The sequence below is a fragment of the Megalops cyprinoides genome, chromosome 15, assembly GCF_013368585.1.
Source record: "Megalops cyprinoides isolate fMegCyp1 chromosome 15, fMegCyp1.pri, whole genome shotgun sequence".
Classification (NCBI taxonomy): Eukaryota; Metazoa; Chordata; class Actinopteri; order Elopiformes; family Megalopidae; genus Megalops; species Megalops cyprinoides.
Genome location: NC_050597.1, coordinates 1455993 through 1528081, shown reverse-complemented (window position 1 = coordinate 1528081; position 72089 = coordinate 1455993). Strand labels below are relative to the sequence as shown.

General features: G+C 43.6%; 1 protein-coding gene across 2 annotated transcripts; it reads left to right on the top strand.

Moving 5' to 3' along the window:
* The first annotated feature begins 25376 nt into the window (after positions 1-25376).
* On the top strand, positions 25377-69444 carry LOC118789975 (carbohydrate sulfotransferase 15-like). 2 transcript variants are annotated; one of them, XM_036546749.1, is made up of 9 exons: positions 25377-25636; positions 47288-47354; positions 51238-51823; positions 54195-54534; positions 59541-59681; positions 63727-63883; positions 64874-65030; positions 67867-68014; positions 69182-69444. In XM_036546749.1, the coding sequence occupies exons 3-9, from the start codon at positions 51392-51394 to the stop codon at positions 69382-69384; spliced, it is 1578 nt and encodes a 525-aa protein (XP_036402642.1). In that variant the 5' UTR covers positions 25377-25636; positions 47288-47354; positions 51238-51391; the 3' UTR covers positions 69385-69444. The 2 variants fall into 2 exon arrangements, with proteins under 2 accessions (XP_036402642.1, XP_036402643.1); XM_036546750.1 differs by lacking the exon at positions 47288-47354.
* Positions 69445-72089: the final 2645 nt, after the last annotated feature.

The window sequence follows — 72089 nt, the reverse complement described above, 5'->3', positions numbered from 1 at the left end:
CTGGGCTGCTTCTTTGGTTTGGCCAGAGGGGAAAACCGTGATACGCTGTTCTCCAAGTCGGATGGGGACAGTGTGTTCGGACAGGTCCCTGTGACAGAAAGCAGCTGGCTGGTGACCCCCGTCCTCTTTCTCAGAGACCAGTGAGCAGGGAGTAAATACTGCTTCATAGATTGGGGTGACCCGGTTCTCACCGAGGGTAGCAACTCACCCCCATGGGAGGAAATGAGCTGTTTGGTTCACAGAGCTCACAACGTTTGAACTTTTTATTCTAAGGCTCTTTCAATAGAGCTAAAGTTCAGCATCTGTAGCAGCCTCTCCCTTTCATGTCTGCAACATTAATATTCATATTACACAGCTATATCATTGCAATGGCAGAGGCCTTTGGAGTAAATACAGATTAACCAAATGATGAAAAAAACAACAACAAATAGGCTTGCCAAGATGAAGTTCCTGTGTGACACATACTTTAACTCTTCTGAGAAACTATATTATGTTGTTCCAGTTAAAACCTCAGTAAGTCTGGAAAAAAGACTGAAATGACTTTGAATATTATACATTAGCACAAGATGTACTTTTCTCTTTGACAATATGAGGTCATTATTCGAACAACAATGACAAACAGAACTGTGTGTATTATGAACTTACCTGAAACAAACTTAAGTCTTAGATTCTATTTTGAAGTTTGGGACTCAGTTCCAAACCTTGGATTTTGTGCAGTTTTATACAGTTTAGAGGAAATGGAGTTTTAATGCTTGAATGATGTAAGGGAAAGTGAGTAGTAATTGATGAAGGACTGTCAGAGTTTGGCTGATTCTCTCCATGTCTTCCTATTCCCCCCCCCAAGGTCCAGGGTTTCACAGGGGCTCGGAGTGGAAACAGACAGAAATAAACTCACGTCTGGTGATGAATATGCCTATTGGCTCTTATCTCTCTTGCAGGGCAACGGAACATTTTGAGAAATGTCCACGGTATCGCTGCACTCTTTGGGGGAGTGTGGTATATCCCTGACTGACCCTGAGTCCTGGGTCCAGAGGACTGGAGTCAGTCTGAATGCCTATCATCCCCTGGCTCTGTGCCACTGAACTTGGGGCAGCAATCACCGAGGTTTTTGGTTCAGCCAAATGTCCTCCTCTGGACAGAGCAAACGCTGCCAGAAATTGGGGGGGAGAGACAGAGATATTAACATTAAGTCTGCAGAGACATGGAGACCTGGTAGTGAACTCACTATCCAGTGCCTGAATTGGCCCAGCCATGCAAAAGGACAGAACAGACACTAACACAGACTATGAATAAGTATTTCATATTTTACTGCTCTCTCATGCTAATGTCATCCTTCATGCCATACTGTATATATTTACAGAAAATCATAAATAATGTATGGATCAGTTATTTAAGCATTTAAAGGTCCCATATTCCTCATGTATACCCATAAAGATCCATGTTACTCAATAATGATGTAGTAATAATGGATTCATTTATATGGCGCCTTTCACGGTTCTCAAAGTGTTTGGTGACGTGGTGATGCACAGCCACACATCAGTGAGGTGAAGAAGGAGGGCATTAGCACACACGCTAGACAGAATGTATAAACCTCAACAGAACCTACTTCACTTATATCTCCGTGTGAGTGTCTGACTTCTTTTGGAGTGGGGATTGTAACCTGAATCCCCTGTCCTCCTGGGAATGTCCCTCCCCTTCCCTTTAGAGGTGTCCTTGGATGATTTTGCTTCTGGTCCCACAGCCAGGAGGCCTGACTCCTGCAGCCAGCCCCCGGCGGATGGAGCCGACACAGAGACATCTGCCATGGCACCCTGCTACAGCAAAGTCTGCTCTCCTAACTGGCAGCATTGAACAGCACAGCTTTCATATATACTGTATGTTTATTTACCCATATTTATCCATAACCTCAGTGGACGCTGTACTGTTCAGTGCTTTTGTAGAATGTAATGATCCAGCCCTTTGATTCAGTGGGAATGGACTCCTACAGCCGATGCTGAAATCTGTCTCTCTCAATATTCCTACCATATCTTAGAAGGCATCAATGCAGCGAAGTGGCAACATTAAAATTAGAGCAGATTGCCCTCCTTGCTGTGAAAGAATTCTCTCACCAGACCTCCAATTATTATCAGACAAAAACTGCACTGGTGTTTCCCCCCAGAGAGAGAACACAGGATACAACGCTGACAGAGACAGCTACAAAGGAGCAAACATCAATCTCCGACAGGTGTCCCGACATCACCAGGGAGTCAGAAATAATGTGGGCGAACCAAATTAATAATGAGCATGGGTCACACAGGAGTTACAGTTCAGTGAGAGAGTGTGGCGAATGTCACTTACACACTCACAGACTCCCTGCTTGTCAGTGCTCTGGCGTCAGGGCTGAGGAGACTGGCGTTATAAAAATAACCCTGTGGAACACAATACTGGGAAATTGAGATTCATGGAACCAGGGACAGAGGTGTTTTTTCACTTGACAGCTGCCCCTGTGGGAGTTTGACACACAGCCTGAAGCCGACTATCAGGCCCAGACGCTCAGGCCCACTCATTCAAAGGCTTTTTCCATCCGGGAGTCCACTGCCGGGTGCTCCATTCACCCACTAAAGAGTAAATAAAATCCATCCCTCTAATCTCGGGTGGGGCTGTGGTACAGATAATCAAGGGCACAGATTGTTTCCAAGGTGCTTATTTAAATGTTTTGTGACCTTTAAATTGAAAAGTAGCATTATATAAAACAGCATAATACAATAACAATGATACAAGCTGTGATAACTAGCAGCACCAAACTCATTTAGTCATATATCAGTAGCTGCAGGTGGCTAGCTAGTTAGCTATGATGAACATTTAAGAAACAATTGCCTATTATTTTATCTTGCTATTTTACTTGTAGCAGAATCTGCAACCTTCTGTTGAGATAATGCCCTACCCCACCCTCTACACACGCACACACACATGCTCTGTACAAACTGTCCCACTTGTACTGTGCATAATGGAAGAGATAGTTTCCCTGCTGTCTAAGTCTGATGATTGATGAGTTCTGTTCCTCTGCACTCTGTATTCCAACAGAGGCTGTTTTGGCCGAAAGCAAAACAAACACAGCCGCTCAATTAATTTTGATACCACAGATAGTGGCCTGCTAAACACTTGAAACCGCTTTTCCTAACGAGCGTCTGAGTTATTCCGAGCGCCCCGAGACACCGCACAGACAGAAGCAGAGGGCCTTTCCGCGCAGAAATATACCCTATCCCGGGAAAGGCTGCCTCATCCCCTGAAGGCCCACCTCTTTCAAAACTTTTATTAGTGACGAGGGAGGAAAAGAGCATAAATAAAACATGCAAAGAGAAGTATTCAGACTGCATTTCATTATGTGATGAAGAGCACTGAAAACAAACAGCCTCCCTTCTTCCTGCGCACAGCGCCTCAAGGCTCACCCTCTCTCAAACCTCTCCGCTGTTACTTTTGATGTGGTCTGCTGTCATCATCGTTTTGTTCCCCGTTTCAGATATTTGTTAGATACTTTTTTTGCACAGTTAGTTTAAGTGTTTTTTGCCCTTTTCAGCCTCACAAAAGGACTTTGCATGGGTACAGACAGAATGTGTCAGAAATCCCCCACTCCCCCTTCAGCAGAAACCGGGGAGCTAGCGTCATGGGCAACTGAACTTCACCTGGCCACCTCAGACAGATGCAGAGGATGCTGGGATATAGGGCAACACAAAGTACAGGATGTGCCTTAGGGGGCTATGGATCACAGCCGGCTCTGAAGAGGGGGTCACAGACACCACAGAGTGCCGTGGGGCTACCCCAGGTGCATGGCAGCGCGTCGTAGATCATAGCAGCAGGGATTAACACTACATCTCTTCCCTCTGCACCCAGACGGCACAGGATGAGCTGAGGGAGTGCAGCCCATCCACCACTTCAGATCCCCATAAAAAGATTAGGCATATACTGCTGGGAGATCCGTGAATGGCAGTGGTTTAATTTGACACAACCCAGTAAACATGGGATTCTTGTTATGTTTCCTCGTGTCCGGTCTTTTCAGAGTGAATGGTGCTGAACTGAATGCACTCAATGTGATGAAATGCAATTCTCTTTCACAACTGAAAATACTGACCCACCAAACTGCACAGAACAGCGCATTTGCGCTCCTCCATGAGAAAACAGGCTGTACATTTTGGCTTTTACTTAATTCTTCCACTGCATATTCTCTCTCCTTCCTCTGAAAGCCATCCCATCAGAGATCTGTAGGAAGAGAATTTGTTCATTCTCCCTGCTGAAGCTCCAGGGAGAGCAGCAGCAGAGATGATGTTCACCGGGCCTCTGGTTTTTCTGTTACAACATCAGAGATTCCTGTGGCGTCGTTGCACAGAGCTGTGACTGTTTAAAATGGCTGCCAAGTCCACACAAACAGAGTGGCCTAAATTTAGACAGGTTTTTTGCCTCCTTAGGAAAATGTGTGGGATAATAAAAGGAAACAGAAATGTTCTCCATAAAGCTGACCTGTAGGAGACCTTAGCATTCAAATACGTCAGAGTGTTAGCATTTAGCTGACATGCTCATGCACTTAATTGTATTAAATATACACGGTTACACCATTGCCTACAGCCTATTTTTGTTTTCATTATCAGTTGCATAAACAATATCATCTGAAGAACCGAAATTAGTCTGTTTCTCATTTGGGAAATAATTGGCTCAATAAGTATTAAAGTATTTAACAGAACAATATGCATGAATCAGTTAGGCACAGAATAGAGTGAAAGAAGGAAAGGCTAGCTACCATTATAATAGGTCTGAATAATGATAAACAGAGGATTTTAACGTGTTGTGTTCTCTGACAGAGATAGTGACGTGAGGAAAACCCCTGACGCACAGCTGCCTGTCTGAGCTACTCCTTAATTCCTTCTCCCCCATCTACCTTTTCCCATTCTAATTCCTGGATGTGCACACATACATACCTCAGCGGCAGAAGAGTGAAACCCAAGTGAAATGTGAAGATGCAGAAGCTGCAATCTCACATGGCTCCTGGACCTGCACCGACATCTCTCCCTCCCCATCCGCGCTGTCAGACAGACACACAGCAGACAGACAGACGATGACCGTCCCTGTCTCAAAGAGCTGTGTTCACCCTGTGACGAGACTTTGATCCATTGAACAGGATAAAAGCACAGACAGGACTCGCGCATGAAAACTCCACAGATCTGAAGACAGTCTTTTGACTTAACTCTTGAAATCTTAAAGTTTATATATATGGTCCTTCAAACCATTTTCCTCCTCATGCCTACATTTCCAATAGATTTCACATGTAATCTGAAGAGAGAACAGAGTGGACAGGATTATACAAGGACAGGAGCACTGGCTCTGTCAATTGCATTAATTAGCAGAGCAACATTCTTCTCTAACATTGGAATTATTCCTAAATATATTCACATGGTGCTTTGGGATCAGTTAGACTAATAGTTCTTGGATGTCAGGGTTTAATGGTGTTCTGAAAGGCACTAAATACAGCTAATTGAAGCCAGTGCTGGTTGGTCACAATAAGGTGGACAAATAACTATTAAAACTGAAAACCAATAGTATCAGTGTGTGAGATTAATTACAGGCAGTTTGTAAGTGGAAACAGGGTCTTGAATTTTCTTAGCATCTCCTCAGTGATAAGCTACCTTTAGCCATTACTAATCAATTACTGAAAATTGCTGTATCATAATAAGACAGACATGCTGTCAGTGCTTGGAAAGTGAAACAACGCTGAATATTTATACATAGGCAGCACAAATGATAATGTAAATGCTATTTTGGCTGCTCAGCTGATAAACGTGGTTTCGAGAAGTGACACACAGAGTTAAGTAAATTTACTTGCTTCCTACTTTTGCTTGAAAATGTAAAACCACAGAAACTCCTGAAATGGACCACAGTTGGGAAACACCTGCTCGAACCCGAAACACAGAGGCTCTCTGAAAATCTCCAAAGTGCTTATCATCGGCAGCTGTTTGTGGCTCTTTGGTTTATGTTTGCATAGCGCAGACCCAATTCTAAAAAGTTTTGAGCATGAGGAGCAGATGGTAATCTCTAGAATGTTCTGGGTGGTGGAATACAATTAAGGAATGTAGACAGAGTTTTAAAAAATAAACAAGCCCAGATCTGCCTGTGAGGTGGTTTACATTTCTGCTGGAGTTTGTCTTTACGGAGAGAGCGGCATACCTACGGTGTACAGACCCCCAGTGTAACAGGGTGTCATTGTAGTGGAGCTGGAGGGGACGTTCATCCAGCCAGAATGAATTTCAGGATTTACCCCCCGAATCCCGGCCCTTTGCTGTGCCACGGCCACACACACGCACAGATTCCCACCTGCTCCGGTGAAACCCCTTTCAAAGGCAGTGCGGTGATCCATGGATTAGGCAGAGAGCTGTACACAAACAGGCAATCACCCAGACAGACCTCCCCATACACACTCTCTCTGAGGGGGTCAGTGCCAGTTCTGCTCTCCTCATATTTATAATAAAGGCTTGCATTAAATAAATTTCAGCAGTAAAATGTCACTATTGAGAAGGGAACATGAGGTTCCCTGATTATAGAGAGAATTAGACAACTGTGAGAAGCTCAGACATTCTAAAAAAATAAAGTGAGTTTGATTTAAGAGTCCTTGCAGTTCCTGAAAACATATTCGACCTGCCATACTGAGTGCTGAATACTCTGCTGTTCACTGTGTGCACAGACAAATGAAACAGACTGTAGGAGCCAGACGGCATGGCTGGTACTTGGGTAGTGGCACCACAAAGGAGACGCCAAACAGGAATATTTATATATTTTGTGGCTATTTATAACTGCACTTAGAGACATAATTTAGAGGTCAATTCAAGCAAGACCTTTCCCAAACATTGAGATATATACATTCTTAAGGGAAATACCACAAACTTGACCCATTTCATATATTTCTTATAAACTGTGTTTCTTGCGTGGTTTTCCTAGGAAACTATTAGAAATAAAATGTGGAAAAATGGAAGAGTGACTGAACCCTGGCTGAACGTGATATTAGTGGGATGCATTCCTAGAAAATGCCGTAATAAGTATGTATTGTTCTGTACTTTTACTTTCATGTGCTAAAAAGACTCTGGATTGATTGGTGCCGTTCCTATGGTAACCCAATCTTTGCTGTTCTACCGTTCACCTGTTTTCATTGGGCCAAGTATTCAAGTGCATAATGAAAATTAAATCTATATTGTGATAAAAAAAAATTAAGTTTATTAAGTTTACCTTATATAAAGTTACTTTAGTTACCTTACCTTATAGCAATGTAACAATATTGTAATTACTTTAGCAAAATGTGCTCTTACATGATCATTCCTACATAACCACATACAGTAAAAACGAATGGGAATTTGAGTTGAGTGTAATTACACGTGGATAGTTTTCTGCTGTTTAGTTACTTTGTTTTTCCACATTGGTCAGTGATGGACTGTAACCAAGGGCCAGGCCCCAGTGCAGTAGCTTTCAATTAACACCTAATATGAAGGTAAATTGAAAACCAATATGTGACACAATTCTGTGAGACTAGACTGGCCTATTCTTGATGTATATGGATATAGAGGTAAACTGAGTTAAATAGCAAACAGAAAATAAAAGCTCATTTTTAAATTTTTTTTGAGAAAGAGAAGGCAGCTGTCCACATGATCATTTCTATTAGTCTTCCAGAGTTGCTACCGCAGTGGGCTCCCATGGGAGAGAAGCCTAGACTTTGTCTCAGCAGAACATAAACAGCCATTTGAGCTGCGGGTTGCTGTGGGTTTCCGCCTCAGGTAATGGGCACTACATGTTAAATGGCAAAATAAGCAAGCCAGGAAATCTGCTTACAGTTCTGCTCTCTCATTTACAAAGGCGGCGGTCTCCAACCGCGGAAACAAATGTGTTTTCCCTTGCAGACTGCGATGAGGGGAAAGAAAGGTACATGGAGGCTTTATTCTTTGAGGGCTTTTCAGTTCAGTGGCAGAGAGAGGGTGAAGTAATGAGGTCAGACGGCACTCTGTTGCTGGAGAGATTGATCTAAATGCTGCCCATGAAAAGGGACCTTGTTAAATTGAAACATGGCTTTAATTTGACCAAACTCCGGCTGAACAGAGTATCAGTGACCATTCCAGGAATAGCTTTTTTTAACGTGGCACTTACACCTATATGATTAAATTACAGTGTAATCTAAACTGCAGGTGTAAAGCTGATGATTTCTGATACAGAATGGCATACACCTCCACACCTACAAATCTAACGATCTTCACCTATTACTAGCTTTCTGGCAGTCCTCCACCTGTAAATTGGATGGACTGTGAAATGTAAGATTGACTTCATAATTCTGATTTTGGTGTGTAAAATTGCATGGCAGCTGTCCAAACCCTCCCAGACCAGCACCCTGCAGGCTTTTTGTGCTGAACAGCTGAAGCTAAATAAGATTTGGCTTGGTTAGTACATGGATTGCAAGCCTCCCTATGGGCACCGTGTCAGTGCAGTGATCTCAGCACTCCCGTGTCAGGGAGTGCTGAGATACTGTAGCCGCTGTAGATGATGCCATGACATGCTGAAATGGAGTCCTGACTCTTTGAGATTGATACCCCTACTCTTTCGACATGTGCCATGGGGTCTTCCCCTCACAATGTTCTGATCAGATTCTACAAACTGCGCCCCTAATCAGCCCTGCCTCCTTTAGAGCTGATTGGCTGAGTAGTCCCTTGCATTCTCCACCCACCTTGGTTCCCTTCCTCATCACTGCAAGAGAGAGTTTGGCTCTCAGTTAAAATTCCTGGTTAAAGAAAGGGCAGAAATGACAGAAAATAAATTCCGAACAGGTTCCCCATTTAAACTCCCGCTCTGTAAGGCCAGGCAGAGGTTATCTGTCGGATGTTCCTGGGAGGAAGGTTATGGTGAGGGATCATCTCACACTTCACTATTCTGGAATGTTCTGTCTGACCCGCTGACTCCTCTGGAACAGGCCTTGCATTCTGCTTAAATGGCTCTGCTTTCAAAGAGCTGAGTGCTCATCATTACTTAATGCACTCAGGTCTTGACTTACAATACATTACATATAAAAAGTGTGTAACTGACAACCTTCTTATGTTTCATTAGCTAGATGGTTTTATGAACTACCTTATCACTCGATCAGTGATCAGTGGTTAAAGAATTTCCAACTTTTTATTGCATGTTCTTAATCCTTTAAAATACACATTTTATTTTATGCGAAGCACTTTGGTATTATGCATGGAAGGCACTTTACACATAAAATCTCCCTTTATTATCAACTGTATATATCATGCACACGCAAGCAGTTTGTACTATATTAAGCAGCAAGATTTCAACCAAAAACGGCATGAGAGGAAGGGTTAAACAGGTGTGTGGACCTCTAGAGTTAGAGGAGCAGCACCATCATCCAGGTATCCTCAGGTAAATACACTACATACAGCATTTTGTGTGGCAGCTGTTCAACTGCTGCTCAGTTTTACACACACAGTCAGAAGAACAGGGACAACCTTGAAAAGAGTGAGGGTGTCTGTGATGGTGGGTGTGGCAGTAGGAGTGACCAGTGGTGGGTGTGGCAATGGGAGTGGTCAGTGGTGGGTGTGACAATGGGCGTGGCTATAGCAGTGGGTATTGCAGTGGGAGTGGTCAATGGTGAGTGTGGCAGTGGGAGTGGTCAGCGGTGGGCGTGATAGTAGGCGTGGCTATAGCGGTGGGTGTGGCTGTGGGAGTGGTCAGCGGTGGATGTGGCAGTGGGAGTAGCAATGGGGAACCTGTCCTGTCAGCAGGACCGTGCCCTCATATCCCCACTTCACACGGATGGAGCTCCGCCTTTGCTGCGCTCTCCCAAACTGCGTGTCTGACTGACGCGCTGCGGGTGACAGCTCAATTACGCTGCTTTCATTACACAGTCTCTCAGCTTCCTCTCAGCGCGTGAAGCTGTCACTGAGAGGCCGAGAGCGTGCCAGAGACCCACGCAGCACACGCTGACGCAAACCACTGTCATTTAAAGCCCGATGACACCCTTCAGCCTTTTACTCCCACGTGTGAGATCCTGTCTGAGAAGACCGAGTCTTCAACATGACACAAATCACTCGGTTTCATTCAATTCCAAAAGAAGTGAAGAGACATATATTTACACAAGAATGTTTACAAAATACTTGAGTCAAACAGCATTGAAACGTGTGACTTCTGGAGCTGACTTTGTGCTGTAATCACTCGGGCCGTTTGAATTTGTCCCCTTCTCCCTTTAACACGAATGAATTAATCACACAGTGATTTAGCATCATTCATCAAACTGATTATTTGATTAAAGAGTTTGAGGAAGGGGTGTGAAGATGACAGATGACATGATTGCATCAGCACACAATATACTTTCCTCCTGAGATGTTTATAAATGGAGAGTGCTCATGCGGGGAATTATCTGCAGTTAGGCATGCAGCCTCATGAATATGCATAATCGTGCACAAGCTGGGATGCGATTTATGCAAATGAGCTTTTATCTCTATGCCCAGCGGTGCACTTCCTGGAGCCACTTTTTCACATGTTGAAAAGGAACCATCTGACCTTTTAATGCCGCGACAGTCGGTCGACAGATAGCATGGTTATGGCCTGCAGATGATAATTTAGCATGTCTGGGAATATAGAATGCTTGCAGCGCTGTAATGGAGGAAACAGGACAAATTGCTATTGCAAAACAGAAAAACAATTATTCATAGTGATATTCAAAAGTCTACCCTGACATAAAGTTATTTTTGGCAATTAGTTCTACTTGACAAAACAAAGCAAACTATGCGAGCAGGCATTAGTCAATTCTTGAGGTTTTTCTTTTTTTGAGAAGTTTTCATGAGAAATGGTTGAAGTTGCTTATTTCCACCCACTCTGAGAGCTAACTGTGGACATGAAAAATGTTCTGCAGATCATGTAGGACTGTTACAGTATAGGCCATAAAACCCGGCTTTAGGTATGGCCTCAAACCAAAACATTCAGAAAGGTGCTCTCTCACTTAATGACAGCCCAAATTGGCTCTGCTAAACCGAGAGACATTTTTCTCATTCTTTCCACAGCAGGCTACATAGCAAGTGAGACATTAATCACGTGCAAAGAGAGCTCTTCAAAACCTCACAACACTCTCAAGTCTTAACCACGAGGTGAACAGTTTCACATGCATATAGAGAGCTTCATTTAGCTGATCAATGCAGTTCTGTATGAGAGGAAACACAGAAAATATGGCTATGACTTCAGCATGAGAGTCTGACCAACAGCCGAAGCCACAAGGAGACAAGCTGTCCGTTACAGATGGCCTTGCCAAAGGTGTCTTCCAAAGGACACGGCATATGCAATGCTTGGGTCTGCATCCTGTCTCTCAGGACAGAACGTACTGTGTGCAAACAGTGAAAGAGCTCAAAAGAGTAGGCACAGCAGTCAAAACAGCACGGGCGGCAGTGTGGTGTGGTGGTAAGGAGCAGGTCTCATAACTGAAAGATTGCCGGCTCAATTCCCTGCTGGGCCACTGCTGATGCACCCTTGTGCAAGGTACTTAACCCAGAATTACCCCCCATTTATACAGCAGGACATTTACTGATAACAGGTAAAATCGCTCTGGATAAGAGCATCTGCTAAATGACAGTAATGTAATGTAATGATCGGTGGATCTTAACCTGGATTCAGTGTGAGATGCCCAGGATTAAAGAATGCAAAGGCAGCCTCCTGTACACAGTCTACCCAGCAGGGCACTGAACTCAGGCTTCCCACCTGTGCTGCATGCATGCGGAAGGCCTGTCCGACATGGCAGCATGGCGGGTTAAAGGTGTGGAACGGAAAGGCGTGGGTCTGCGTGCTGGCCGGAGTTTACACTCACAGGAGGGGGCAGTGCTTTAAATACTCACGCTGGCTCCTCCCTGTGAGATGGCTGATATCCACAGCACGCTGCTGGCAGGCCTGTCCCCCCCCTCATGTTTTGATAACCATGGTAGCCATTGTGTTTAAAGGTGTGGTAGGTGGATCAGGTGTGGCGCATTGGGAATCATGGGCTTTCCCACTGCCTGCAGTTCAGTCACCCAAACCCCAGCGCTCTCCGTCTCTTTTACCTCTAATCAGCCATCCTCTCAGTCTGCCAGCGTGTTTCTCATTAGGCAAACTGTGTTATTCTAATAGAGTTATTTAATTATGAGTTACATTGCTGCCACAGACGGTCCCATAGCAGACTCTGTAAGCAGGTCAGCTGATCCACTGACACAAACACAAGTAAAATGGGAGACAGCAGGAGCATCATTTCAGACACAGCGCTCGTACTCTTGCACTTTCACATGGAGATGACCACTTTTGCAAACTCTACCTGTCTAAATGAAAGCGCATCCTTGAGTCTAAGTGCAGATTGCATTAACTGCACTAATTGCATGGTCCGGTGTTATCAAAAGGACTTCAGGTTTCTGAAATACCCCGAGAGTAAAACGCTATAGGGAAAATAAATGGAAAATGTTGGGGTTTCTCAGACACCCCATCTTATTGAATTAGCCTTAATGCCGTGTGAATTGCAGTGTTATTAAACCTGGAGGCCGAGTGCAGAGTGGCCGTTTCTCCTAAAAGAATAATCCCATTTTCCGCAGATGTTATGTCACAGAGAGCCATTGTGTGGGGCAGAATAGCAGTGCGGGACGTGCAGATCTGTCTGTGACCTCTGCTGATGTGACAGACAGACTGAGGCCACCGCAGCCCGGCGGTGACCCTGTGTCCTACTTTCATCAGCCAAAATTTCGCTCAGCAGCTCCTTCATCGCCGCGCTCACTCGGTACTGGTGGATCGGGGACTGATGTGTTCAGGACTTGCTTTGGTTCTAGTGTTTACAGTGGGCCTGTGGTTCAGTCTCAGATTGAGAGATATGCATGTGTGTGTGTGTGTGTGTCTGTGTGTGTCTGTGTGTGATAGGAACTTCCAATAGCTAGAGACACCCCCCCCCCTCTTAAAACCAGATACACAAGGCTGTGATGTGTCACAGTAGTTTTGGTACTGTGCTAGTCCTAACCAAAAGATTATAGGTTCAAATCTCAGAGCTCCAGTTGTACTCTTGAGCAACATACTCAACCGTAATGGCTTCAGTCAATATTGATTTGTGTGAATGGAAACGTGTGAATATGTGAGCTGTGCGTGTTGCCCTGGCTGCTACGGAAGCACATATTGTCAGGTAAACTGGGTGTTATGTAAGTCAATAGATCTCTCACTCATTATGCCCATTTATGTACAGTAATATGCCGTTCGCATAATCCTTTGATCTGAAATTCAGACCCCCCTCAGCTTGTTTACCTCCCATTGGAGCCTTGGTGCCTGTAATTGCAATCTGATCTTTCTAAATAATTTCTGATATTTGCTGTCAATAGACAAAACAGGCTCTGAATCCATATTTTATCCTGTACTCAGTTTTGGCCCAACGGTTTTGAGCTGTTTTTGCTAGAACATGCTAGACAAATAGATGTAATAAAAATGAGTTCGTAGTTGTTAAATTACTGATAAGATTGTATACAATGCTCCTCTCTACTGACATCTGATTAAACACCACGTAAGACCAAGTCCTTTTTATCCTTTATTTAACCAGGAGAACTACATTGAGATTGAAATCTTTCGCAATGGAAACCTGACAAAAAACAGCTACAAAGACAACTGACATGATGCATACAGAGAGGATAGTGAGATAACACCAAGGCTAGTCAAGAGATAAAACAGGAACTGACCTCATTTACTCAGTATCATGAATTATGCTTTTAAAATCAGAAATGATTCACTCTGAAGTATTCCAACAACTGGGGAGTAACTAAAAGCTGTTTTGTCAAATTCCATACATTTTCTGCATACGTAGCAAAAAAAATGTCCTGAAATGACCAAAAAATTAAATGAGGGTGAACTGAAGTTCTTTATGAAGTTAAATGAATGAAATGGCGATGGAAAATATAGGCAGACTTTGCTCCTCTATTTGCTGAGCCAGTTGTACGTTACTGATAATATATCTGACACATGAAAAGTGACAAGCCTCCTGCACACAGGAAAACAAACGGAAAGTTTTTACATTGAATAAAGACAGAGTTATTCAGACTGAGGTAAGCCCCTATGGCTGCAACTTGTGCCTTTCAGATTGTAGGGGTTAAAAGGCATTGTATATGACTGACACATTCTCACCACGTAAGACCATTCTGTAAAGTCACCCCATGCAGATCCGAAACCACACCCCAGGGGAACATGTGACACCCCACATGGTGATCCATGAACCTTAAACCAGCTTTAATTTATATACGCTTTGAGAGGTCTGACATGAGTGGAGACCAGTGAAGTGCCGACATCTTTGAAAAGGGTCTTTAATCATGTGGAAATGGTGTAAATTGAAAAAAAACAACTGATGTGGTGCACCTGGGGTCAGCGTTCTTAGTTACTGTGTGTTATTGTTTCAAAATTAAACTATAAACCTCTTCACCTGTGAAAATAAGCCTGAATCCAGCCAGAGCACCGCATGTAACGCATGTAACTCATGGGTAAGGAGTTCATTTAAATGACACATTCAGCTATTCAACACCATGCAGAAAAAAAACACATTTGGCTCTGCTATTCAGTTTTTAACACCAGCAACAACATTTGGCTCTGCTATTCAGTTTTATTTTTTTAATTTGACAGCTATAAAAATGATGACTCCCATACAGCAATGTACACTTGCTTAAAATTAGAAAGATTAATATGACTGTTCACTTTTAACCGTGAAGCCATGTCTTTAATTAGATATGCCACAGACGGCAAGGAGGAATATTATGCTAACAAAAACACTTCCAGTGTGGCTCAAACACAGACCAGCTGGCCTCCGGTGGCTCAGCCCAGGGTCAGTGCAGACATAGCAGAGTTCTGTCCACTGCGTGGGATCACTGACATCAAGAACAAAACTGGTACCACAGCCGACAAAGTGTTATCACGTAAGTAATTCACCAACAAACACACTGCGCTACAACAATAAAGAAATGTATTTGAATTGAGAAGTAATGCAAAAATATTAACTGAAAAGAAAAAAACCTCAAGCTGTATCTTCTTTTTTTTCATGTTTATTCTGCAGCTCATATCAGAAATGTGAAATGTCCCAAGAGCAACTGAGCTGCCACTGTAATTCCTCGAGGTCTGAGAAAGAAGAAGGTTTTCCAAAGCGATGCCGTTTTCCCTGGCGTGGGCAGCATTGGGTTATGGGAAAAAAAAAAAAAACAAAAAAGTGGCACACAAACCAGGTGTTGATGAACGTTTCTTCTCTTTTGTAAGCTTGTAAAGGAAAAAATCATAAAGATTCATTGTCCATAATGCCATCACATGATTTAATGTAATGAATCCACCTCTCACCTTGTTGCTGAGGTGTGTGATTTACAGGTACAGAAAGCAGCAGGTCTGCTGCTGCGTTTACCACCGCAGGCAGACACGGCTTTATGATTAATATTACTTTGCTTAGCTTTCGTCCTCTTCCAGGGTGACACATACCTTTCATGTAAATATTGCAGGCCTAAATATTTACTGAGGAGATCGGCCAAAATAGTTCTTTCAAGGGTAGCGCTCAGCTGCACTGCCTCATTGGGATTGGAACCTGCAATCTTGAGCAGACAGACCTCACTATTTTTTATTCTCCACTGCTACCCTGCAGAGGTTAAGGAACCTTCATTTATAAATCTGTTTGGCAAATAGGAGTGCAGAATCATATATAACAGCAGGATTACATTATATTGTTCTGCTGGCATCTATTTAAGGTGCATCCATGCAAGACTCACTGTAAACAGTACACTGTATATGAGAAAACTCTGCAGGAATGGGAAGCTCTGGACAGCATAAATTCACACCTAATTCAATTTGGTTGCATAACCAACTCAGGCGTTATGAGAGTGTTGATGCGACCAAGTGGGAATTTGTATGTGTAAGAATATGATACTGGAAAATTTGCATTGCAATTATGTATGAATTTTAGGCCTCAGACTGTATTGCATACACAGTTTATTGTTAGTAAATAAAAACTTCCATTTAGGAGACTGTGTGGAGACTGACTGCAGTGAGATATTTAGAGGCAACCAAAATAAAGAGAAGGAAAGCATCCAAAAATGTACATACATCCATACATGCATTTTCAATGCATTAGAAATGGTAGTTGAATATATGCACATCAGAAACGAGTTTCTTTCTGGTGTCCACAGCATCACCCAGAGACAGCTCTAGCCTTTACGGCAATAAATGCAAGTGTACCTCAGTGTTTACAAACCCCATGTAATGAGTTCAGCATTGTTGTGAGGACTGTGAGGAAGACGACAGTGTCCTGCTGGATTACTGCAAATCCCAGAGCCCGAGACGGTGTCAGCGTGCTTCCTCGAGGTGTCAGGCATACGCATCATTAGTGCCTCATGTGAATAAAGATAACCTGCAGCAATGGGAGCGTGCACACACTCTCATATATGCAGAGCTGTAGCCACCTTTTGGAGCAATCTGGACTCCCTTATCAGCTATACTGCTGTCAGGGTATAGGAGTCCAGGAGCTCCACTGCAGTAAGACACCATTGGCTGAGGAATTATGACTGGGAATACTTGTCCTCATGGTCTTGGCATCAATAATGTGTAATGAAACCCCTCCTACTGAGCATAAGCATGAGCTGTGCCTTGCTTAGCATTTGCTAATTTCTTTTCCCAATGTGAATTTTTGTAACAATAAAACCACCAATTAGCAAGTATCAACTGAATTCATATTGTGCATTTGGCCACATTTTATTTCAAGTTGACATTTACCTGTGCCATAACACTGTAGTTAGAGACTGAATGCAATGTTATTGCAAGCAGGTACTGTGTAACTGCATGGCAGCTTTGTGCAGTTATCACGATTAGGGTTTGTTTTGGTCAGGCTTGGGGGTAGAGTTGAGGTAGGGGTTCTGGTCAGAATGAGGGGGATTCCAAAGATTAATAAATAACCTGTATAATTACGCAACTTGAACAGCTTGATAATGTTGTTGCCACGTAACAGTATGTTGTTATATACTTTAATAACCAGTTTTTACATTATTGTTACACTGAACTAAATTCAGCGTTATATAGAGAGAGTTCCCATGTTTTTTGGTCAAATGAATTAAACGTACTTGCATGCTCTGAGAGTGAAAACACTTTGGCTCTGATATCTCAGATTACAAAGGCAAGCAAATGTGAGGAGAATTGATGTTACAGGTCTTTTTGTTAAATGTCTTTGTGTCCTTACTTCTGCTTGTGTTTGTGTTTAAAACACCTGCTTAAGCCTAGTGAAAACTATAGGTGGAAAAAAGAGAGATTAGTGGAAGCCTCTGGTCACTAATATAATGCACCCTGTATCTAGGCACGGCTGCACAGTGAAGGAAACTTGCTCCATAGTTTGCGCAGGGAGAAGTCGTCATGTAATGTGGTTACTACCCATCACTACGCCTCTCCATATCCCTCTTGCTCCTCACTGTGGTCCCAAGACGAGACGAGAGCTGTGTCACATGCGAGCAGGCGGAGTGTGGTCTGTGACTGACAGGGATTAGAATGGACTGTGTCACTGCCTCCACATAATAGCATGTTGGCCACCGCAAATGAGATCCAGGGAAGAATTGGCTGTGGAGTGCCGACGGGTGACAAGTGACAAGCTGAACGCCCAGGTCAATTATTGTGTTTATTTATTTATTTTCAGGATGGAAATACTCTACCCTCCAGTTGGAGTGATTGAGCCAAAGAAGTGGTCTGCTGATGGCACTCTGGAATCAATTGGAAATCTTTTTTTTTTTTTTTTATCTGCACCATTTTTGGATTACTTTTTTCGATTAGCACCGTGTACAATAATGCGTTTTTTGACTTTGGAGGGATGAGGGTTTTTTTTTTTTTTGCAACTGATGAAACTGATAAGGGAGCGATGACATCACACCGTGACATTATCAGCACCAGGCCAGTGTTATTAGGCCCGCACTCTCTGCCTGTGTGCTGATGGCATCCGTAAGGGAGAGGAGCGAGACCCCAGAGTCACATTACAGACGCGGGGAGAGCGACAGCCTGGTGCCGTTTCCACTCCACAGATTACAGCGCTGGTACGTCGGAGGAACTGTGTCAGGACAGCGTGGTGGCGCAGAACACACGACACATTTTACTGGGACAAAACACACATAAATTAATAAAACCCTGATGGATAAACTGCAGGTGTAAACAGAAACAAAATTCTCCTTCAAAAAATAATGCAACATGCCATAAACAGTTACAAAATGACTTCAGAGGAAACACAAAGGAACAAGCTACTGCGTGACGCTTAGCCGCAAAAAGTGCACTAAACCTGACTTTATTGCAAGTGGCTCCAATGGGCTTAACATTGCCTGCCAGCAACCCCCGCCACTTCACCTGACCAAAAGTGAACCTTCATCACATGATAAAATAACTATTAGTTTTAGTCATCTATTTAAAATTTGTATGAAATTTATTCATATATCATGACATAGTTATCATTTGTAAAGCTTTAAGCAAAATAACAAAGCCTGGAGATTTTCATCATTTTCCACAGCAGATTAATTTTACATTAAGCATAAATATGTAAACCTTGTTGTTCATGGTCATTATTTTACTAATCTGCAGTGAATTATTCTCCATATCGATATCCTGGGGCAAGGTCTGTCAGTAACACAGGGGCCGATTCAGACACACCTCTCTGCATGGATTTAAGCTTTTGTGTTCAGACTTACTTTTCACAGTCTTGCATCTCTTAAAATCGGAGGTGTAAAGTCACATGCTCTGAATAAGATTCACCCAGGAATACCACACCTCTCTTCACAGAGACGGGCTGATGCATATTCTCACCCAGCTCCAGTTCAGTCCTGTGTCTTCATTACAGAACACAACTGCAAGACACTTCAGACTTTGATTATGAGAGTGGAACAGATAATTTGAGAAATTAAAGCAGTTCTGGGACAGAGATGAGGCTTTTTTGCGTTTCTGCATGAAATTAGACAACTCACAAATGTCAATAACACATTCTTGAATAACACATACTTGAAATGAAAACACCAGCCTATTTGGGTTAGAGTGTTCTCACATCAGTCGCCAGGTAGATAATTAACACAGTGAAAGCAAAAAACTAAAAGCCATGTGCTGTAACATTCCGCTCTAACATTCCGCTCAGGATGTGGTTGCAGTACCTGGATGATGATGTGAAATGGCAGCGGGATGCCAAATACAGCCCCCTTACACACTGGTCCTGTCATGATCTGCAGTGTGCTTAGGCCTAAAAAAAATCTATTCCACATAGCCTAGCCAGCTAGCTAACAGACATTTCAATTACAGTGAACGTTACTGTCAGATGGATGATTTTCAGGCCCCCAGAGATGATATGATGTCATGTTCATAAAAGAGGATTAAAGGGAAGAGAAAATGACAGCGAGTCCCAAACACGCATCTCCTGCATGGACTACTGAAGTTTCCATGCAGTGGTAACAGAGCTGTATAATGATTCTGGGAAGCACTTCAGAGGGGTTTGCTTGGCGTACTCCAAGCCTGAATCAGCCCCATAATGACTCCTTTGACCTTTGACCTTAGGCACACAGTGAACTTAAGACCTGCAGAACAGCGTAATTTAAATGTCAACTGGAGAAGGTCTAAGCAGCATTGTAAGAACGTGAAAATTCTACAGGCGCATGGAAGCTGACAACTCTCTTCTGTAAAGCATACAAATTGACGTCTTTATAATTTCATAAAGCAGATTTGCGCAGGGAGAAAAATGGGTATAAATGAGGGGAGATGAAAAGGAGAGAAGCAATGGCCGCATCAGCAGAGTGAGAGGCGCTCGCCTCTGGTCGTCTCTCCGAGCGTGTCAGCCTGTCTCGGGGAGGACGTGGACACCGGCTCGTGTGTGACTGCGCAGTATAATCACTGAGCACAGCCTCCACACTGTGTCTCTGCTTTTCCATTTGGGACCATTAACAGACATGTCCTACAGAGCGGGCTGAGCGATGCTGACAGCATTCATCTTGCCATAATGACAGAGTCTTCCTCACATCCAAAGGAAGCATGCTGTATTCTCATTAGGAGTACACTGTTATGACACTGGTGCCATATGCCACATACCTTAAATCACAAGCTCCTACAATAACATTCAGCTGAAAGTTCCTGTTAGAGAGTTATAAGCCTTCATCGTCCTTATTCAGAACCATACAGTGAGATGTAGACAAAAATCTTTAATGTAATATTCTGTGTGGCCCTTATGTTAATATGTTTTTACATTTAGTAAAATAAGATAAACCAGAGGCACCAGATAAACTATTTGCATAGTTATCTGGTGCCTATGATGAGTATTGTTGTTACTGAAATATATGACTAGGTAACTAAAGTAAATGCATACTAAATACATTTGTGCAAATGTACTGCTTGCAATAGTAGGATGCTGAATGCATTTTAACCACCTGATCTTTAGATTCTTTAGACAGATGCCTGAAATGCTGTTATGCAAGTACATTACGTACAACAACCATAGTAAGATGACACATCCAGGAGCATTTCACTGTCTAGTTCTTCTCGTGTTTGGCTGCAGCCGAGGTCTGACTGACCCGTTACAGAATCTGCAATGTGCCTGCTTTGTGCCAGGGCTACCTTGAGTGTGTTGAAGTACATCCTTGAAACCTTGCTGAATTCATGTCCAGAGATGAAAGAAACATTCATAATTGGAAAGCATCATTTTTATAGTTCAGTGTAACTTTACCTGCAGTTTTTGCTTCTGAAGGACCCTTTCCGCTCCAGCGGTATAATGTAAAGCATTGTCTTTCTTTCACTTAAGGGGTTTAATGTTTGGTTTAACATTGAAATTATTGCATTTGCCAATATTTACATAAAACAAACACTATAAAGATAATAATGACTCCCTCTATATTAGTCAGCCATCAGTATTGAAATGTATGTAGTTTTACTAAAACTAAAGGCAGCACATGACAGACACCTATGGCTTTTTCTGAAAAACAATTTGTATTTATTTCCACAAGTAGGTCTGACTGGAGCTTGAACCTGAATATTTGAAAATAAACCCCAGGAAAAATAGCTCAGCTGGACCTATAAAATAAATGCTCATTGCCCTTGAACTGTTGGCTTACACATGCCCTGCACCTCCAACAAAACATTTTAGCTTTCTTTCATTTCCTCATTGAACCAGTGTAGGTGTGTCAAAAATATTAAATCCTTAAATCCTTCAAACTCTAGAGCAAGACTGCTGTCTCCTTGATGCTGTGCGTAAATATAATTTGACAGAACTCCACAGGCGTTAGCCTGCTTAATTATTCATTTACTCTCGCTGTTTCAATCATTACAAAGGAAGCCACAGAATGAAACCATCCGTGTCACTCCAGGTCTCAGAAATATAGCTTTTGCAGAGACAAGAACCGGAACCACCACACAATGCGGGAACAACACACAGTCGTGAATACATTTGAATTAGCTGATTATGTAACAAATTATGATACCTAGAAAGCAGCATATTATATATTTATATGTATCTCACACACACACACACACACACACACACACACACACACACACACACCAGACAACACTTGAATATGAATGATGAGAGAAGCCATACTGCAAAAATGGTATGCACTGTGTTGCAGTAACAGTTTGTTTATGGACACTTGCTGTAATCCAGTCACTGTAGGCAGGTTTTGACCTGTTTTGATAATGCCAGTGACATTGTGCCATCTGGGTCTAATGCCATTTCACTAGGCAGGCATGTAAGCTCCTCAGAAATCACAAAGTCAGTTTCCAATCACTGTCCATCCCATTTACAAAACTCCTAGCATACTGCAGCTCTGCATCCATGCACATCCTATATGGTTTCTCTGTCCTGTACATCTTTTTATACACCTGTGTATTCAGTACAATTTTCTTACTCATTCAGTATATTGAAATGATCCATTGCCTAGTGGGGGAAAGCAGTTAGGATGTTTTTTTTTTGTTATTTTTTGAGAAAAAAAAAAAAAAAAAACATGTAACCATGGAAATCCACAATCTGTTTTGTGAATGTACTCAATTATGGCCATTAATCCAAGCCCTATTGTGATGGATGAGAATATTCTGTTGCCTTTTTCCCCAGCTGCGCTGACCTCTGTTGCAGCTGCCTTGTTATGCTGTCTCTCAGGAAAGTGTTTTTGAACAAAAGATTTACTACTGGAATCAGATGAACGTCAGAGACTCCTTTGTTTTTACTTAAATTAAAGCAAGAAGCCCACATTCCACAGCTGCCAAATACTGAGCACTGAGTGAAGCATCCATTGTGTCCTCCTCCTGTGGTTTTCTGCATCCCTTAATGAAGGCCATTTATACATTCAGCTCAATTCACATGGGACTGGGGAAAAACCCTACGCATCAAAATGCAGAGGAAAATGGAAGAGAATCATACATCGCTGTCTTCATTACTATTGAAACACAACTTATTCTGCAGGTAGTAAATGACAATTTTTTTCCTCAAAAAATTAAATAAACCAAAATGAATAAAAGAAAATGAGTCCTGTTGCCACGCAGACATTGATAATTTTAGATCATTTGTCTCCCGCTGTTTTGTGCTCAGTAGCAAGTTGTCTTTAGTGCATTCTTCCTCTTCCTCACCTCCTCCTCCTCCTCCTCGTCCTCAGCCCACTCGTTCACCGAGCCTGATCTCCCTCCTGTCTTGGTTCTGCTGCTCTCCAACACTGAGCGTATTCTTCAGAGTAACCAGAGAGGGGCAGCGGAAATGAACCACCTCACACTGACACAAATCAAATGTCTGAAAAAGAAACATTTAAGCTGATGCAGGATATACCTCCGCTGTCCTGCCCACAAGTGAAGCCTGACACAATAATATTTGGGAAATGGTGAGCTTACCCTGCGTAAATAAATGAGGCAGCAGTCTGAATGGGGACGAGAGCCGTGCCCCGCAGACCAACTGAAAGCTCTTATTCATAGTGCTACCTTGGCTCTGGCCCAATAAATTAGTTTCAAATAAGTGGTATTGACACTGAAACGAAATGACTAAATTAGACAGAAATTTCACCTTGATGGAAATTTAATCTATTTGATTTAATGCAGTCTAATTGAAAATCCAGCTTCATAAGGATTTTTTGGGAAACAATAGGACAATATACAGTATCTTCCTGAGGCCAATGGCAAAGTTATAGCACTGTAGAAACGTGCTCCCTGTGGCCAGTTTTAGCTGTCATACAGGAGAGATGTGAGTGGAGGTAGGAGACAGGAGGAGAAGAGAAGAAGGGGGAATGATAAATGAGCTCTTTGTAACATTACAGAAAGGTGAGGTACAGGGGACAGGTGATGTTAGAGAATGGCTGAGAGGTGAAAGGTAATGAGAGATGAGGTACAGGTGAGATGTCATTCAGATTAAAGGTAAAGAGATGACACAGGTCAAAGGAGGAACACAGAGGAGGTCAGATGCAGGTGAGGGATCTGCAGGACAAGCAAATTAGCAATGCGGTCGTCAGATTGGCAGGAGTTCTACAAGCCCCTTTGTGATATGGGGAACACAATGTACTGGATAATTATATAGTCCATATCATGTCGTTGCAGTTTATTCTAAAACAGGTCTGTAGAAAAGGGCCACATGCCTTAGTCCTTGTCTTTGTTTGCACGCCACCCCCACCTCTCACAGGCACTTGCTTCCCCCCCCAGTTTAAACCTGCTGCTCCCCTTATCAGCAGGACCCCCTGCAGGTAACCCGAGGCACAGGCACACCCCCAAGGACGGCCCCCAGGTCATCACTTGCCCTCTGACCTGTCCGTATCCTTTGGCCACCAATAAGAACCGCAATAGGGCCAAGGATACAGACAATATAAAGGTAGTGGTGACCTCCCCCACCTCAGTACTGCACCAATACCCGCGAGGTGAATAACTGGGGATACCAAACCCTTGGGGACCGAGCATTGTGTTGTTGTTGTGTGCGTCTGTGTCTGAGTACTATGCCTAAACTCAGCTGGTTGTAATACAATTGTCTGTAGAGAGAGAAGGGTGTGTGTGCACGTTAGTTGAGATAGTGTTTGTCTGCTATGTGTAAATGTTCTCATTGCCACACCCATTAATGCAGTCAAAGCCTGTATGTCAAATACGTTATCCCAGTGCAATGCACTTTGCAACACTGCTTGAATGCCTGTTTGTATATATATCATGCATAGATGTTAAATGTATATTTATAATTGCTATAATAGCATTATCATGTGGCATTGAATATTGCACATTCGCAATGTAATCCAGTAATTCTGATATATTCTTCCTGAATCTTTCCAGAAACCACACACTCAAACAACACACTCACACACACACACACACACACACACACACACACACACACACACATCCACACATCCTAAAATCCTCAATAAAATTCTGAACTCGGAACCTGGCTCCTGTGTCCTGACCAACACCCCACTGTGACAGCAGCATTAACCTGAACCTAGTTTATGGGTGAAACTGCCCCCTCAGTTTCAAGGTCCCTGAATGGACACTAAAAACACATGCTGAGATAAAAGCTGACTCTCCTCATGCTTTTGCACACCATTGTTAACATAAGAGAAGCTGCTTGGATCTATAATCTAACTGGTAGACTCGAGATCCAATGAAAGGCAAACATACCCACACACAGGAGCTAGGTGACCAGAGACCAGAGACTTGTACCCAGATGGGATTCCTGTAGTTAAAGGCAGTTTCATTACATTTATGAGATGTTTTTAAATTCACACTTATGATTTCAGTGCCATCCCCCCATTTTTAACTTTGCTGGGGCATGTCGTATCACCACTGCCCTCTGAGGAGAGATCCTTACATGCTGTAGTGTTGCACACGCATTTAATCCTGGTTCCAAGCTGAACACTTCCATATCCACTACCCTTTTGGAACCCCAGGGGGCAGAAGAATGACCTCAGTTGGTGGATCCAGCCGGTGCTGCACGCAGCACTTGTGAACAGACAATGACACACCCACAGGGCCCAACCCCCAGTGTGTCAGGTCCACTGCCAGAGGGAGAGCCATACTGCTGTCTCTGATCACATACTGTATACGGCAGACTGAGCCACGAAGTAATACTGCCCCGTGTTTTTTTATTATTCTTTTCAATTCCAAATGAATTTCCTTAACGAAAACTAAATGGTAATGTACTCAATTAATGCAATAACTGAGAGTGTTAACACCGTACCGTTTGGATAACTATTGGCGTTAGGGTCAAACGCTTCTCTCGGCTCGGAGAAGTAAGTGAACACCACAGTATGGTCTGGGCAACGGGTTGCGGCTGTCCTGTCCTGCCCCCCCCCCCTCTCTGCCCCCTCCCTCTCTCCTTCCCCTACGAGCACCATCCCCTTTTCGACTGCAGCTCACAATATCGCGGAGAGAGAAAGCGTTTAGATACAGAACATTTACACTGAGCGGAAGGTAGAAACGGCGAGCTTTATTACGGCATTCGGTAAACTGAATTCTTACGCTAAACTTAAAACGCATCACTTGCAGCAGAAAAACGGGTAGAATAAGGAACTTTTTCTTGTGTTGCGTTCCACCTTTTTGACCAGAATGGAGATTGAAATTAAACGCTTAATGAAGAACGTGTGAATGACAGTGCCCCATTGACAGACCGGGATATCCAGACGACACACTGACGGTATGTTCTTTGTAAATGTATCAGCGCGATACTTGCCATTACTGGACAACGTTTTGGTTTGTAAATGTACTGGATGTATGTCGATCGGTTTGCCGGTCACCTAGATGCATATAGTGGTACAATTAAGCACCATTTAGTGCAGTAAGTACACTTTAGTCCTACATATTTGTATTGCAAGATAGTGAGTTCTTATTTGTGTTGTAATATGCAATCGTGTTTCATTAGCAAGAGACTTACAGCAAGACTACTGTGTTATAGCTTTCACTGACAGGCGAGGGCAGCTGCCTTTAGCGTGGGATGGGTGACTTGGGGCGCATGTAGATATCTTTGCGGACTGATTTGTCTAACTTTCTCTCAAATTCCTAAACGAAGCGCAGCAGGTGGTGTTGAATGGAGGTGTACGGCCAGTTTATTTTAAGTTGCGGTATATCGGACTTCGGAATATTTAGACGCGCACTGCCGTGTGACCGCGCGCCCTCATCTTCTATTCATAGTGTCCCAGCTGTAGCTGCTGTCCGAGTGCAGTCCCAGCGTCAGTGCGAGCTGTGTTTGGTAGTATTATTATATTGTTTACATTACTAATGATATTAATATTATTACTATTTTTTTACCGTTACCAATAAGTGTTAAATTTTTTAGACCCACCGTCTCACAAAGTCACTTGGAATTTTGAAACGAGAATGCATTATTCAATGTGGTAGCTATCCAACAAAGTTCCGCTTTATCGGCCTTTCTCTCTTAAATTGTAGTACATGGTTATAGAACTACAGGAGTGTCAGTCTTTAAACTATTTGCATAACTCGATATTTGAAATGAGAATACCGCATTTGGGGGTGAGGGTCAATTGGCGAAGTCACGATTAAACTCATTTAATGCTTATATGTAGTAATTGTCAGCTGTCTCCCACGGGCAACATTAACATTCATGATTCAGATTTTTTCAAAAAACGTCAAATGACTTCCCAGGCGTGAATTAGCTAATGACCGTTAGAGTAGTAACCTGTCAAACTGAGCCGCAATTATAATGACCGTTGGAGTCGAACCCTGTCAACCTGACCTGCTACTTCAAGATTTTATAAACCAAATATTGTTTGCATAACTTGAGATATGCAGTATTCTGCGGTGAGGACGTAACTGAGTATTTCCATATTTATTGCATTGTGTTTGCTCTGGTGATTGATTATGGGATAACAAGGTGACTGTCTCAGGAACTGCTTACATTTCCCCTTGTGTATGTAATCCCTAATTTACTCATCCCAGCAGAACCCGTCTGGGCTCTGTGGCAATGGCAAAGAGGAGCTGTGCCAGGGGTCTGTGGGTGCAAAAGCCTCTCCTGTAATACTCCACTGCAGAGATCTGACACATTCCCTCCTGTGTGACTCACCGGACCTTCTTCCCATCACATCTTTCAACCGTTTACCCTTGTTTTTCATAAGACATTCTCTGAAATTGATTGGAGGGGCTATTATTTGACTTCTCACATGATAGGCTTTTATTGATGCAGTTTCCTTTATTGGAAGCTGTTGCTGTTCCCAGTGTATCACAGTCAAAGTGTCAAAGACTTCCATTTTGTGGGTTCTCCTGTGGGCGATTTGGATATTGCAGGAGGCTTGAAGTTTGGGTTTGGTCTTGGCGAGGATCACATTTACATATGGAGTCAAAAATAAGTTGCATAAAAGTTATACTGTTAGTTCCTGGGAAAAGCAGCGATGATGAAACAAACGGCTGCAACATCTCAGATGGATTGCGCACGACCCTCGAAGAGCTGAGATGCAGTCTGTTCATGTTTGCTTTATTGATTGAGTTTGTGGATTAGGTTGTCTGCATGTTGGATCGATGCAGTGGTCATGTTCCTGCTATCTGAACACGTTTCTTGTGCACAAGTAGCATATTATTAGATGCCGGTATACTCTGCATTCTATTATTTGAACAGTAATAAATAAATAAATCGTTAAAAAATCCACCTTGTTCTCTTGCCGTTCCTTGCTTTTATCGTTTGCAGGCAATACTATCATACAAAAGATGTAACTAACAACCCAGCTGTAGAGGAGATAATTATGCAGTGGAAATTTTAAAAAATATAGCTTGAGTAGTCATGTTAAGAGTATCATTTCATAGCCACTGGTATGAACAGTAAGAATAATGTTTAAAACAACATTGTTCCATTCTTTACTCATACTCCATAAAACAATTTGTATTCATTCTGGCTTGCATGAGCTCCAGGATTTATACTCATTTATTATTGAGTGTATTCATACAGTTTTTTCCTTTTTATTACTCTACCTATTGTTTTGGTGTAAGCTTAAATTGTTAGTGCAGAAGACCTGGAGGCCATTCTGGCATTTAGTTCTGAACTCTGAAGTGTGCCTGATGGTCACGTTGCTCTGTAGTTATAACTGATGTGTGTGTGTCCGTTTTACGTGTCCCTCTTTTGGAATTGCCAGTTTGTCATTTTTCACTGCAATGACCGCTGTACTCATACCAGCAAACGGGGTGTAGTGAATGCAATCCTCCGATACGCTCACATACCAGTGCGAGTGGTTTTCACACTGCAAGTACCCCAGCACACCACAGTGAGCTAAGCAACCCTTTGGAAGATGGACTCGGTTTCGGTGACATCATCCGCGCGAGCTGCAGGGGCCTGATTAGTCACAGGGTGCCTCAGAGCAGTGAGACGGGCAGCTGCTGCTGACATACCTACCCCTATTGTGCTATAGGCTGCTGGTCGTCATAAGATGATGACACTTCTGGATTGGACCTTCCTGTAGAGCTCAGCTTGCACTCAAAGCAAGCTTCATGACCACAGGACCACTCAGCAGGTGTGTGTGCCTGCATGTGTGCGCTTATGGGTTTTCATCATATAAGAGGAGGAAGTAAAGCATTGCAGCAAAATCCTGTCTTTGGCATGTTGCTCGGCATAGAGCCAGCCTCTGACCAAAGCTGTGATGGAGGACCATGTCTATAAAATCCGTCTCCAATCATTTCAGTCCATTTCAGGGCTGTTCCTTGTGATGGTTCCCCAGGGGTGGTGTCTGATGGCTGTGGTTGTGTGGAAGGAGGCTGTTGACTGTGCTGGGGATTTGGTGAAGTCTGTCTGGAAATTGTGGCCAGGCAGGGGAATTGTTTCAAGGTATGGGGCATAGAGGGTATCCGCTTGGTCCTCCATAACTGGTGGGACTGACCATAATTTTCACAAGATGACGTAGATAGGGGACCAGCAGGCTAAGGTAGAGGTGGTTCTGATCATGCCATTCCTGATGCCCTAGTGTCAGACACTTATTCATCCCAGCAGAACCCATCTGGGCTCTGTGGCAATGGCAAAGAGGAGCTGTGCCAGGGGTCTGTGGGTGCAAAAGCCTCTCCTGTAATACTCCACTGCAGAGATCTGACACATTCCCTCCTGTGCGACTCACTGGACCTTCTTCCCATCACATCTTTCAACCGTTTACCCTTGTTTTTCGTAAGACATTCTCCGAAATTGATTGGAGGGACTATTATTTGACTTCCCACATGATAGGCTTTTATTGGTGCAGTTTCCTTTACTGGAAGCTGTTGGTGTTCCCAGTGTATCACAGTCAAAGTGTCAAAGACTTCCATTTTGTGGGTTCTCCTGTGGGCGATTTGGATATTGCAGGAGGCTTGAAGTTTGGGTTTGGTCTTGGCGAGGATCACATTTACATATGGAGTCAAAAACACATTCTGTAACAGATGTTAATTCTTGGAGGCAGTGATGATGAAGAAAACGGCTACAATGGCTCAGATGGATTGCGCAAGAACATTGCAAATGCTGCAGTCCGTTTCATGGTTGCTTCGTTGATTGAGTTTGTGGATTAAGGCAGAGGTGGTTCTGACCCATTCCTGATGTCAGAGTGTCCAGTTGGCCACATGTTGCTGTACCCAGAGCTCATGTGCCTTCAGCCATCCTGTAACCCCATCTGACTGCACAAAAGACAGCGTGGTTGGAGTGTGTCACGCGACATTGACATGGAGAATTTATTTCCACAGTAAGTGAAACTGACAGGGAGACAGAATACTGCTCGGGAGCAGCCGAGCACAGAACTGGAGTTGATTTAAGACTCCAAAGTTTTGAGATATAGTTCTCTCAAAACAGGAAAAAGTAAGGACTTACAGCTAGGCAGAGTACAGGGAGAGCCTCCCTCATTATTGCGCAGACCGTTTAAGGAGAAATCGGCCTGCTCTGCTTCAACCATTTATCTTTTGTAAACTGTTCTTACAAATGCCAGTGTAATGGAAGTGAAATGGTACCTTGGCGTGTGCGCACGCTTAGGGGAAGTCAGAAGCACATTTTGCCGCACCCAAATTGTATGCATTTAAATCAGCTGGCTTTTTCTATCACCTCCTGCCCAGCCATTTGGAATTTGAGTGAGGACTGAATCCAGGAACTGCTTGGAGCAGACAAGAGCAGGGTGACATAGTTGGCTGCCGGTGTCGTTTCCTGAGGTAGGCATGTTTTCACACTGAACAGCTGCAGAATGTCTTAGACTCATTCCTCTGAGAGCACTCAACATTCGGTCCACCAGAGACCGAACCCACACCCCTCACCCCCCCTCCTTCCTCATCACCCCCTGCACAAACACACTCAGACTCAGAGACTGCTAGTATACTCTGGAAAACATTTCCTTTTTTGTACATAAGTTGTTACTGTCAGTGTATACTGAAGTGATAAGGCATAGAGTGATTATGAAACTAGAATAGAGTCCTGCATGTTTTATAATTTATGAGCTCATTGGCAAGGGGGCATTCCATTCAGCCCTTAAAGGATAAGCAGTGGCCTACGAAATATTTTGCTTATGGCATAGACTGATCGGAGACCATAGTCCTACACTTAGACTCTGTTCCCTATTGTGGAGCCAAACAAGGCCATTTGGATTCTCTCCTGCCAGACCGATACTTAAACATTGTCAAGAAAATACATTAAAGTGTAATGTGTAATGTAATAAGGCCTGGTAACTTCAAAAACATGCATAACACCTAAAACAAAAATAGCTTTGATGCACTTAACTCTGGTAGTGGTAGACTGTAATTCTGGTACAAACTGAAAGCCTGGCAAACTAATATTCTGACAGAATTGCACATGCCAAGCTGAAACTCAGACACGCAAGTTGTTGGAGATGCTGGCCACATCACTTTGGTCTGTGCTGGTGGTTTCCTGGAAAATGGCAACGATTCCAACAACATGAGACTCTTCATACCATTAGCAGGACTGTTCCTGAACCACACTTTCTAAAGGAGAGAGAGATGTTCTCTTATTTAAGACATTTCTCTTTGTAATCTGTCACATGTCATCCACAACTGGATAAAAATGTTTTAGTTGAACGTGATTTGCAGGTGTGTTTATAAAATCATAACTCATCACTATTGGAAATACAAATAAATTGAAGATACTTTATGAATAAAGTTGCACATGTTTGGAAAGCTATCCACACAGCAAATATTCTCTTTCTCAGATGAAATCATATTGAATTACAAACAAAGCTACTTGCATCGTTAGCTGTAAATACATTTTTACATCCTCAAAGAAGAAATATGTAGCAAGTGCGTCACTATTTTTTTTTGGATAAAAAAAAATGTACAAAATCTTGGGAATGGCTAGAATTCCCCAGAATGGGTCTACATCAGCCACTGGCACATTGCAGGGGAAATGTTCCAGGTTTGCTTGTTCTGTCTCTTCCTTATTAAGATGTGCACATTGTTTTCCATCAAGGTCCATTTCCACTGCTAGACAAATGTTTACAGCGGCATTCAAAAAGCTCCCCAAAGCAAATCTGAGGAGGTCACGGTTAAATTGTGTTCTGTTTGTCTTTGCCATGACTGTGCTTTAACCATTTTGACACCAGCACAGAAAATGTCAGATATCCCTGCTTTTGAGTGTGATGGGTGTGAGCACGTCCTGGTGCTGAGCTTGGAAAGGTCATGTGTCACTCTTTGAAATGGTTCATTTAAAAAGGACCTTGTCTGACTGAAAGAACAAGTGTAAGTAAACAAGGCCTTTGCCTGTTCAGAGAAAAACCTCCCCCTGTGTAAGAGTATTCACACTGGTGAGACACTACATCTTTAGTCCGAGTTATTCAAATGATATTTGTGGTAGCTTCTGTGGACCCTGTGTTTGCCTCAGCTCCTGCTGAATCTTTCACTTCAGTCTGTAAATAAGTTCTTATCAGAGTAAAGCCTCACATGGATAATATACTGAAGACATTATCAAAGCCAGCTGCACATGTGCTGCATCTGTGTTCCACAGACACATGTAGAGGCCGTTTAAAATGCCATTTTTTTAAAACAGTTTTGGCTTTTCTAAAAAGGACCCGTGTCCCTGCACATGCTTACCTGCACATGTACACTCACAGCACACGTGTTCATGCATCTCCAAAAAAAAAAAAGTCAGACATACTGTCCTGTGTAAGGTCCTCTCTAACATTTCATCCCCTGTGGGTTTCTTACTCATCTTTAAAAGTGACGAAACACATTTTCCAGTGATAGTCATCCATTGGGTTTCCTGTTGATGTTTCCCCTCACTTCCTGTTTGCCAACAGCTTCACTGCGGTGGGCCCTGATAGCGGCAGTGATAGGTAGATGCCTTTTGGATGAGTAGGTCCGGCACGCTCGTGTTGTGTAGGTCCAGGACACTTGCACTGTCTACCCTGTAAAGCACTTCTAAGACTGGGGGCTTCTGGGGCCAAGAGGCCTTTCCATCATAGTGTCTGGAGTCATGATCGTCTGAACAAATGCGTTTGTTTAGCATTAATCTGAGTGTTCTGTAATGATTGTAGAATTTGCACTGCATGCCATGAGCCTGACTGCATCAGACCACACAGTTGCCAGAGTTACAGGGGTTTTTCCAGAACACAATTTCTCAACAGTTTCGTCTTGACCTTTTGAACAGGACTTGGAGGGTAGTGGGAGGTGGGGGCCCGTCAGTGTCCTGAGACTGCCCTGGTGTTGTGGAGCTTGGATTTTTGGAATGGTAATCTTCCAGCCCTCTAATGAGGACACGGTATTCTCCACTCCGTGTAAGACACATCTTCCTGCTCCCGTCACGTCTCAAAGTGCCCCGAGCACAGACAGCAGTGAGAGTTTATTTGCCAAAGCTTTGCTGCCAGCGTATTGTCCTGTTTTCATGTCTCTAAAATTAAAATAGAATAATAATAAAGTGTTACAAAACAAAGACAGCAGTCCTGCAATGCAGCTCAAACCCTGGGGGAAAGGTCTGTGCGCCAGGCAGCACGCTGTACTCAGTCAGGTAGAAATGCTAGCAGAAATAACACATTCAGTCATAATGACCACGGGTGGATCAGCCGCAATGAGTCCTATCTTTGAGTAATAGAGTTTGGCACTTTTCTTACTCTGACTGTAATTTTCTTGTATTTTATTGCTTGCCAGACTCCTGATGTCAAGAAACTTGCTCACTTTAATTGATGAATTAGAATTTTAGGTCTGTTTTTTTTTTCCAGAACTGTCCTGAACTGACCAAAAAAAAAAAAAAAAAAAAAAAAAAAAACACCACGCACACACACACACACACGCGCACACACCGGACGCTCCTGCATTGTGTTTTCAATGCTTGCAGTTCAGCTTCAGATTTATGTTCCTCAGTGGATCTGTGATAGCGCTGCGCTGAGAGCAGTGCCTATTAAACCTGATAAACCTTCCAAACTGAATGGGTGCAGTGCTGCAAGAGCTTATGCGCCACCACAAAGCTTTGTTCTGTACTTGTGACAGGGGAGTTTCAGATCCTGCAAACCCAAAGCCTGACAGCACCTGGCAGTTTCACCCTCGTTGCCTGCGGAGCTGTGAGGGAGGGCGTGGGGAGGCTGATTGATGGCTTCTCTGATGAAGTTTTGTCATTAATTTATCCCCCGATGTGGGCGCTGTAGCTCCGGGTGGAGTGACTCATGTGGATTATTACTCCCACATCTCCACCCTCAAAGACCAGCTCCTTCCAGGCTCCAGGTCCTGCTAGGTCCTGCTCCACCCCTCAGCTCCAGGCTCGGCTCTCCTCTCTTCTCCTCCTCTCCCCTCCACCCCTGTGCTCCAGCCATTGATCCTCGTGATTGATGAGCTGCAAGTGATCAAGCAGAGAGACTCTGTGCAATCAATGGAGCTCCGCTCACAAGTAGTAATCTGACATGACTGTAATTTAATCCCTCTAAATGCATTTTAACACAGTCCGGTGCATCTGAACCCATCAGTATTGTGGGAGATATAAAAATTTGCATGAAACCATCTTTAGGACTCTGATAAATCGTTTTTGTGTTTTTGTTCACATTGTTGTGCAGGCATTATCCCGGTTGTCCTAGTGAGTATGCTTGCTGGCACACATCTTGTCTTTCGGAGCATGCAGCAGTCTCAAGATATATGCTGTCACTATCATTCTGTCTTGGGAAAAGCATTAAATTGCATTTTATTAAGCTCTTCCGAGATGCTTCTGACAGAGCTTAAAATACAAATCTGCAAGAATTAAAAATGCAGCATGTGGCTAAAGTCAAATGCACCATCAGATATCGCAGATGGAAGTCAAATTGTCATCATTGTTAAGGTGTGAGATTATCGTCAGGTCCTGTTCTCCCCATCCTGAAGCCCAGGGGTCTCAAGGTCAGTGCAGTGGCAGCTGTAGAGGGGGTGGGGTGAGTGATATCAGGGCTGAGCCTGAGATTTTCCCCAATGTGTGACTCCCACAGCCAGCCTGTGAAGGTTGAAGGGCTCTGAATGGGTCTTTACCCTCCGACATGGTAGGACATGCTTTTCTAGACGCCCGTTTCCATTAGAGCTACCCTCTGTGGGCTCTGTGTGCGCTTGCTTGGGGTAGCTGTGAAGGCGTGGCAGTGCCGTCATTCAGAAACGGGTGGGTGTTGGGAAGGGGGCGCGCAGCAGAAACGGATGTCCCTGTGGACCTCTCAGAGGGACGAGATCTGCAGGGTATTAGCCCATCTCTGGTGATTTATCTCCCGGAGCAGGGGAGGGTGTGCAGCAGGGGTCTGGCTGCGGCTGGGAGAGGCGAGGCTGGTCTAGAGAGGCTCAGAGGTGTGATAAGCCTGGAGACCACCATCATCTTTACCTCATTGCGGGATTGGGTTTTATTCTTACCCATCAGCCCTGAAGGCCACCCAGTCCCACTGACCCCTCTGGCTGCTTCATCTCTAAGCAAAAGAAAAAATAAATTTATTAAAAATAAGGTTGATGTCAAGCAGAGGGCTTAAATGCTTTTGAGGCAATTTTGTCAGTGTTTGTGTTGCCAAATGTCGAATCTGCCTTTTTAATTAATGGGCTGTTGAACTAACGGACACTTGTGCTGAGGGCTTGACACTGAAAACATGCAGATTATTTCAACTGTAGTCCTAAACAGCATGGAGAATGTTTGACCTTTGCGGGGGACTTGCAGATCTTGGAGGAACACAGCGGCCATGACAGGAATTTAACAAACAAAGCCTGTTAAAAGGCAGGGGGGTGGAGGAATGACTAGTAATGTGAGAACTACACTCTGAAGTGGAGGTGAATTACAGCGAGGTTTTGTCTTTACAATCCAACCGCAACTCAAAAGTGGAGGAAGAAAATGTCTTATTTAAATTTGAATATCTGTAGCTCTCCCTCCAAATCACTCTGAACACTCAGCGGTGAGTGGGCTGGTATGTACGCCTCAGTCCCCTTTGGGTTGTAACAGCGTTGGAAGACAACGCCTCTGACCGTACTGTAGGTGACTGTTACACTCAGCCATATGATTGCCATGTTCTCGCAGTCTTCAGTTTAAACAATTTCATTTATGGTGGGAGAAGTGAGCCTTTGATAATGATTAAATGCCTTCATTTTGGATTCACTGGAAGGGATGTGGAAGGTGTGCTGTGTCTCTCTCTCTCTCTCACACACACACACACACACACACACACACACACAAACACACACAGTGTCAGTTTGAACGCACCATGCAATACCCTGGCACTGATAGTCCTTTTGCAGGAAATTTCAGGGTCAAAGCAGGGGGAATCCCCATTCAGGATGAAATATGTATGTGCAGTTCTGTATGAGCCCCCCAGCACGCGGCGGGTAGCAGTCGCAGTGGAAGTCCTCTGAGGTCAGCAGGGAGAGTCGCGCTCCACAGCATCTGTGTGTTAGATGTCCCCCGGCGAGCTGTCCCCCGGGCGATCTGTCCGCCGGGCGAGCTGTCCCCCGGGCGATCTGTCCCCCGGGCGATCTGTCCCCCGGCGAGCTGTCCCCCGGGCGAGCGGTCCGCCGGGCGAGCGGTCTGCCGGGCGAGCTGTCCTGGCCTGACCCCGCCCAGGTCTGCTGGTCGCACATCAGCAGATGTTGCTGTCCCAGTGGCCTTTTCACCCCTGCCTGCTCCTCTTAAAGGAGAAACTGAAACCCACTGGCGTTCCTGTCTTCCGCCCCATTCTGCCCTGAGCCAGCGTGTGCTGGGGCGGTTGCTGTGTGGCTGGGGGTGGTTCCTGTGTGCCGGGGGCGATTGCCGTGTGGCTGGGGGCGGTTGCCGTGTGGGCGGGGGCGGTTGCCGTGTACCGATTATCTCTGTGATTTACGGTTGTGGAAAGAGAGCTGGCTGCAGTTGTTCATCACTTCATGTGAAAGCTGCTCCACGCCTCCGTGAGGCTGGGGATTGCTGGGGCACCGTCAGCCTCTCCTTTGACTACATCTTTGCATCAGATCGATCTTTGTGTGCATTCATATGCAGCAGGTCGCCAGGTTGTAGCATCGCTTCTGCATCTCTCCTCTCAACAAAAAGCAGACCATGCCCACACTCCCTGTTACTGCAGAAAAGGGCTGAGGGAACAACTGTGGCTTTGGAATTCCTCAGAGGAGGGGTTCATGTGTGGAGTCGTGTGTGGACTCATTTTTAACAGGAATGAAAAGTAATTTAAATTGATGTTCTTTGTGTATCAGATGCCAGTATCTAGAGCAACTATCCATTATGTTTTATGTTTCTCTTTTAATTCATGTTAAGTGCCTAGCTAAAGTGTGCAGTACCACTTCCATTCTCAAGAGCACGTTCAGGACTCTCAAGGTGTTCTCCCCTGTTTCTGGCAGGATGTTCTGTCCATTCTGAGATTTGAAAGTTTGACAGAGAGCAGGATCTGTGTTCTCACGGAGAGAGAGCTGGCTTGCATGGCTTTGTATGGCTGGGATTATTTATTTGTGTAATGAATATAAATCCAGATTGAATTCAAACACTGAAGACAAATGTGCTGTTGCTCTCATAACTTTGGCTTCTTCCTCTGTTTGTCTTGGCTTTGTCTTAACACCCTCTTAACAGATTGTATAAACTCAACATGTCACAACAGGGAAAAGCTTGGTCAAGCAAAATTTTAATGCTATTGACATATTCTGTTCATTGGCATTACGAGAACCCACATTGGTGGAATACTGTAGCTTAGCATAAAGTTTTAAAAAAGTTTTATTAATGAGGAATCTGTACATCTATGTTGTATTGATTCCTTATGAATTGCTCTCAAACAGCTTGAAGAAAGATCATGTGACTTGCAGTACTGTAACATCGTTACACAGTTACAGGCAGTCAAGCTCATTGTATTTCGCTTGCACCGTTCCGTTCATTTCAGTGCAAAGCGTTGGTTTAGGTGACACGTTGCACAGTTATTGGAACCCAGGTTCCTCGACTGCATTCTCTTACATAACAGGTGAAGTTAAGTAAGACAGGGTAGGCACTGATAACACAGTAAGGTCCAGCAGGGGCCTTTCAAATGCACTGTTTAAATACCTCAAGTGGTGTTCAGTCCCTTATCCCTGACTAACATAATCACAATCATAGAATTATATATTCAACCATCAGAAGATGGATTTAAAAGCTGTGTGAATATGACTCTCATTGTGTTGTTTTGTGGCCCAGTATGGCCAGAATTTTAAATGACTAAATGATGCAATGAAAGGATGAACAATCTGCTGCTTTTATGTTCGAGATAAATGAATTGATTTGACTATCCGAAACTCACCTTTCATATGGCAGCATAAGTGATTGCTCTGACAGTGAGCACGTTCTGTCAGTAGGATATCATGCACACACTTGACTGTATAATACCATCTGATTGAACATCTTCCTCCATGCGCTCATGGCTTTCGGTATGATCCCTCCGTTTTTTTCTCATTATGGTTTCACATCAGATGAGACATGGTTATTAGGATAAAGATTAAGCCGTGTTTGACTTTGGCTAATTGAAGTGCCATGCTCCAGAGCATCTCTCTGCCGTCTGCTCTGTGCAGTGTTTCTACACTGTCCCTCCCTATCCTCCCCCTGTCCCTCAGCTGCTCCATCTCCGACAGGAAGTCACGAAGCCCCGCTGCTCGCTAATCAATTATAATATTTCACACATTTTTGGCATTCATGGGTCACCGAGTACCCACCTTCCTGTGACAAATGTGTCCGTCTGTGGAGAGCGTGGCTGATCTGGAGTGAGCTGCCGGAGTAAACCCCAGCGGGCCTCTGACTCTCCTCCGGGAGAATCTCTCAGAGATAAGTATAACGCGCGAAAGCGGACGAGCCAGACACCAACACATCACTTATGCAGAATGGAAGCGTAGTCTTCCTCTGCTAAGCCTTTGGCTTGCACAACCCGATATTTGAACTGTATTTTTTAGGCTCTGGTGATCTCTCATGTCCTCTGAAGACAGGCTATAGGGACAAGTATAAAATTAAGATGAGCTGTAATATCCTGCAATTAAAACTTTCTATAAAATTCACTCCAGCATTTCAATGCACATCTTGACTGCAATTATTTAATGGAATTCAGAAATGAAATCTAATTACTTATGAATAAATCAGATGCCCAGTTTTAAACTTTCAATGGTAGAAAATATTCACATTTCTAGCCAGGATTTAATAAAAATATATTTGGAAGTTCAGTAAAGCTTTGTACCATACCAGGTTGTACTTATACCTCCTTGACACATTGTGACCTCCTGTTTGGTTCCTATGAAATTTTACGGATGTCTTGTTACCCAGCTTTGTGAAACTCTTTGTGGAAGAATATAAAAGATCTTTGCCATGACCCACCTCAAAAAAATCAAACTTGTTAAGCAGCGTTTCTTTCCTCCAAATCAATAAACTCAACACTTCTGTCTACTGGGTTCAGAACTAATGAGGATTTTGTTTCAATTCACCCACATCCAGCCTTTGCCTGAGTACAAATCATTGAAGTAGCGATGTTAGAAGTAAGATCCTGCTTCCTGTTCTGTTTGTGCCTGCTGAATGGGATTTGTGGTTGTGGGTATGGACTTGTGTGGTGAGGGGGTAAATTAAAGGAGACAAAGCAGCATGCTCCCTGCCCCTCAGCAGCTCTGGTGGTGGGGGGTGGGTGGGTGGGTGGGTGGGGGTGTGTGTGTGTGTGTGTGTGTGTGTGAGAGAGTGTGTGTGCGTTCTGTAGTCACCCTGTGCGGGAAGAACACAGCCTCTGTGATCTGCCTCCTCAACAGCACGCACTCCTTTGTCTGTGGTCGCAGGCGCCGTGTCCATCGACCCAGCTGTAGCTGCCCGGCTGCATGCCTCTGTTTTTGGCTCTGGCTCTGACTGTGGGTGGGCACTGTCCAGCACTGTTCAGCGTGTGTCAGAGGAGCGGGTGGCTGTGGGACTGCCATCATTAGCGGCTTTCTGATTCCCAGCAGCCAGCGGGTGACATTGTGGAGATAATGTGCGCGGCTCATGACACACACAGGCACCGCTGTGCGATCAGCCAAGCTCAGCTGAACCCAACTGTGAGACTGGAACACATGTTTGATTCACCAGCTTTCACCAGCTGTGGTGTTCAGCATTTCTGGTTAATATCTGACGATAAAGGTTCTCATTGACAATAAAAGGATCTCACTGGATGCTTACATTTACGGTACCAGTCAGAAGTTTGGACACACTTGATTAAGATAATGGTAATTTGATCATTTTGATGTCTTTACTATTATTCTATTTGTAAGTCGCTCTGGGTATCTGCTAAATGATGTAATGTAATGTAATGTAAAATGTGGAACATAGCAAAAATAAAAGAAAAAGTGTGTCCAGACTTTTGTCTGGTAGTGTATATAGGACAGATTTGATGTGTCCTTGGTTATCTTGGTCTTAATTCCTACTGTCATGTAGCCACTTGTGCTGAACATCTGAAACTAAGTGGGTCTGGAGGTGATTAGTGCTTGGATGGTGATTGTTTGGTGCTTGGAAAGTGATTAGTGCATGGATGGAAGACCAGGTGACTGTTGGAGGAGGTGATGGTGAGTCAAATAGGGATTCTCCTGTCTCTGTGCCAGGTAAAACCAAACCTGCGGGTGCAGGGATGACAGCTCAGTGCTTTTGGACAGGACCTCAAACTGAGGGGCAGACTCACTGTGTAGCAAAATTAAAGTGAACTTTACAAAGAGAGGCCAACCCTGCAACAGGCTTTTATAAGAGTAAATGCTGCTCAGCAGTTTTCACAAACAGTAAAATGGACAAATGTGTTTCTGTGTGAGGCCTTCAGCCAGTGCACTGTAATTATACAGGTCAGTGCAGGGATGCCAGATGTATTTGTGCTTCCAGTAGGAACTGCAGTACGTTCCTTTGCTAATAGCTCAAAGGTGGTCTCTATAGGACACCCAAGGGAAAGAGACAAATCCATTATACATTTACAACACAATGGAACTAGGAGTCATGCCACCACATTATGTGCAAATGGAACATATTCAGGAGTCTGTCAGTGCTGATGCACCACATTACACCTTTTCATTAAATGCATATACAGCGTTTTCAGGAAACAATCACATATCCCCATACAGGCTGTTGGGTGAAACTGTATAAAAGGTAATGCATACATTTAACTTTAAAAGGTTATCAAACTCTCCCCCTCAGGGACTATAGTCAACCTTTTAGGGCTCCTCCTAATTTCACCTTGGATACTACATCTGCAACAATCTCCCTGTGTGTACCAACTCATTTCAGTTGATCTGGTTAAATTAAAAAAAAAAAAAAAAAAAAAAAAAAAACCCAGACCTGAAGGTAAGCATCCTGAAGGGTTGCTTAGGATATGCCCATGTGAGATTTGCAGTTCTACAAGGACAATTAAAGTACCAATTACAGCACACTAGGACGAATGGTCCTTTACACATTGGTGCATTTTTCTGTTTATTTTTTACACTTAAAAAATGTCCCAGTTTTAGTAAAACATGACATCTTTTAAACCAAGCTGAAGTGCTGCGATTCCAAAATGCATGAGTTCACTAAAGCATTACCTGTTGTATTTTCAGTATGATTGAAGAGCTACCTGAGAATGAGCAGAGTGTTCCTGGGCACCTTGTGTCAGAGTTTTACCCCCTGCTCTCCTTTCCGGCCATATCTGAGTTTTATACAGGCTGTACGGGGCCACAGCCAGCGGTGATGCACGGCATGTCCTGAGGCATTGTGCAGGGAACAGCACGGCATGTTTGAGGAAGACTCATTAGTTATGGCTTTCCCCGGACTGGATTCGCATATAGCTTACACAAGGCAGATCAAATGGACTTCACTCCCACAGAGAGTAAATATACAATACAGAGAAGATGCAGGCTTTCTGCCCAAACTGTTCTGTACTGGAGTAACTGTGATTGACAACCTGAGATGCAGTTTGGATCATGCATTCACACTCTGCCTCTGAAACAACCTCTTCCGGTTTTCTTTTAGACTGAAGTTGAGCTTGTTTGTTGTCCAGGCTGGCATTGTTGTGGTGTAGAACAGAGTTTACTTAATGTTAGCACTCCACCTTAGTGGTGTCAAGACAGAATTAAGCAATTTCTTTTTAGACAAACTATTCACCAAAATCAAATTACAGTACTTATCTTAGACTTCCTCCCTTGCGCCCAGGATTCATGTTAATGATTATGATCTTTGAGATCTTTGGATCTACAGTCCAACCAAAATGGTTTAGTCTCTTTCTTTCTATGACTGATAATAACCAAACACCTTGCATTCAATAAAAATGCAGAGCTGAGCTTTGGAAACAATCCAAGTGTAAGCCTACGCCACAGACTGATTATTAATAAATGAAATTAATTCATAATTCATTACATTTCTTTGTACCAAACAGGGCAGGAGACTAGCCTGTAATGAGGCTGAAACAGGTTTTGCCTTGTTAATTCCCTCTTTTTGTCAATACTGCATTGAAAAACTCCATCACGGCAAATTTGGCTCTTCTCAAAGCTTTGTCCATTTCATAATTATTTGAAAGCTGCTGTCTGAAGTGACTACCAGTGCATAATGCTTAAAAGATATTGGACAAACTCACAAAATTCATTAATCTTTGGATAGATTTATGTATTCCTTCAAAAATAAGTTTAAAAAAATTCTCAGGTAAATGATTCATTTATCTGAAATATTAACAAAATGTGTTTCTATATTCTGTGAACTGGGTGTATGGATATGTGAACAACACAGTATGATGTGTTCTGTACTGGATTGTACTCTTGCTCCCTGCAGTCTGGTCTACAGAGCCAGAGGCTGGCTTGCCTGCCTCTATTATTGTAATTAATGATTTAATAATTAGCCTTTGCTTTCGCGCACTGAGGTGACAACATCAGAGGCAGTAACCTGGCTCAGACGGCTCTGCTCCAGGTGTCTGCCAAAGAAAAAAAGGATAATAATGATGAATAAACGATAAGATCAGAAAGTGCTGATCTGGTCTTCCTCCGCTCAAACTGACTTCATTTCCAAGGACAGGATGGGATTACTGGCCCCAGGCCAGTAGGAGGTGGCATGGTCCCGGGCCTGTAGCCTGCTGTTCAGGGCCAGGCTTTGCCTTTTGTCAAGGGTCTGAGGTCTGACTGCCTCTGTATGAAGGAGCAGAATGAGGATGATGAGGGTGAAAAGGTGCCTTCTGTGGCTGCTGGCTATGACTGAGGTGATGTACGAGATGCACAGATGGGCAAGAGGCAGGTCCAGTCCTAGATAAATATTGAACCTGGCTGGCAGGGTCAGTGAGATGTATGCAGCGTGGTGCAAGATGGAGTTCAAGGTCATGCTGGGTCCACAACAACGCAGGAGGTACCTACACAACAGCAAGACTTCCTCCTAAGGGAACGGAAGTATGTCACCCATTTTGGAATATTTTAGTTGGTACCATTTGTGCTGAAATTTTGTTGGGTGTGGTGTGTGGTGGTCACCTGGGTGTAGAGATTGATAACACCGGTGAAAAGTGTTTAAGGCTACAGGAAAAGAAACTGTTGCCCAGAGTGTGTGTTTGCAGTTTCCTCCAACCCCAGCTGGGCCTCTCATGCCTCACTCCACATCCTGCTACCACGCATACCGCTCATCCTGCACCAGCAGTGCTCACTCAGCGTCATTAGATGGATTTTAATTTCATTCTTTGAGGTCAGGAGCAGGCGGAGGGCACAGCTGGGTATCTGAGTTTTCGTTCGCCTCACAGCTCTGAGTGGAGATCGTAATCACTCGTCTTCAGGAGGCTGGCCGATCCCTCTATGGCACTCTCTGCCACCCGCATCACAGCCAACAGCCGCTGTGCGCAACCCTTCCCCCTTTCCGCTAACCCACGATGCTCTCGTCTCCTGTACTGCGCGTCACGGCGTTTACTCTAGAATGCTGACAGGGCGTGTTCCATTAGTGTAGACCACTCCATTTCCAGTTGCGTCATCACAACACAAAACCACTTCCTGTCTCGTGTGTTTAATCTATGGGCAACATCGTTCATAGCATGAGTGCAGGCGGGTGATGTTGGACTCACAGTGCTACTGTGCAATACCCCTGAACTGATCTGAGACTGGGCTACCTGGACATGCCCTCGGCAGGGCCTTCTCACTGCAGGTAAAGATTTTACATGGTCCTTCTTCGCACTGCGCCAGCTGGTTTCCATTTCACTCCTCCTACACTGTGTGCTGGCTGGCCTGCCTTTTTCAGGCTGTATTTCACGTCCTCCCTCTCTTTGTCTTTGAGAAAGAAGCTTAATCACATGAAATCTGCATTCCGTTTCATGCGATCCGACTCAAAGCTTTTCGATGCAACAAAACACAGCAGCACAGCATGACGTGGAAGTGGAACGTGGCTTTAGCAATGCTTTAGCATTTTCCGTTGCTCATTCACCATCTCATCTTCACATAAAAAAACAACATCAAGCAACACATTATTTTTATTTTTTTTTAATTTCCTTACATTTTGCTTGCCATCATGGGTTCTCTCGAGTTTTGCATTGATGATGTAATGCTTTACTGAAGCCGCTGAAAGCTTCTCAGAGTGCCGGCAGCTTTTGATCTTGTGCACTGGACTGGATCCTTTGCGCTCATTGGAGTTTCCCTGAAAGCTGTGGCCTACCTCTCACCCTGTGAGCCCTTACATACGGTGCTGAAACACTCACTGTGAGGTCAGCGGGGCCTGGGGAATGGCAGCTCAAAGACGTGTGTGAGGGGGGGATCACCCCGCGCCCCGCACGCTTCAGAGACCTCTCCACCAGCGTCCCCGGTGTGCTGGAACAAAGCATCTGCCTCAGAGCGTGAAAACGCTGCTGTGTACCAGCTCCCAGACGCGGCTGAGATCTCTCAATCAGCCCTGTCTGCTGGACGGCTCTATCCACAGGCCAGCCCAGCCATTCGCATGCTTCTGTTAGCCATTTCTTCTGATCTATACAGTGTTTATGTCCAGCTACACGTTTCAGGTGTCCACACTCCCCGAGGAGGCCGTGGCTTCGGATGCATGAGTCAAATGCTGGGAAGGACTTTTATTTTCATGGGGAGTTTTTGATGTTACTGAGCGTTTGCTTTGGCTTTATGGACTTGATCAAGGACATTTTCACATCACATTCCATTCTAACTCATCAAAGCAGCTTTTAATCTGTCTATTACTCCTTCACATAAATAGCCCGATCTTTAATCTTTCATGAGAACCAGAAGGGGAGAAATAAGGAAGAGAGAGCTGGCATCGTTTGTGATTTTCATTCTTGCTAAGGAAGGTGTGGAATAAATTGCGTGCTAGAGAGCATTTTAGTGAGTCATTGCACATGAAAGGAGTGAGCTGCTTTAATTTAAAAAAAAAAAAAAAAAAAAAAAAAAAAGTCAATAGGTCAGTCCCAGCATGCACATTTTGCATGTCTCACCAGCAGTGTAAAACAGTCAAGACCTGGTAGGATTGAGTTTATATTTCTGTGGTACCCTTTTGATAATAAGCGCTCTCATTTTAGCTTGTTAGCACATTGTTATTAATTTGAATTTACTTTATCAAATGCAATAGAACCTGAACAGACACGATTACTTCTCTGGCTATTATTTTTCCAGCTGTAGTTTCAGCTGTACCTCAGGAACTGAGAACTGTAACAGGGCGTTAGTGTTTCTTTGAAAGGGTGTAGATTACAGCTCTTTAGGTCAGACAGGTGATAAGCAGATGGCACCCCCATCCTATCGGGCAATTTGTTCAGTCATTAACTTTCCTGTGAACTGCTTAAATTATGTAATGTAAGATTTTTCCCCACGCATCACATTGGCTTATTGAATTGTATATTTCACCCAGGGACGTTTCTACCTATTGAAAGGATCCGGGGCTAAGTCAAGTTTGCCTGGGGCTTGTCCTTTTCTTGAAGGGAGATCGGCATCGGTAGGTTGGGGAGGTTATATCTACCTTTATAATAAATAAATATTATCACACCTTCATATGCTGCAAGTCAAGTTCCGCTCTGTTACACAGTCTGTCTGTTTTGCTATAAAAAACTCCTTTTTCAGGGTGAAAATATTCGGGGCTAGGTTTAAAATATTCGGGGTTATATCCCCGAATGATCGGACCTAACGACGCCACTGATTCCACCACATACTGTATACTACACAACATACTGTATTAGTATCCAACAGTTATAAAAGCTTTGACAGAGGATCATGCATGCCTAAAATGATGAATATCAAACCAGCAACCAAAATCTGAACGGCTGAATGATGTGAAACAGCTGTTCTGAAAATTGCACACTATTAATAACATAAACAGGTCCGCAAAAGCCATTGATTACAGCAACGGTGTCAAAAATCAATTCCTGGAATGCTGTGTGCATGCTCGTGTTTGTTCTGATCAATTTCACCAGCTTAATTGGACCAATATACGTTCACAGCTATGCATTTCCCAGAATAAACAGCAGTAAAATACATCTTGATTACAGAGCACAAACACAGTCTTCCACTGCGATCCATCATTTGTGGAACTCAAACAAATTTCAGACTGATTAAACTTAAGCACTTAAAAAGCCCAGGCTGAAGCAGTAATCACCACACACCATTAAACCTGTGAGTTGACTTAGAGACCTCAGAGAATTATCGCTGTTTTACATGTTGTTGAAGTCATTCTAAGGGGTAGGTTTGTGTTCGCAGGTGATAGTCTGGCTTGACTGGAATTTGTATAGGTATCTGGCTGTATGTGGTGGCCACCGGGGGGACCAGTCGGTGAACATCAGTACCGTGTATGAGGTCAGTGCTGCACAAAGTCAGTGGGATAATGGACGGGCCGAGTTAGGACACTGTGGTCAGCCTCTGATTATTGATCGGAAGGAGAGTGGGCGTTTCTCAGACTCCATTCCATTAGTGCATTCCAGGAAAAGAAACAGCATCAACTAATGCAACAGAGATAGGGCTGTGATAGGGTTCATTGTAGGATCAGCTACTTGTAGCAGCAGGGTTTTAGTCATTAGGAAAAGGCAACATTTACACAGCCTAAACCCATAGCCAGAATTACATGGTCAGAAAAGGCTATTAAGATAAGGGAGAGACTGTTGCGTGATGTCTGCTTTTCACTTACGCAAACATTCCTTTCAAATGCCGTTCCAACAGCAGCTAGAAATGAGAGGCAGTTTCTGAGCTTCTGTGTGTAGTGCCGGCGTGGATGAGGGCTTCAGCCGCTCTGGAGTGAGATCGATAGGTTTTGATGAGGAGATGGCTGTTGCAACACACGGCAATCGGACGGCGGCTGGGCGCGATGGTGAATGACAGGCCCTGAGGCGTCGGGCTGCTCTGATGAATCATTAAGACGCAGGCGGCCCTTCGCACACCCACAAAGCCATCCCCTGCCACCCCCTACCCCCCCCCGCACACTCACAAAGCCATCCCTCCCACACTCAATCCATATGCATCGTGCCTTTACATCACAGGTTTACTCATGTAACCTGAGGGGAAAATTTAAATCCATTATTATTGTCACAGTGATTGTGCTTTCCATGTATCTGCTCAGTGTACGGTTATGTTCCTCAAACTGTCTGTCTCTCAGACACCTGTTAGCATGTGTAGCTACTAGCTAGTGTGCAAGATGGCTGATTACGTTGTGGTCTACTTTTCATAAGAAAAAGTTCATAAACGCAAGTGTTGCTGGACTCCAAGAATGTTTTCCAGAGAAATGAAGCATGTTGTTTCACTGGAGGGTGTGAAAGGGAGGCTCTGTAGCCTGCATAAATCCATCCATCTTTCTGACTGTTCTCAGAACAGGTCCATGACAGAATGACCTTATTCGCCTGCCCTCCCATGAGCCTGATGCCAGTCTCTCTCTCTCTCTCTCGCCCTCTCTCTCTCTCTCTCTCTCTCTCGCCCTCTCTCTCTCTCTCTCTCTCTCTCTCTCTCTCGCCCTCTCTCTCTCTCTCTCTCTCGCCCTCTCTCTCTCTCTCTCTCTCGCCCTCTCTCTCTCTCTCGCCCTCTCCCTCTTTCTCTGTCTCTGCAGCATGGGGAGATCCAGTCACTGACTGTAGCCAGCAATGGAGGACCCAGACAGGCAGTAGCCACTGATGGTATGGAAAAACCCGTTCAAAAAAAGGGCTGTTCATCCATATGGCAGGCGGTTCCTTTTACATCACTGAGTTCCTTCAAACCCTGTCATAAACGGGACCATTATTAATAGAAACATTTTTCCTCAGGGTCAATATTACATGTGGGATTACCAATGATTTCCCCCCCCCCCACCCCCACCCCCCACACTGCATGCTAGATATGGGCTTGAGGAGAATATAAAACATCAGTAAATGGGCAAATGATGAGGGAGACAGTGCTGATCCTCCAAGGATAAAATAAATTTGAAAGCTCCCCCTCATGGGTTCATGGATTTAAAAACAACTCAAATACAGAAAACAAGACCACCGACAGGGGAAAAAAGCTTTTCCTTTTCATTTTTTCCCATGTTCACTTTTTCTGTGAAGCCTATTCTCACTCACACTGAACTCTGTTCTCACCCGTCTCCTCTCCAGCCTCTCTTTCTCATCCCGAGTGTTATGAGGACAGCAGGGCACATAGCTCACTTCACTACACCATTTTAGTTTGCTTTCCTACATGACGTCAACCTCAGCGTAACCTGAATGACCTCCAAGTTCTATTAAAATATAAAGATTTTGTGGGATTGAAAATGTGATAACTTCGAAATTCAATTAATGGTGGCATTTTTAATAAATGTTGTAATGGCAGATTCGTGATAAACCAGATAGTACTATCAGTAATGAACAATTCTTAAATTGCACTCAGTGACTGTTCTTGAAGAGCGGAAATAATCTCTTGAAGGACCATGGCTGATACATCTGCGATCCGATTTAAATTCAACGCCACATCCACTGGCTTTCTGTAGGGTCAACCTTATTCCAGTTCTGCAGAACTTCCATCATCTGAAAGCACGGAACCACTAATTTAACACAAACTAGCAAAAAATGACCATAGAGACCAGGTTTTGGTATCCATGAAAGGTTTGGAAAAAAAGCCACCACACCCACAAACTACATGACCACCTTTGTCAGGTGTCCTTTTTGTCTGACACTCATTACATCCCTCGCAGGGGCTCAGATTTCAAAGTTGTTAAATTTTCTCTTCAGGAAACGAGCCTTGAATCTGCATATGAATTATGTACAACCCAATCAAGTCACACGTCCAATAGCATGAAAATTTCATTTAATCATACTCCCTCAAAGACCTTGCCATCTTACATATTAAATACATGGCAATATAGTTAACAGTTTTGGTGTTTATAGTACAATCTTGATATTTAAAAAAAAATGCATACCTGCACTTGCCACCATAAAATTGTCTGTTATTGATACAATATCATGAAAATGACAAAATGTAATGTTTGGCTACCTCATTGTTGCAAGAACAGTTTTTTAGAGTATGAAAGGTTTGAAAAATAACAGAAAACTGAACATCTTTCTTGTGTCAGAAAAGATATGCCTGAGTCAGCCCTTGGAATCAAAAAAAAAAAAAAAAAAAAGGTTCGCAACGGCATATCATTCCACCGTTCTCGGTGCCTGTGTGTTTGCAGTTAAAGCTGATAACCTGTGCGTTTGTGCTAGGTTTTCTGCAGCATATATGAGGGAGGCTGTGTAGCTGTGTAGCTGATAGTGGGCTGTGTTTTGGCAGAGGGAGGGTTTCTAAGGCAATGCAGTCTCTCAGGACCTGCGAGTTCCTGCGAACCCGTTTCCACCGAGATAACCTTCTGTTCAAAGGCCTCCGTCTGTCTGAAGGACCATTAGAGAGACCCCCCTCCACTGAAAACTTGGCCCGACATTAGAAAATCTGAGACCCCAGCTGGAGGTAAATTGCATTGTGTGGGCTTTTTCCTGGTGCCCCCACGCCCTGAGATAAGTCCCGGCCAAGTGAGGTAACAGCCATGGAGGACCGCAAGTGACTCACTCCTGCTGCGGGAGCCATCAGCTTGTCCGGGCTGAGACTGAATGATATGGGCCCTGTTCTCAGCGGCGTGATGTTTAAACATCAGCACAACATTTTCATTGAACATTGATTTAGATTAAACAAAAGCATTCCGCTGATTGCGATCTGAAATGTAACGTCTTGCAGCTTTATTTAGAAAAGTCGATATCCATCGCAGCTTAAGTGATTGAAAGGAATGAGCTTGGCTTTTAGTGGAACTGCAGATTCTAAATTGTCTTAATCATTAAACATCAGTTCAGCGTTTTCATCCTGAAGTTTCCCATAGCCTTGGAGGCCGTTTTTTTTAAAAAACCAACAAATTATGTAACCCATAGCAGGGTTGACAGTGGAGGAATTAATTTGAAGTGTCCTGCTCGAGGGGTTAACAGCAGCATCACCTGGGATGTGAACCTGTGACCCTTTGGCTGTCATGCAAAAGGTACAGCTCTCTCTCAGTACACCACACGCTTCTGCAGTCTCCTCACCCCCAACACCTGATGCAGGTTCCTGACGGCCTACCCCGTCCAGCAGTGGCACAGAGCAGGAGTTGCCGTTACAAGCTGAAAGCATCCTCCCTTTGAACTGACTCCGAATTGGGATTCGCATACAGCTTTTGGAAAGGCTGGCTCAAGTCTTCTAATCAGGGATTAAGATTTGGAAAGGGGAGACATGGTCAATCACCATTAAGACAAAGCATAACTCACTTATGGTTGAACTATGAATCAACTCTCTGGTATGGACTATGGAACATGTGAATACTGTAATTATTGGGTGTACAATTATTGTTATAAAAATGAGAAACTCTGGACACCATAAATCCTCAGTCATTTCAAAATAGAGAGCATTCATTTTTCTTCTGTTAAAATTCATGTGCATTATTATTCAGAGAAATTCAGCTGTGGGCTTCAACCACGCCTAAGCATTAAAGAGAGGGAATTTTGGGGAAGTGTGAAATAATTTATTGACTTTACTATTTTGGCTCCGGGTATAGAAAAAGCCCGGAATGAAATAAGCGGACATAATTTGGATTGAGGTGGACGTGTGTAAGAAGGCAGTGGCAAGGCCAGACAGGAAGCCATTCTCGGCAAGTGCATCACCGAGAGCAGCTGCTTTCTTCCTGCTCCTAATCTCCCATGTCCTGGAGCCTTCCAGCCCTAATTCCAGTTTTCATTCGAATTGCTCCCAAATATGATGCAAGGTTCAGTTTCTGCAGCTGCAGCTGGCATCTCCTCTTTCAGATATCATGCTTTGGCAGCAAGTGACCGCTATTCACCCCATTTTGACTCAGTGTTAAGTTCATGTGCATAAATCAAGATGAATTCCCAGTGAAAACTCCCAGCAAGGAAAGAGGCTAAGAAATGCACATACTTGTTACAATTTGCAATGCAGTCTGTCTGTAATACTGAATCAATACTATAAATGAATAATCCTGAACCTTTCAAATGTGTTTTTCCAGCTTTGCTTAGGACAGATATGTTGACAAAAAAATATTGTTTAAACCTTCATTTGAAACTCTGCGTTTATGATTTATGATGATGCTTATAGGAATGAAATTCTTCTAGAGGGATGTGGTTCTTAAGAGGAGTGTACCATTTTTGTATTTGATTACAGACTTTATTTGAATACCCTTTTTACTTTACTGAATTAGAGATAAAATCTAAAATTTAAAAAAGAAAACCAAATCTGATGTGAAGCTTTTCCCCTTACCCGCCCCTATTAAAAACTAACCATCCAAACCAGTTCTCTCCAATTTTGCATTCTCTGTGTACATTACCATGTACTAAGGTTCCTTGATGTTAAGAAATTGACTGGTGAGCTTTAGTTTTTATTAGTTTTAAGTTTAAATCTCCTACTCGCCAAGATGCGAGCGCGTTTAGTATGACCTTCCCGGTGATGACAGGCTTTAGGCCTTCAGCTCATGGGTAAACAGATGTCAGCCACTTTCAGTCTGCAGCTCCTATGAGCTCATGCGTTTCTACTTCACAGGGGAGCCGCTGCAGTGGAGCCGGAGCCGAGTCAGTGTGCCTTCTGTAGAGATGAATACAGGAAGTGGAACTCTTCCCTACTCTGCCCACCACCCTGCCAGCATGACCCGAGTCCTTTGCCTGGTCTGAACCCACCCTGTGCCCCTGTTGGCAGCATGACCCTGATGGACTACAGGTACAGCCTGCTTAGCTCTGTGGTGGAGGACCACAGGAAAAGGCCTCTCCCCCTGGGAGATGCCCCCGTGGACTTGCTGGCTGTGCCGGAGGTGAAGAGGGATCACCTTTGGCACCGGGGCGTGACGGCCTGTTTCGGGAAGGCCAAGCTCTACAGCTTCCTCTTCCTGCTGACCATCATGTTCCTGATCACAGCCTCGTACGTACTGACAGAGGAGAAGAAGGGCCTCCTGCTGACGCCCTCTCCTTACCGGATCAGATCTATAGCCCAGCCGGGACCCTTCTCCTACAACCTGACCTCTGCCAAGGACTACGCCAACATTAAACTGGTGGTGAAGACCATAGTGTCCAAGGTGGATTTCAGCTCCAGACGGGTTCCAGAACTGAAGGACCTGGTGCACAACGAGCCACATGTGAGTATCACATGGACTCAAAAGGTGGAGATTTAGCTGGTTAATGTTGCAGTGATTCTGAAGCCATATTCAAAACCACTGGGCATCTTTCAAAGACTGGATATGTCCAGAGTGCAGGAAACACACAAAGGACTGAATCAAGACATTAGATTAGGGGATTCCAAACTTTCCAGGCCCACCACCCACTTAATCATTGACCACATTTACTGTGACCTACTCCTGAATAAAGTGTATCCTATTGTGTGATCACAGAAGGGAACATGTTCTTTCATACAGTATATCCCAAACATAGCTTGTACATTAATTAGTGCAGTACTTCATTTGTATGAACTGGATCCATCTGACTCTGCAAGTATTTGACAGAAACATAATCACAATACAACCTTTTACCATTTCATAGGACCTATGCAGAGGAAAAAGATAATCAGACTTTCAGATAGATTCATCTGGATTGGATAACAGCACATTGTGAGATGGGATTCACACAGACCTTCTCTATACCTCATGTAGGTGCATACAGACAGGCTGTTAATACACTTTAAAAAAAGGTTGCAGTAACACTTTAAGTTATTTCAGACTTTGGTCCCCTCAGCCATGTAATCATATCACTTCATTGAGCTCATGATGTGTCCTGATGGCCTTAAACCTGCAACAGACACAAAAATAACTGTCCAAGCAATGAACATTTATCATCACTCAGACTCTGTGAGGTTTGGTCACTGGATTTGCAGATATCACCCAAAAAACAGGAGTAAAGAATGTTTCTGTTTCGCATTCTGAGACCTGGTTTGTGGGAACAGGATGGCTTTATGATAGAATTCTCTCTCATGCAGGATGTGTTATTGGTAACCCACAACATTAAGTTACACCCTTGATGTCAGATCAACCCAAAGAGAGTGAGTCAGGGGTCAGGAGTTTTCCACCACACAAACCAGTCTGAGACAGTTTTCTGACCCAGCCAATCAGGGCTAAGGCAGGAAGGTGTGCTTTTCTCCAAACAACCAGATATTGCATCAGGCACATCTTACGTTAGAGCATTTCTATGGCAACTACTGAACTCATCTCGACCCAAATATTCAATACCTTATCTCTGTGGCTAGGCTTATGGGTGTGAATTATAATTAATAAGCAGGTTTGTTACTTTCCCAGTATTTTCGCTGTCTGGGTAAAGGGGCTTTAGACTTGTCTGCCAAGAGCCAGCCCTCAGAAAACATCTCATGCAGTTACAGATAAGTGATTTCAGAGCAATTAAACAGGCACACACTGCAGCATCAACAGTTATATATGTGGATGATTTCAGTACAACATATGCAACACTATACCTGGCCCAAACAAGTAGATCTTCCACAATGCTTTTACCAAAGTTTTCACTATTATTAAATCAAACCTGCAGCATGCATACTTTTGTCAGCATTACTCTGCAGAGAGTTAAGATACTGTATGTATTTGCTTTTTTTCCCCACTGAAACCATATCATTCAATGAAGCACTTTGACAACATGAAGTTCCAAGTGACGACAATGTCCTCAGAAAGTAGATGAATTCAAGATTTAATTTTAGTTATAGCAAACAGGTTGATACTGTAGATTGTATAAAAGCATTGTGTAAACTGTGACAAATTTGTACATGTTAGATTTAAAATCCATAAATGTAAATGAAGACTAACAGTCTTACATTGAGAACAATATATGCAATAAAGGGTGCTGTAATTTTCATAGCAGTGGTGTGAGAAGTGGGAAATTTGTCTGAGCTGTATATACAAACAGGCCACCCTCATGGTGTGAAGTGAATGTGGCTTTATGGAAACTGACAGATGCCGTTACAGGCCCCTGTTCTGTCCCTGAACAGCCAGTGCTGTTAACCTTCACACCTCTACAAAGAAGGCACGAAGCCCGCTGAACTCATTACACAGGAGGTCCTCTCAATCACGCTCTCAGATCCAACACTCACAGAAGCTGCAGCTACGCTTATGAGCTGAACGTGGCATCTCCAAAAAATTAAATCAGATTTATTTTCACCAGAACCTTTAAACACTTCAGTATCAGACTGATTATCTGTGGTCAGCACTGTGGAAAGGATGTATTTAGTGTAGTTTTAGCAGGAGTTTGGGAATGCTTTCTCTTTTGTTGGTAATTGTAGTTGTAGTAAACAAGCTTTAGTCTTCTAGAATTTAGGAAAATTCTGTTCTATTCACGCTGTCGCCTGTGTGTGCTTTAATATGAGCTGTATACTAAATTCTGTTGCTTTTAGGATATTGACGGAACAATGTGATAAGTGCATTTAGTAACCAATGGACATGCATAATGTTGAACAGTTAACTGGAAGTGTGATGTCATTTTTGCTGGTCTGTAACACACTCGTTCACTCTGCAGATGTTTTCGGTCATACCCCAAAAATTCCTCCCCCACATTAAGAACCCGTGCTGGTACGAGGAGCACTCTGGGAATATAACCGCAGACCCTTACAGGAAGAACCTGTATGCCCTATATTCGCGGCGTTTCCGAACCGTGTGCGACTACCTGAGGAAGGCCTTCAGGGAGCACCTGTATTACCGAGGGGGGCGGTGCTACCGTCTACGCTGCCTGCCTTACTTCTACATCATTGGTCAGCCAAAGTGTGGCACCACAGACCTGTACGACAGGCTCAAGCTGCATCCTGACGTCAGGTTCACCACCATGAAAGAACCACACTGGTGGACAAGGAAGCGGTTTGGTGAGTGAAATTCTCCGCCCTGTTAGTTTATATCACGTCCTTATCAAAAGCCAATGCTTTCAAGAGAAGTGATAAACACACACTACACTATGAGCTAATGGAGAGAAAGAACCAGTCACGTCAAAGCAATATTAGGGTAGCAGGTCACAAAAGGACAGCAATAGGACTGACTCTGAAATACACAGGTCTGCATTGTCTACATTTAAGTTTGAAACATATTCGGATATATGAAATTCTGTGTTGTCACTATAAGCTGGTCAGTCTGCTTTGCTCCAGTTTAACTTAATGCTTGTGTAATGTGTACATCTCTGTAATCAACCCACAATCCTACAAGTGCAAGTCATGGGTAGTCCGATATGAAACAGATGGGTGTTGGAGGTAAATGCCTTCCGGAGATGTGAGCTAGTTTATCCCCATTGAGCGATCCCAGGGCAGCAGTGAGTGGACGAGAGACACAGAAGGATCCAGGCTCACTGGGGAAGCTTGTCCCCTGTAGGCTGGCAGCTCCAGGTCTCAGTGGCCCTCTTCTTTCAGCTCCTTCCTGCTGCACCATTCCTTTCAGGTGTGGCTCACTGTGAAACTGAAAAAAATGACAGTGACTAAAAATTAAGAAACTGAAGGAAAAAAAAACATTTTTTATTGCCCTTGATGTCCAGGGTGTGGATTTTCTGTTGTTTGTATATGTTACTTGCACAGGGTTTCCTGAATCTAGGCGATTCACTGTGTGAAGAAATTACCCCCAGGTTACATTCAGCTTAATGACAGTTCATTTGCAGTGAAGCAAATGAAATGTACTCTGCTGATGTGCACCCAAATCACACAATCTATACCGCAGCTGCACTGACTTGAATTGAAGTTTTTGATTTCAGTGTCATGGGTTGTTGCTGAAGCAAGTGCTTGGAAAATTACACTGAGCATTGCCTCTCCCCCACCATGTTATCAGTGCCACCCTCTCAGCCGCTCCAGGACCTCGCAGGTCTGCGGATTTGTGTGGAATGTTTCCACTTGACACGGTGGTGTGTTTGAGCTGGATAGCGGTCGTGTGTGGAGGCTTGTTTTTGTTCATTTTTAAACGTAGAGGGGAGGAAATGTGTGCAAAGCTGTAGCGCTATCATTCCATCTGACAGACAGCATGTATCCTTTTCTTAGCATTACTCTGCAGAAAGAATCGGTTAAGATACAATATATTGATTTGTGTTTTTTTCCCACTAAAACCTTATCATTCATTTAAGCACTTTGATAACGTGAAGTTTCAAGTGGCTACAATTTCCTCAGCGAGAAGATTAACTCAAGATTTAATTTGACTGACAGCGAGCTTAAGCTTTTGCAGTATCCTACAATGCTGATAAAAAGCTCTTCATCTTTCCTCTCAGGTGCAGAACCAGTAGTTTCAAATTGTGAAAATAACTTTTTTGTGCGTCGCATAACAGCACATTGTAAAACAAGAGCCAATTAAATCTGGCTTCAGTTTCAAAGAGGTTCAATTAGAAGGGTTTTTGAAAACAAATTTTCTGAAGATCTTGCCCACATATTAAGGATTGCTCAATAACCTTTTCTCTGTTCAATTGCTTTTATAACCTCCAGCAACTCAACTGCCTGATTTAAACAAGTGTTGTCATGACTGTGGGAGCGATTACCCTAATTTGGAGCCTCTTGTCGAGCACTTTTTCCCCCTCACAGAGCGTTTTTAATTGAATTATGTTTCAGCGCTGACTCAGAAAATTTAGTGTAGGTGTCAAATCACACTCTAATGGGACTCATAAACAGTTAGTGTGGATGACTAATTCCATCATCAGCACAGTTTCAGATGTTATGAAACATGGGATGTGTGCAAATTGCTGTGCGCCTCTCTGAAATCCTGTCGACTCTCAGAGAGAAGAATATACCGACTGACAATGGGAAAAGTATCTCATTATTATAATAAATCATTACCATTCAGTTTACATTATTAATGCCATCATAAACAGACAAAATGCTGAGCCACGATGGGCGTCATGGCTTGGTCTTGTCATGTTTAGTTCTTATTTTCTAATGTTAATACATACTGTAGGTACCATTTACAGAAACTCAGAGTCATAAGATAATGCAAAATATATCCATGTACTGCTCTTCAGCAAGGACATTTTTGACATCTAGTTTCTTAGGGGAAAAAGCAAACAATATGAGCGGTTATTCAGACACAGATAGATTTCAGTGTTACCACAAGGGAAGTGTACATTTTCCTTATTTTCACAATGTTCAGTTCAGTGGACAGTGAAATTAGTACTACATTTATGGAAGTCACAAAATTAACAATTGCTGAAATTTGTTATTCAGTGTTAATGATACATTACTCTCCTTCCAGGCTTTTCCCAATGTAACATCTGTGGTGCTGGTGAGTTGTAGGCCTGTGTTCCCTTCAGTACTGTAATATTAAACTTATTACTGAATGATTTTATACTACATAACCATAACAGGTGAAATCCCTCCTGCCCTGCCTAATCAGATAAGGGGGGGACTCAAACCCACCTTGTTTCCATTCCAAGTTCAGTTTTTGTGCTCAAGAGTTTGTTTTTCTTTCAGAATTTCCACCCCTCTTAATCTGAAGCTCCTTTTCTTTAGATAACGAAGGATTGAGCAGGCTAGCGTTGGGGGAAGAAACACCTCCGTTTATTGTTGGCATTCGGTGTGAAAACTTTGTTGAAGGTCTCGGGAGGAGAGACGTGTGAGCACACTGGTGCCCTTAAATGCCATTACAACCGAATGGTCAAGTTACCGCCGTTTTCAGCTCGTCTTTAACTCCACACTTTGACCTTTACACAGTACATGGCAATGTGAGGCACCGGGGGAACTCCTTCCTCTCCATTACCCTTGTTAAACCGACACATCCTCGTATGGTACTGTGACTCCGCTTGCTCAGTAGTCTCTAGTGCAAAGACAGCCACGCTGAAAAATTCCCCCAGTAAAATGTTATGCAGGGAAAACCAGCAGGGACTTCAGGAGAGTGAACACCTCAGGTCAACTGTAAATGACAGAGCCAATGGAAGCAGGACATTAAATACCAGATTATATTTACGCCACTCCATTAGGGGCAGAGGTGACACCAATGCATTTCCATATAAAGTGCCGCAGTGAATGAATTTGCCATTGCTTATGTATCTGCTGAGCACAGAGAGAGTAGCCACTGCTTAAGAAAAAGCGGCTGTCATTTCCTGCTTAAATTTCCTTAAATGTTTGTGAAATGGAGACACATGAGTCATTTGTTGCAGAGCTGATCGGCAAATCTGTTTTTCCCCTTACTCCTGCGGCGCTGCAGTGATTGAAAACACTTTTGCCAAGTTTGGATTTGGGTGCAGGACTCGGTTCTCCTCTAATGTACTTCTCCCTCCTAATCTCCCCTCAGGGGGTCCTCATGCAATCTACACTTTCATTTTCTCTCCATTCCTTTAGTTTGTGTTCATTCGTTTTGCATTTAAAAACGGGTCAGATTCAGAGCCATGTCTCCTCCATCTCCACCATGAACCTGAAGTCTGGGCTGGGGCAACACCCGCTCATCACACAGAAACATTGGTGTTGGCACGCTCTCTCCCTCATACTCTCCAGAAATCACAAATCTGACTCCCATGCTAGATACAATGATTCATGGTGTTTGTGTGATCCTTTTGTTTTGTTAGCCAGATAAATAGATCTGTACATTTTCTTTGAATTGAAACGACATTGAGAAAATGTAATTTACTTTAAAACTTATATTTGACATATCAGACATGTACCCTGATATGTTGTTTCAGTGCATTTAAACATTTATTTAAGCATCATTACTGAATGCAATTATAGATTAGTGTGGTAATGTCAACATTCTTTCTTGAAGGGCATAATTCTTGAAACGGGATTATACTGTATGGTCTATAAATGTTTCTGATGTATTATACAGTATATGTCCAAAGTTTGTTTGTTTGGAGCTGAGGTCATTAGGTGCTACACAGTTTTTTAGCCTTTGCATTAAGCAAAGCTAGTGCAGTACTAGTGACAGTTAACATTCAAAGCCCACACACATTTCCAACGTTTACATTGTTTTGTTTGAAGGAGGAAGACAAAAGGATACACAAAAAATCCACTGTCACGAGGTATTGCAGGCATGTTTGATGCTCCTGTTTTTCAGTTTGCAGGTTGAAATGACTTGTCACCACATGGAAAAGCTGTGCTCATCCCAGCCATAAGCAGAGGATTGGAGCAGGGCGGTCAGCACTAAACCCCTGGTTTTATCTGTGCGGAGCAATGTGGAAAGGCTTAAACAGCCCGTGTTTCAAGGCAAAACAGCAAGTCATATGCCTTGCTCTCTGCTGAATGTGCAGATTGTGGAAGTGTTTACATTTTATTCATTAAGTTACTTTAGCAGCTGCATAACCACTTTCGCAACACCCACAGAGTCAGAATGACAACTCACAGAACTTTTACAGAAATAGAATCCACTGAAAATATAGCTCAGAGTAGTAGGTAGAGTTGTCAAGGAAGGGAATGATTTTCTTCTCATGGCTTTGTTGTACCACTTCATATAGGCCATAATGAGATGGTTATATGTCCTTACACAACATCCTAAGTCAGTGGAGAATATTGCTTGATTTGTCATTGAGGAGCAGCATGTCCTCATGCATTTCTGTATTGAAAGTCAGTCCTGTTTATTTAAGTTGACTGACATGTGGCACATGCATTTTGAGTCTGGAGTGACTACTAGAATCTTGTACTGGACAAAACCAATTTCCTTCAAAACAATTAGATAGCTGGCAGTTCTTCCATGCTTACACTGAGCTCATATAAAGCTCTTCACCTGGCTGGTTGAGCCAAAACCACATTAGTCTGTTCAATCAGCAGGTGCCAACCATAATTGAAAATGAGCCACATGAGCTCATTAAAATTGAGACATGTGAGCTTAGCATGAAGCTTTAAGCACGGAGTCAAAGACCCGTGCAAAACCACAATGCTGCCCCCCCCTCCCTCCCTCCCTCACACCCACTCTCCCCTCTCCCCAGGTGTTGTGCGTCTGAGCGAGGGCTTCCACGATCGCTACCCTGTGGAGGATTACCTGGATCTCTTTGATCTGGCAGCGTACCAGATCCAGGATCATTTACCAGGAAACACCTCCAGGAACCAGAGGCACAACATTATCACAGGTAAATATCAAGCATCTCCTCCCCTGTCTTCCTTTTGTCTAAAACAAACCAACTAGCTAATAAACAGGCTAACACCACTGTACATGAACTAAAAGTAGATGTTCCTCATTTTTACTGTAGCCATTCTTTCATTTGGCATAGAAGCTGGATGTGCAAAAAGCCAAAATTTTAGCCTGTGCCTTTTGATGCTTCTCCTGGTAGTAATGTTTAGGGTTTAGTGTAGTAATTGTTAGTGGAGTGATGCAGCTGGCTCCTCCAGCATCAGTAATGTTGCAGCTGTGGGGTTGTGCTCCTTGCTAGGACTCAAGGAGAGAGCCACAGTGACGGTCAAGCCCTGCAAAAGGTGCCGAATTTCTACCCCTCCCATCTTAGCAGCTACAGTTTCCATTCTCTAAGCACCTAATTAACATGCCATCAGTTCTAGTTTCTCTTTAATCTCTTCTCTCTATGCTTATCACCTTGGCTACTAACAGACAATGTGAGGGCATGGGGTTTAAATATGCCACCTGCCCTGCCCCTCCCACAGCTCAGTTGATTGGTCAGCCAATCAGGAACAAGGAAAGCAGCCACATTTTCATGCTTTTTTCACAATCCAGTTCCCCTCATGTGAAACCGTCAATTATCTCATTCATTCGTTTTATATTGTCTGTAATGCCATAACATTTTCATGATTTCTTTCTTATCTCACAAAACAATTACAATAAAACTGAATCAAAGGAAAAATGTGGAGAAATTCATCTCCTGAGACTCTGGTACACTGCCTCACAGTATTTACACTATTCCAATTAAACTGTATGGTAAAGAAGAATATACAAGTTTCTTTTCAACACTGCAAACTCCAAGTGCAAAACTACACTGTCACCAAATGCAGATTTTTCATAAAATTATTATTAGTATTAGATTTATATTATATATAGTACTACTATATGTAGTTATTTTATTCATTCCGTTTTTTTAGCATCTTACTACTACTTATGTTTACTCAGCAAGAATGCATGTATTCCTGTTTCCCAGCCTCTCCTTTTCTGAGAGAAATAATATTCTGGTCCCTAATCATGCAAAACACACTTTCCATCTCATGTGTGACCATTGTCAGTTTCACTTCCATAACAGATCAAACTGAACTCATATAACCAGCGAAACAGAACTGAAGCGAAACTATTTGGTAATTGGTCTAGCAGTGACTGACACCCAGCTGATAGGTTTTCTATCAGAGATTGTCTTCTGTACACTGAATGCTTTGCTCATAGCTGTGGAAAGGAAGCTTATCAAAAGTTAAGCACAGGAAATATGTCAGTCTTTTAGCTCTCATGTGACCGCTTCCCTGCCAGAGAGTCACATCATATTTTTCGAATGAGACACTGATCCAGAAGAAGATCTGAAGGCCACATTTTGAAGATGAAGATTGTGGGCTTACAACAGTGTGTCCTGGCTGTTTGGACTAGGGTCCTCTGAATATACCTGGCACATCATGGGCTTGGTAATGGTGACACCTCCCACAAATGACACAAAAAAGGACATACTTAATTTTGCACATAATCCTCATGATTTATAGAAATTATGCTTTATTAGCCTTAATGAAGTCCTTTTAATAGTGTATAATATTAATTTTAATAGTCCTTTTAATCACTTGAGTATTAGCTGTATAGATGTACCATGGTCAGGCTTTAAGCTGCCAATTGAATAGCAGTTTGCACACTCTCTAGAGCCTTAGACAGCTCTGTCCTGAAATGTTCCACCTCTGTCACAGTGATTGCAGTGGGTATTAGGAGCTGGTGGAGCCTGAGGCCAGTTTTGACTTTTAAAAAGCTGTGTATTCTTGGCATCGCCTTTGAGTAGCAGTGTCATGACCAGAGAGTCTGCTGGGATGTCTGTGCAGGACAGAGAATTGGAATGTGCCCTGCATTGTGATGTAACAGTGCTCTGTCTGCAGCAGCCAATGGGCACGCTCTCTCTGAAGGTGACCTGTAACTCAATTTCAGACCCTCATGAGAGAAAAATTCTTTTTTTTTTTCATTATAAAGAGGGAGGTAGTGTGTCGGTCTGATGACACACTGTTCTCAGTGGGTATGGGAAATCATCAGCAAACTGGGTTACCCCGAGGAGAGAAAGTGAAGGTTAGATTTGTAATCATGACTTTTGTCCTGTACTGGAAGAGGTAAAAGGCTCAAAGGAGTCATTCCCATTTGGAATGCCAGGCCAATCACAAGTTCATATTTCATTTTCTGTGAACTAGTTAACTCACCAAAGTTGTGCTTCACATTGATTTTTATTTTTTTAAGACAACATTCCCTGTGCTTAGATATGAGAGAAGTCAATATAACACTTTGTTCATTTCAGCGGTTCTAAGAATCATATCAGTCCTAAATTGATATATTAGGTCATCTTTGTTGTCCTGGTGCTAAAATTGAAAGTGCTGATGCATGCAGAAGCCTCCTGAAGATTTCACCATGTTCTGATCTCAGAGAGCATTTTGAAATGAAGTACACAATATGCTGTGCTGTAGTCATTTAGGCTGAGCCCAGAGGGATGAGAGGGAACATGGTGCCGAAATTGAGATTCAGACAGAGATGCAGAGACCTCGAAAAGTCTGCAGGGCCAGGCACCCCGGGCCTCCTCTAAAGCGGTACTGCAGTACACGGAGATCACATTCGAACAAACAGTTCACATCAACGTGTGTGTGCATTTAAAAGCCTTCAGCGCAGCGATGACACAGCTCATTAAGGGCCTCCCTCTACTCAGTGAGCAATTAGTGCAATCAGAGTGATGCACTTGTGAGTGTGCATGATTAGATGTGATGTGCACAGTTTAGAAATGGTTGACTGAGCATCACAATAATCACACTCGTCAGCCCCCTCCTTCCCCCCTCTCTCTCTCCCTCCCTCCCTCTCTCTCTCTCTCTCTCTCTCTCTTGATCTGCCTCTCTCCCCCCCCCCTTCTCTGTCTAGCTCCCACTGTAAATAAGTAGCCCGTTTAATGAGCAGGATGCCAGGTATCTGTTTAATATGAAAGCCCAGTGTGCCGAGGTGCCCAGGGGCCGCTGGCCCTGGCTGCAACTGCGAACCACAGAGGTGCTGCCTGGTGCGCTACGTCACCGGCTCGCTCCATGCAAACATTTCCTAATGGGGAAAAATGGCTCACATTAACAGAGCATCTCAAGGCTTCTGCTCCTAATTAACCTTTAATGAGATTAAGGCAGTGACCGGCTACGATCCCTGACCAGGAGAGCAAAGCACCGTATAATAAGCTGTAAAGGAAAGAAGAAGAAGAGGGAGAAAAAAAAAACAGCAGTGATTAAATTGAAATGTTTTCATCAGTGATCACGCGAAGGCTTTTTCCGTCATTGTTGGTGTGTTTCTGTGCGCGGCGGAGCTAACGGCGGGACCCGGTGATTATTCAAACAGAGTGTAATGCAGAGTAATGGATCGAGCCGCACTTTGTTTGAGGCAGCAGGTAATTAAGAGCTTCGCTGGTGAATTGCATTAGAGCGGCGCGGGGCTGAGCGGGATAGGCCGTGATGGAGGCGGTCACAGCCAGGCCGGGGCCTGATGCATCACTGTCAGCGAGTGCGGCTGCCCCTGGAAAGCGCTGTTTAATTACATTTCCCAGCAGCTCGTTGGGTATTCGCAGCGGTGTGGCGTCTGATGGACTGCTCTCTCAACTATACCAGGCCCTCGCAGGGAGTCAGAAAGTAGATTTCTTTCCCTTCTTCTCTCTTTGAGTGTCCTTCACACCGGCCATCTGCACCTGTGAGTTCAGCGGGCTTCCTGTCCCTGTCCACTGTATGAAGGCATTTACTGACACAGTGCAAGGGCCATGACAGCTCACTGAAGGACCTTTTTATAGGGATTATTAAAAGTTATTAAAAATTATTAATATTCTTACCATGCTCTACAGTTCAAATGACAGCGTGAGAACAGCACATTCTCACATTTAAAAGGTTAAATACTGTGCACAATATACTCATATGCCACCTATAGAACAGAACCTGTTGTAACCAGAACTGTACAGTATGTGAAGGGTCAAAACTACATCTCATTGACAGGAGAGGCCAGCGCATCGACGCTATGGGACAACAACGCCTGGGTCTATTTCTATGACAACGGCACAGACGGGGAGCCTCCGTTTCTGATCCAGGACTTCGTCCACGCGGTTCAGCCGGACGCCAAGTTCATCGTGATGCTGCGGGATCCCGTGGAGAGGTACACCCTGCGGCCGGATCTGCCCTTAACACAGCTGTGCAGCATGGACACATGTCATGCCACCATCTTGCAGTTACCGCAGTGCTCCTGGGTGTGACCGTGTAACCATAACCTTAAACAGCACCAAGGGGAGTTCTGTGGAAATATAGAACTAAGAGCATAAGAAAGTTTAATGATGAGAACAGGTCCAAGCTTGTCATTTTCCCCACAGTGTGGTCTAAGGCTTTCATTATAAATCCTGGCAAACTATCCCATGCATTAATAACTCTCTGCAGGAATTACTCTTCTCTGTGTTGGTGTGAGATAGATCTGTTTCTGCTGACAGATCTCAGATTGAAATAGCACCTGCGTTCCACTCTAGAGTCTCTTTTTGTGGGACCCTAAGACAGTAAGTGTCTTTATTCTGTCTTCATGACCTAGGTAGCTGATATCTGGAAGTAGTCATGTTGTTCTTCTTCTTTCTGTTGCTTCAGTTTCTCTCTTGGTGTGCCCAAAATTTGACACAGCTCTATAAATGTGGTCTGATAACTGCATTATATAAAATTAATATAACCTCATTTGATTTATGCTCAACATTTTTGCTGTATATCCTAGCATCCTGTTTGCCTTTTTCTTGCTTCTGCGTATTGCCTACATCCATAAAGGCTCGGGTCAACTATTACAATAAAGCGCTTGTCATGTTGCGCACACTCTAATTTAGTGCCTCACATAAAATATTACTCTTGTTACATTTGGAAATATTATATTTAATTTACCAGGTGTTTACCAGACAAATTCTGGACTCTGTTGAAGTATTCTTGAAGTGATTTAGCCATTTCCAGATTTTTGTGAATGGATAAAACTGTCTAAAGCTCAGTACTGTATATGATCATCAACATGGTCTTTGTAGTTTCTGTCGTTACAGCTGAAGACGCCGGTGCCAGTCTGAAAAGGCCTGCTGTTGTGTAGCTGCTGAAAGTGTTGCCTTATCTGTGGTTTTATGTCTTTCAGGCTGTACTCTGACTACCTCTACTTCAGCATCGCCAACAAGTCCGCTGAGGACTTCCACGAGAGAGTCTCGGAGTCTCTGCAGCTGTTCGAGGGGTGCCTGGCGGAGTTCTCAATGCGTTCCTGTGTGTATAACACCACCCTGAACAACGCCATGCCTGTGAGTGAGACTCCCACATACAGCCAGGCTTTTTTCACCCGCTGCAGAGAAACCCCCCAGAACAACAGAACCGGCAGGTGCAGAAACGAAAAGCAGAAGCAGGGAGGAGAGAGCGAAGCCGCGCCTCGCGCCCTGTCACTCAGGGCTGTGAGCCTCATAAAAAAGGCTGCGTTGCAGGAGCTGGCAGCACGCAGAAACCTTGAGCCTGGAAATCCTCCGGCGGGTTTCTGTTGGGGGGGGTGCTCTGGCACACTGCCCTCCACGACAGAGGCGCAGTGAGCACCAGCTGCCAGCCCTGGCATGGAGGGGTCAGCCAAGCCTCGCCCCATGTCCAGGGGGCAGAGACGGCTCTCCCTTCTCTCAGTCCCCTGTGGGGTGTGAGAGGCAGCTTTGGCCTCCAGACCATCACTGACTCCTTTAACCAGAGGGACGTTTTCTGTCACCTCTCTCCATGCTAAAGGGTGGCTGTTTTAGTCAGAGCTGCATCACCAGTACTGTGGCTTATGGTGGTGAAACTTTGTTTATTACATATAATCATACAGTGTAATCAAGCATATGGCGTTAATAAATAAAAGGAACAATTTTTCTGTCACAGCTGGAACTGGTTCCAGGAATCATAATTGAGCATAATGAATATAGCTAATTGGGAAGAGGTGATATTCGCTCTGTTCTTTGAAGCAGGTACAAAATGTCTACATTTTATTATTATTCCAGACCTGGTTTCCCTGGCTATTTCTTTTTTTCTCTCTGATCAAACATTACAAATCAAATGCTAAATTATAATTCAAGTAACTACCCTCATCTTGAAACCAATTTCTAAATGTGAAAGTAAATTGCACATTCACACCATTAAATCCAGAGTATAGAATGTTCTCTCTCACTGCGTGCTAATCCTCACAGAGCACACAGCTTGCCAAGTGTAAAATGAACTTCTTAATGCTTATTTTTTCAGCGGGGAATTTTTATTTTCAAAATGAGCTTCTGAATAATTTCAGAAGCTGCCCGTGGTAACTCGGCATTCCGGCGTAAGCAGGGACAGGAGGAGGAGGGGGAGGGAGGGTATCGCTGAGGAGGGATCTCACGGGCTGAGGGTCCACCGTCCCTGTACCAGGCTCGGTCCTGCTGTCACTGCCTGGGGCCTTACCAGCCCCTGCTCACCGCACCAGCAGAGATCACAGCCCTATCATCCTGCCTGCCCGATTCTGCCAACTGTGCAGAAAGATAAAACAGAGCTGCTGAATTGCATTTGCATACCTTTGGCCCTCTGACCGCACGCTTAAACCACTCAGGGTACTTTCCCCACCAGTGCCTGCGCCGGGTGGTGCGCGGTGCACACCAGCACATGATTATTTGATGTTCTCATGCAGAGATTGTAATGATTAGAAATTAATATGGAGGTGTGAAGGTGAGCACACGGCTGTGGAGATACTCCCTTTTGGCACAAGAGAAACACATTGTTCCTTTGCTTAACAGTAAGGATTATCCAGGACCACTGAAAGATAACTGTCCATTTTTAAAGGCTGAATATTTCCAGAGGAAATTCAGGTCCTACTTTTTGCTAAAGGGTGTGACAGCAATGTCCTACCCGGGATTCAAACTCGTGTCACTGTGCGCAAATCCTGCTCCTGAACCGGAGCACTGCGCTGCTGGTCATGCCCGCTGCAGGTGTGCGGCAGCCGTACGCTCACCCTGTCTCATACATCAAAAAACATGTTGCTTCCACAGCAGGCATGAAGGCCAACTTAGTTTTGATGCACTGACAGAACATCACACTGAGAAAGAGACAGGGAGAGTTCTGAGAGCAGGTGCTGGGTTTTAAGGCTGTTTGGTGCCCCCTGCAGGCCATCACTGATATGTTTGAAATAAGCGGGTGTGGGTGGATGTGTGAGGGCCCAGGAGTGGAGTGTTATTCCCAGAACATCATGAACTCGACCCTGTGTTTCCACTAATATCCTCCCACCTCCACAGCTCGGCTGCTGGTCCAGGCCGTGGAACGCGCCTTCCTGATTCTGCCAAAAAACCCAGAGCTCTGCTGGCTGGCTGCTCCTCTCTGTCCCCACACCCACTCCTCTAGCCCACCCCCAGCCCTTGTCTCCCCCCACCCCCTGCCGAATGCCGCCCACATCTGTGTTAAGATTATGCTGCAGGCACACCGAGCCCTCAGCCACACCTTCAGCACACCCACCCCCTCTCACACCAGCCCACGCTCTGATACTGCGCTCCTGCACTGAGTCCTGCCACAGACCTGCAGCCAGGGGGCGCTGTTCTCATCTCCTGCACCCCACTCTGGGCACTCATTTCCTTACCCCTAATGCTTATGAATTGTGATGCTTTATGCTGTTTTGCAATCCTACATTTACATTCATGATGTCTACAAAATAAAAGAAGATTAATGAAAAGGAATAAAATCATCATTATCGACAACCTCCCTGTGAAAGTAAGAAAGAGTACATTTTATGGTGAATATGATCACTTTTATTCAGATAGCCACAAGGCTATTGATCTGTCTGAAAAGGCACTCCTGAGTAAAATTGCCTCTACAGCCTTGACATTTTCTGTTAAAGCTCAGAAGAAACTATCCGCACTTAAACACCTAGATAATTTTTATGTACAGTTTCATATTCTCTGCCTATAGATTATAAAGGGTGCTTACATTTTGCTTAGCAAGTGCGCTTCAAGACTGCATCTTAAACAGCTTTGCATAGCTGACAGTTTTTACACATTATTCATCTGTACAGCTAGACATTCAAGAAGACAATTTGTGCTACATACAACACTTTGGGATACCTTGTATACAGATACGATCTAATATCCACTGCCTGTGTTCTGTCCCCAGGTACGGCTGCAGGTGGGCTTATACATTGTGTACATCCTGGACTGGCTGACTGTTTTCAAAAGGGATCAGATCCTGGTGCTCCGTCTGGAGGACCACGCCACCAACCGGAAATACACAATGCACAAAGTCTTTGACTTCCTCAGTCTGGGTATGTAAAGGAAAGCACTGCCATGTCACTGGTCTATCTCTCAGACTCAGTGGAGAGAAGCAGTGAACTGGCAAATACACACAACCCACATGCAGGATTACAGCAGTGAAACAATAACTGATAAGCTGCCAGTGATGTTGCCTCTGTGAGGGTATTATTGTGAGCTGGTGAGCTGCAGTAATGACACAGCCGAGGTTGCGGTGTTCACTGCAGACCCATCGCTGTAGCTGAGCCCAGGCAGAAGCAGCGTGTCCCCTGCCCTGCACCATGACGGTGCTCTTGGGAAAAGAGCCCCAAATGAGAGATGGCTGTATTCACAGCCATACACCCCTTATCTAAATACAAGGAAACTGAAATAAAATACTACAATATGATGCTTTTGAAGTTTGAATGAACTGAAATAGTAGTTGTGCATGTCGATATGTAGTCAACAATCTTGTTCTTGGTATCATAGCTGCTACTTTGAGATAGTGTTTTACTGAGGTGAAATGGTTCCACCTTAGCAATCTTTTGATTTATTTAATCAGTTGGGTGGAATTGAAAAAGATATAAATGCACCCAGCAATGTTTTGCCTCTGCACTGTGGTGTAAAATCATTTACTGAGTGGAGTGTTTGTGCTTCATAACCTGGAAGCCCTAAGAAACCTTCACTGCCCTGACGGCAGCAGGAGGTCAAAGGTCAGGCATCCCTGCAGTCCTTGGGATGATCACTCACTAAAGTAGATCTCTGGGATAACTTCCACTGGTGCATCATGCTGATGTCACATTCTCACTGTTGTGGTGCATTGTATACTCAGTCAGCATTAGAGAGAGGAGGGGTGTATTCAGGGGCTGGAGGCCATGGTGCAGACCTGTACCTGCTGCCCTGTGAGCCCGTGCTGTGAAGGTGGATGCTCTCTGAAGGGCCCGCTGTAATACCCAGTGGCTCTGCTGCAGAGTGAGTGCATTTCAAAGCGTGATGCTGGAACTTTGATGAATGCTTCCTGTGGAGCACATTATAAGCAATACCGTTTTACAGGCATCCAGCATTCCTCTCAACTTCAGCACTAATTAAACATTCTTTCTGGGTGCTTATTTTCATCAAACACACCTCAGCCCAGCTGTGTATTTACTGAAGCATGCAGTTCATCGTTTCCTCTTAATTGCCTGCGTGTTTTTGCATTTCAGGGCCCTTGACAGAACAGAAAGAGGCTGAGATCACCAGGAGCCCAGCATCCAACACCAGGAGGCCTGCTGACAAGAGCCTGGGGCCCATGCTGCCCATCACCAAGGAGATCCTGAGAGACTTCTACTCCCCTTTCAACCAGAAACTGGCCAAAGTGCTCAACAATGACTCTTTCATGTGGGAAAACCATGCAAAACTCATGTAAACTGTTCCCACACTAATCCATTGCCACTGAAAGGAATTATTTTCTTTTTGTAACATCAAATATGCCATAAGAATGTTTTTTTATTATTTAAATTATTTTAAATTATTGCAAAGGACTAAATAATCGTTGATATAAAACAGCACAATCTGAACATTTTGGCCTTGTTTTATATACCTAAAAGAGGACAGATTTTCTTTTTGTTATGAATTATTTTTAATGACTCTTCTTTAAAAAAAAATAAATTTCATAATGCTTCAATAAAAGTAACAAGGAGTCTGATTTCACCAGCAGGGGGCAGTGTTGACTGCAGGTCCATCAGCAGTAATTTCAGTAGCATCCTCTCTTAGGAATATTCCAGACAGGAGCTTTTCAGGCCCAGCCACACTTTGTCTGTTAGAGGGGACACAATGTACTGTGAATCCTATTCATAAAACATGAACCCGAGATTTTAGTTTATCTTTAATAATTTTAATAAATAAATAACCCCCACAACACCGTACTATAACAGGGAGTGATTCTTTGGCATTAAAATAATTAATTGCCACTTGTTCACAAAATGTAGGAGTATACATGAAAGGACAGCTTCTCCCTGTTGGCTGTGTGTATTAAAGTAGTTTTTATTTGCAAACTCTCTTTATATTCCACATTAAAACACACCACCTGACTCACAGTGAACATTGTAATACAGTCGCACAGTTCTGTGAATTACATCACCACAGCAGGGTTATAGTTTCCTTCTGCTGGCCTTGGAGACAACCACAGACTGTATGTGTCATCTCAACTTTGCTAACTTTGCTACGACAAGCCACTGACCTTAGCTGCCTGGGCTGCGGGGTTGACCCATTCGGCTCTATGATGTAGCTACTTAGACATCTGAAAGTAGAAAGTGAACATCCATTTTAAACCTGGAGCTGTAGTGGTTAATGGAGGAATGTAAAATGGAGGACACAGGGTCACTGCTATAAAGGAATATTGCAGCATATTATGCTATTACAAATACAAGTGCTGTATGGGACCACCCATAGTCTACTCAAATAACAGACTGCTATATTAAAAATACATTATTATTCACATGCAGCCCAGCTCAGCTCAACATACAGTAAGAGAATTAGAGAATTGCCCACTGAATAACATGAATTTATTTCAGTGAATGCTAAATATTCATTATTTTTACTCAAATTTCCATTCAAAAAGTACAGGTGTAAATGGATTGCTAATGATGTAATCATAAGAAGGACAATAAAGTGAAAAGGGCCAAATCAAAACAAACATTCAAAAAAGGTTTAAATGCATTCAGATGCTCAGAGAGCTCTTCCAATAGAGGGCGCCCATGAGCCGCACTTTAGCCTAGGCAACACCTTTGCCAGCCCCCAGAGCAAAGCCTAAAACTGCTTTTCCACTGTTGCAGACGACGATTTCCTTAGGAAAGACTTTTTGACGCCATTAATCCAAACAGTTTAAAATACCTACAGCCAAGCAACACAGACTTAGCAGTAGCTGATATATTCCCTCATTTTTTTCATGAGCACAAAGAATAATTGTGTAATTTAATGTAATAATATTATAATTTTTCATAATGACAAACTATCATCAAAATGGCTTTTCTCCATTGTTTACTGCTAATCTTGAACTGACTGACATGATAGCTTGATCATTTTATGAAAAAGACTCATCTAAAGCTTTGGAAAAGGAACATCATTGTTAATGCAGCCTGTCGGTTTTCCTGACAGGTGAGCTTCTAGTTTCCTTGGCAAAAAATCAAACAGTGGTTGCTTGAATAATAGTAACACCAATATTATTATTTTGACTGTACAAAGCAGCTCTGTGGAAAGGATAATCTGCTTGGCTCTGTCTATCTATATTCCTGTTTAACAGCTGTGTTTTGCAAGTGAATGTAAAAAGGCAAAGGAAAACCCAAAGATCTGTGAGGGCCGTTTGCAGCCATATTGAATTAGTCCTCTGCTGCTCTCCATGTTGGAAGTTTGAATAATCCCCTGATAGACATATAACAAAAAAATCATTAAAAGAAATCAATGTTTTCATTGTTACTATTTGAATTGAATTGTGCTGATTATCCATATTGACACTAGAGGGCAGCATAAACACAGCAAAAATAAACGCAGATAAGGGAGGCGTTGGAGGTCCGCATCGTTCCTTTTCATTTTCTCAACAAGCCAAGATGAAAAATGCAGAGATTAACTGAAATGAGAATGAATTAGCAGAATATTTCCTGTGATAATTAAGGCTGTAATGCAGACTCTCTGCACACACCTGGACCCCACCTGTCCCTCACCTGCCCGCAGCTCTGAGGCCATAGAACCGCACCAGGCAGGACTCTGAATGGATTAAAACACAGTATGACCTTGACGAACCTGAGGACTGAGAACAAGCTAAGCTGTAAGAGGTATGGAGTAGACAGACTGAAGGCCCCTGATGGCAGTCTGCATCAGAACTTTTGTATCAAATTAATGCAAAAGCCAAGCAAAACAGGAAATTATGAACTGGTCTACAGAGCTGTCTGCTGTTGTGCGCACAATGTTTGTTTTACAGGAATTCCCATCATTAATTATTCCTGCAATTAATATAACTCTCTGTAAAGACCTTTAAAAAGTGACTGCCAGTTTGTTTTGCTTTCCTCTGTGAGATTTATGGCTTTGTGATAGACGTCCAAGTGTTTAACGAAGGTGTCCTGCCAGAACAGAGAC

What these genes read in the sequence shown, in the direction of transcription:
- LOC118789975 (XM_036546750.1), top strand. Translation starts at nt 51,392, where the DNA reads ATGACCCTGATGGACTACAGGTACAGCCTGCTTAGCTCTGTGGTGGAG. An exon ending in CTGCGGGATCCCGTGGAGAG is followed by an intron (nt 63,884 to 64,873) that starts GTACACCCTGCG and finishes TATGTCTTTCAG; the next exon opens with GCTGTACTCTGACTACCTCT. An exon ending in CTTTGACTTCCTCAGTCTGG is followed by an intron (nt 68,015 to 69,181) that starts GTATGTAAAGGA and finishes TTTGCATTTCAG; the next exon opens with GGCCCTTGACAGAACAGAAA.